At 35.0% G+C, this 72,089-nt stretch overlaps 6 protein-coding genes across 8 annotated transcripts in view; all 6 read right to left on the bottom strand.

Moving 5' to 3' along the window:
• The window catches only part of LOC104893990 (uncharacterized), a 3,595-nt gene extending 3,330 nt beyond the window's left edge, over positions 1 to 265 (bottom strand). The window contains exon 1 of the mRNA XM_010680137.4: positions 1 to 265. This exon is cut by the window's left edge and continues 78 nt beyond it. Within this exon, the coding sequence (XP_010678439.2) occupies positions 1 to 111 (111 nt within the window). The 5' untranslated portion in view covers positions 112 to 265.
• A 7,951-nt stretch (positions 266 to 8,216) lies between these two features.
• On the bottom strand, positions 8,217 to 13,673 carry LOC104893991 (zinc finger BED domain-containing protein RICESLEEPER 2). 2 transcript variants are annotated; one of them, XM_010680141.4, is made up of 4 exons: positions 12,922 to 13,673; positions 10,243 to 12,511; positions 10,073 to 10,170; positions 8,217 to 8,602 (listed from the first exon to the last, which is right to left on the bottom strand). In XM_010680141.4, the coding sequence occupies exons 1-3, from the start codon at positions 12,931 to 12,933 to the stop codon at positions 10,073 to 10,075; spliced, it is 2,379 nt and encodes a 792-aa protein (XP_010678443.2). In that variant the 5' UTR covers positions 12,934 to 13,673; the 3' UTR covers positions 8,217 to 8,602. The 2 variants fall into 2 exon arrangements, with proteins under 2 accessions (XP_010678443.2, XP_010678442.2); XM_010680140.4 differs by lacking the exon at positions 8,217 to 8,602 and adding an exon at positions 9,723 to 9,979 and having other exon boundaries at positions 12,922 to 13,672.
• Positions 13,674 to 14,232: 559 nt separating this feature from the next.
• Positions 14,233 to 14,997, bottom strand: LOC104894073 (B3 domain-containing protein At1g05920-like). Its single transcript, XM_010680240.2, has one exon. It carries the CDS (start codon positions 14,995 to 14,997, stop codon positions 14,233 to 14,235), a length of 765 nt encoding a protein of 254 aa, XP_010678542.2.
• An 896-nt stretch (positions 14,998 to 15,893) lies between these two features.
• Positions 15,894 to 17,100, bottom strand: LOC125497999 (uncharacterized). The gene is made up of 2 exons (XM_048645729.2): positions 16,873 to 17,100; positions 15,894 to 16,677 (listed from the first exon to the last, which is right to left on the bottom strand). Exons 1-2 carry the CDS (start codon positions 17,005 to 17,007, stop codon positions 16,006 to 16,008), a joined length of 807 nt encoding a protein of 268 aa, XP_048501686.2. The 5' UTR covers positions 17,008 to 17,100; the 3' UTR covers positions 15,894 to 16,005.
• Positions 17,101 to 28,894: 11,794 nt separating this feature from the next.
• LOC104893993 (uncharacterized) lies at positions 28,895 to 32,376 on the bottom strand. Of its 2 annotated transcripts, XM_010680143.4 has the most exons (3): positions 32,231 to 32,376; positions 31,791 to 31,935; positions 28,895 to 29,506 (listed from the first exon to the last, which is right to left on the bottom strand). In XM_010680143.4, exons 2-3 carry the CDS (start codon positions 31,899 to 31,901, stop codon positions 28,985 to 28,987), a joined length of 633 nt encoding a protein of 210 aa, XP_010678445.2. In that variant the 5' UTR covers positions 31,902 to 31,935; positions 32,231 to 32,376; the 3' UTR covers positions 28,895 to 28,984. The 2 variants fall into 2 exon arrangements, with proteins under 2 accessions (XP_010678445.2, XP_048500274.1); XM_048644317.2 differs by lacking the exons at positions 31,791 to 31,935; positions 32,231 to 32,376 and adding an exon at positions 29,816 to 29,836 and having other exon boundaries at positions 28,896 to 29,506.
• Positions 32,377 to 36,232: 3,856 nt separating this feature from the next.
• Positions 36,233 to 40,272, bottom strand: LOC104893992 (probable LRR receptor-like serine/threonine-protein kinase At1g74360). Its single transcript, XM_010680142.4, has 2 exons — positions 39,809 to 40,272; positions 36,233 to 39,678 (listed from the first exon to the last, which is right to left on the bottom strand). Exons 1-2 carry the CDS (start codon positions 39,888 to 39,890, stop codon positions 36,425 to 36,427), a joined length of 3,336 nt encoding a protein of 1,111 aa, XP_010678444.2. The 5' UTR covers positions 39,891 to 40,272; the 3' UTR covers positions 36,233 to 36,424.
• Positions 40,273 to 72,089: the final 31,817 nt, after the last annotated feature.

Genomic DNA, 72,089 nt, shown 5'->3' on the forward strand with positions numbered 1-72,089 from the left:
CAGCTCTTGGAGAGACACATCCTTACTAGTTAGTGAACACTCTTTGAAACTCTCCATCTCTATTATTATTCTTCCCCTCTTTAGTACACTCATGCATACTGCCTTATGCATTACCTCTGAATTTATAGACACTTCATAGTTAGGTTAATCTTCTACTATTTGATGTTTCCTTTGACAAAAGAAAAACTAAAATATAAAATTGTCTTTTTAATAGACAAGAAAAAAAATGAACTTGCAAGATCCAATATGTTTTTAAGTGGTCGGGCACTTTGAAGTGTTTATCCCCATAATAGTATTCATAGTAGGCATGTGAAAGTATGGCAAAGATGTCTGATTGTCCAATCGAATGCATGACTAGATACCACCATCTATCATCACCTGAAAAATATTTCATTCTCATCTTGCACCTCATAACTCAGTTAGTTGTAAAAATTGTGTAAAGTTAATATTTTCAGAATAAATATAAAAAGTAGAAAGTAATCAAATAATATTTTATATAATTATATTGATTTTATACTTTCATTGTTTTTTTAAGTGCAACACTTTGACTTTTGCAGTACTATTCACACACTTTTCTTTTACTAATATATAAAAACAAAAATGATCATATATTAAACGTTGTTTGATTTCTTTCAATGAAAATTATAATATATATATATATATATATATATATAATTAGATATATTGATGGTCAAAATTGTGTGTTAACAAATATGAAAGTCAAACTGTTGCACTTATATAGAGATAGAAAAAGTATATATCAAGACCAAATGTAAATGTTGATTTATACATGAAATTGAAGTATTCCTAATATTACAACTTCATATATAGCGAAAGTATCAAATAAAAAGTTTTTAAAAACGAGAAGGATGTGAGAAGGACTAATGTACAATTTTTTTTGTACTAAATGCGTGTACAATTTTTGAACTGAATATGCAAATTTCAATTTTTAGAAGATCGTCTAGTTGAAAAAATGCACATGATGTTAAAATGAAAAAACCTATATGCAGCCCTAAGGAAAAGGGATGCATTTAAAAACCTAAAAATGAAAAATATATGCATTAATTGATCATTTTGCATCGATTGATGCATAATTTTGTCATAAATTCACAACTTATTTTCATTTTAGGTAGTGTATTCATGTCTTATATGCAACCCTAAGGGCTGCATATAGCATATTTACAGCATATTTAGTTGAACAAATTTGCACAATTAGTTAGAAAAAAGCCATTATCAAATTTTAGCTTCTTTTAGGATAAGGAGATGGATCGTTATCATAGCTTATTCTAGGGTTGTGCAGCGGTCCAAAACCGGACCATATCGGAACCGGAATCACAAATTTTTTCGGACTGGGGATCGGAGCGAAATTATCAGGTTCTATTTGGTTCCGATTTTGGACCAGATTTTGTAATTTTTTGCAAATTTTCGTTTTTTCCCTTTTTTTTTGTAAGATTTGTTTTTTCCTTCTCATATATGATCTTATTCTTCTTCCTAATAGTAATTGATGAATTATTTTAACCTCCTTTCATGATACTTTCATATCAATAGTAATTTTAATATAATATATAAGTTGGTTGAAAGTTTAATGAAACTTTTGTATAAAAATAATATAAAAAAACATTTTTTTAATGTAACCGTTTTTTTCGGTCTGGATCGGAAAATTATGATTTTAGACCAGGTCGGAAAACGAGATTTCAAAATTTTGAGAATTAAGGATCAGACCAGCAGCCACCGGTTCGTAACTGCACACCTCTAACTTATTTCTCATAATTTTTCGGTCCAATATTTGTGAGTGTGAGAAATATAAGAAATTTCCCACCCACCATAAGATTTGAAAACCAAAGATCTGGTAATAGAGGTAAGAATCTTACTAAGTGAGCCAAATCTTAATTGGTCAAAAATAAGTTATTGGGGGTGTTTGGGGGAGAGAGTTTTGGAGAGAGTTTAGAGGTTTGGAGAGAGTTTAGAGTTTTGACCAATAAAAACTCTAATTTGGGTGTTTGGTGAGAGAGAGGATTAAAGAGAGTTTGGTACCGAAAACTCTAATCAAAACTCTCTTTTGAAAAAGCTGGGTAGAGGAGCTTTTTCATGAGAGTTTTGGAGGAGAAAAAACAAATGACTATTTTGTCCATATAATTAATACTAAAATTTGTTTTAAAAAAAAACATATGTCCATAAATGTCATTTTACATGATCTAAAAAGTACAAAACTCTAATCAATCAGCTAAGTGTTACCAAACACCTTTACACAACAATTATTTAAATCAGCAGTCAAATCCTCTGAACAAAAAAGTAATCATCTAACCACAAACTCTAAATTCTAATCACCAAACAGGGCCATTATGTAAAAGTTCAGTATATTTTGGTGTGTAGCAGGTCCCTAGTCTACAATTTTCTGATACAAATTGTTTGGCTTTTTAAGTTTTGTTTGTGTGGCTGCTAAGATTTTAGCGCAAGATTCTTTTCAGCAAATGTATTGTTAAGGATGGGTGCTTTGTTCACCAAAAAAAAAAAAGTATTGTTACTTAGAATTGTTTGCTTGGCCATTAGGTATTTAGGTGTGAGAGCAACAGGGAGGGCCGAAGGGGGGAAGGAAACATGATTGCTTTTATTTGCAACTTAGCTTTTTCTTTCTTTCTTGTCACCAAAGTGTTGTTGCGCTCTTATCTGGCCAAAATATGTGGGGCCTCAATCTGTTCCAACATATTCACATGAAGGAGTCTAAACTCTAAACTACAATGTCTTCATGTCTTCTCTTTTTGGCTATTTTCTCTTGCCTTTTGTAAAGATCGATAAGGTGAATTACACGTTCTATTGGATGGAAACCTCGTAATAATTAATCGATTTGTTCCATTTATACAGGTGAGCTTGGGAGCATAATGGGAAGGAAAATGAATATCTCACCTATATTATGCCACTAATGACCAATAAAGTTTGATCACACAATTAGTGACGGAACCAAAGATACTCAGACCTTTTTTCTTTGATTTTGGATATCAATTTAAAATTGAAGATGCAATACTATTATATCATAGTTGAGTAGGCATTAGATGGTTGAATTCGTTTAGGACTCAAAGTTTTGTGCTTGGACTTCCCTATTTTCATTTTTTATTTCAATTTCACCAAATTTCTCTCATGGCTAGCTTGACCCATATTGAGCATTTTATCTCTTTTTTTTTTGAAAATCAAAGTACTATTTAGACTCACCCCCTAATAGATAAATCTACAGTTGACCCCTTTTATGATTTGAAGCAATTGTTGCCTTGTTGGGACGAGCTGTTTAATGATTAACAATAAGATCAAAGAAACTTTCACGGCTCGTTTGGTAGTCGTTAGTAAATTGCGGTAATGGGAATGGATTTTAAGTTAATTTTATTAGGGAAGCATCCTTAAAATCTCCATAGGGAGGCATTTTTTCTCTATGGGCAAGCAATCTCACCCCTAAACTTGTGTTTTTGTCTCCAAGGGGAAGTAATTTTCATTACCACTCATTACCACCTACAAGGTGGTATTGGATGGGAATGAAAATTCAAGAAGGAAAGTGGACTCTTTAGGATAAATTAGCATTACCTGAGAATAGACAATGATATTTTTCATAAATTTACACGCAAATTCATTCCCATTACCACCATTTATAACCAACTACCAAACGATCCGTCAGTTGTTCAATGTGAACGGACTTAGAGATCTTGCAAATCTAACCATGGGATTTTCGCTATGCTTTTAGTGGATCTAATCAAAATCAAAGGAAATAGCTTTTTCTGAATAGATAGTTATTTTTTGGTGCAAAGTGGGAGCTGACATGTCTAAGATATCTTGAAAAATTGTCCCAAGTTGTCAACCATATTCAATTGTAAGACACTCAACGTCATAAGACTCACAACTTCAAAAAAAAAAAAAGTTGGTAGGGATATCTCCCAAGCTGATATAATTATTTTCAGTGTTATCATTACCAACAAACTTATAAAAAGACAATACTAACAGCAATACTCACATATACTAACGATAATAATTAAAATCCTCATATGTAAGCTAACTGGGCTTCTTATGATCTTGACATTGTGTCACTACATGGACACAATAATTTAAATGAATGGTTGTACTTCTTGAACAATATATTGAGTACAAGCATAAATCCAAATCATATAAAAAAGAATACAAGTATAAAGCCATAAGCTCATATGAAAAATGTACTAATATTTCTAACACACACTATTGAAGGATCATTCCGTATCGGAATTGACTCAAATGTTTAGCTTTCTCGTCTTCCTTAGCAAATTCTAGTATTTAGTTCCTACTCCAAACATTTTGCTCGGGATTTAAGGGGCTATGGGAGAGTTGAGGGGTGTCTGGCTTATAATGGGCATTTGGGTGGAAATATATACGAGGACAATCCAGATGTTTCTTTTTACCTATTTAAAGAATTAAAGGATCATTAAATATAATTTTATCAAACTACGTATAGTTAAATTTGAAGAAAAGAAGAGAAATTAGTATTATGTGACACAATGCTTAGTCATGTAGATGACATTGAGGTCCTTATTAGTGACACTATGTGCACGTTTATCTTACTATCCGTTCATCCATTCGATGAAGCTCAACTTTATTAATTACCTGTGGAGATTGTTGCTTATTATAGCAATTCTAAATAAAAATCTACTGATTATTACTCGTTGTAGATCTCTTATAAACCGATATGTTTCATCTTTCAGTATTGTCAATCTTCACATATTCTTAGGGCCTGTTCTCTTCGGCATAAAACAGCTGAACTGAACTGAACTGAACTGAACTTATCAAAGCTGAACTGAACTGAACTGAACTTATCGGAGCTGAACTGAACTGAACTGAACTTATCAGAGCTGAACTGAACTGAACTGAACTGAACTGAACTGAACTGAACTGAACTGAACTGAACTAAACTAAACTGAATTGAATTGAATTAAATTGAATTGAATTATATTACATTGAAATAAATTGAATGTAATAAATATATAAATAATATTTTAAACAATAATAATATGAATATTAAATAATAATTATAATGATAAGTAATAATAATGAATAATAATAATAGTAGTATTTTGAATATCTTTAAATGATAGTTATAAATAAATAATATTAATAATCATAAATTAATAATAATGATAATTAATGATAGTAATGATAATTAATAATAATTATTTTATATTATTTGTATTAATATATTAATACTTGACGATGATATATAATAACAATAATATCTAAGAAGTAAATTAATATTACTATTTTAATAATTAGATTTAATAATTTAAAAATATTTAGTAATAAAAATAATGATTGGGTTGGACCGCGAAAATTACATCATAAACCGTCTTGACGCGATTTGATTGGTTTATGGGCTAAAAAAAGTGGGTTTATTTGTGCTTTGACCTAAACCATGTTCCTCCTAATAATAATTAGTAAAGCTATAATAAAAAAAATATATAGAAACAACAACAACAACAATAATAATAATAATAATAATAATACTTAATAGTAATGATATATATTTAAATAATAATAATGATAATAATAATAATAGTAATTAGTAAAATAAATTATACCAACATAATAATAATAATATTTAACAAAATGGTTATAAAAGAATAGAGCTGAACTGAACTGAACTGATCTGAACTGAACTGAACTGAACTGAACTTATTGGAGCTGAACTGAACTGAACTGAACTTATTGGAGCTGAACTGAACTGAACTGAACTTATTAGAGCTGAACTGAACTGAACTGAACTGAACTGAACTGAAAATAAGCTGGGGAGAACAGACCCTTATTCTCTTACACTTTTTATAACTTTTTGCATAATTTGTGTGGCTTAGCTCTAACTCAAAAATCCTCTTGATTGAAAAGGTTTTGCCAATACTTACACATATTCCAAGCTCTCATTTGAAACTTCGGAAGTTTCATCCCTCATACAATGCAATTACCTAGAAATCTATTAACTTATTCTAATTCTCTATTATAATAATTGAACTCACTATTCACTAATGCCTATCCACGATCAAGAATCGGAGACATGACATTATTAACTATGAAAAAACCTTCCAAAGTTTCAATTTGTTGCACGTTGCATCCATCTCTATTCCGTCATTCATATTGGGATTATTTGTCGTACTCTTATAGGCCATACCATTGCCACTAACAAGTCATACATGTGAACAATGAAATCAAATCAAGAATTTCCTTCAAAGAACCACTTCCTAAAAGACATAGTGAGGAGTTTAGCAATTGGCTATGAACCATACCCCATTTTAGACTTGTGGGTTATATGTATATTAGTGGTCCAATTGTTGATCATTTATAGATTATGGTATTTGGTAACCTCAGTTGTTGGATGCTGAATAATTTATGCAAAATGACATTTAAAGATATTAATTCTTTTATTAGATATTAAGAAAAAGCAATACAAGTGTAATTTTAGAAAGGAATAAATTAGTGACACTGGTTTTTTCTTACTTGGTTGAAAAGCTGAACATTTAGCTACCAAAGAAAACCACTTATTAAACTTTTTTTTTTTATTGTTTGACCACATGAAAAAATTAATAGCCACGAAAAATTCATTCAAAAGCCATTCATTAAACACTTTCTTTATAAGTAAGCTTACATGATTAGTTTGGTACATATAAACTTATCATTTAGTTTAGCTAACTTTGATAATTATACTTCTAAACTAAGCAATCCAACTCGAAATACATAACGATAGAAAAAATTATTTTAACAAGTTTAGAACAAATAGTTTGACCATACTATTTTGGATAGACCGTCAATTGATTACGTAAAAAGTAGTTTTTTGACCAAGAAGTTAAAAGTGGTAAAAATTACCAAAAATAGGAAATAGTTATATATATATTGCTATTTACTCCCTCTGTTTTTTCATCTTTCTCATTTTCCTATACACATCTCCCAATGCACATATCTGAACTTAAATATCTTTCATTATATATTAGTAAAAATTATAATGATTGAATATTAATAATGTATTAATTGAGACGAATCAAACAAGACCCCACAAGACTATATTTTTTCTTATAAATTGAAAAAAATTGAAAAAATTCTCTATAAGTATGAATAATGTCAAGATTCTAAGTGAGAACGAAAAAAAAAACAGAGGGAGTACTTAATTAATTGACATTCCAACCGTCTGACCCAATTTTTTGCGTAATTTATATATGAATGTAGAATAGATGGCAAATAGGTCATATTTGTTTGAGAGGTTGTGAAACACAAACCTTACTACTAGATCAAGTACTACGTGATAATACGTGTTTATAATGATAGTTTCATAGTTTGTACGCTTGTGGCAACTACATCTTCAGATGACCCCTCAAATGAAAACAATGGTATATTAGATGTGGTGGTTGGGATAGGAGACTTCTGGGACAGTGACATAAAAACATCCGCATACCTTGTTAGTTCATACTTCATGCCTGGGTGATTGTTCACAATAACCCTTCTTTCATAAATTAGAAATAACATCAAAGCTGTTTTAGTGGTCCCTCATATCCTGCCATGCATTCCACAGTGACACAACCAAACAGCAACAATATTGCATATTATGTCCCATTATTGGGGTGATCTAGGAAAATCAACACCATCTATAGTCTATACTCTATACTCTATAGTCTGTACCGTAAACAGTTGAGGATAGCAGACAAATTGTTATACTAGGAGGAAATACAACAAAATTAAGTGGCTATCAAGATCCCTAACACGGTAGAATCAAGTGAGAGCACAATGGTAGAGCTCCTAACTATTCGGTCGGACGTTTGATTTTCATCACCCCAAGTTGGGAGGGGGGGTGAGCATTGTGGTTAATTCCTTTTGGGTAAAACAACACCAAGGTTTCCTTGTGGGTAAAAATCCACTTGTCTCCCCCACCTTGCAAGGGTTGTGCCATCTATGGCCCGTTGATTTCCCAAAGAAAAAGAAACTAAAAAAGAAACAGAGAAGCAGACAAACATGCACACAAGCCACAAAGCCATCAAACTAGATTTGTAAATAAAAACTTACTGGAAGCAACCTCCATTTTATTGCTGCTCAGTGTGTCCATTTACTGCAGCAACATCAGGTCACTGGAGTCTGAAGTTGAAGCAGAGGCATTCGTATGTATAGCAACAGAGGGATACATAACGCAAAACATCATCATCAGTACAACAGACCAACAAAAAACACGAAGTAATAGGAACATGCATGATGCAACCTCCCTTTTATTTACTGCATGCTGGTTCACAAGGACTAAGACCAGAATCCAGTATGCGCAGAAATTAAGATATCAGGGTTGCATTTGCATATATATATTCATCCCTTTTTGGTCACTGTCCAGGATCATACACTGTACTGAGTAGTGAATAGGAACATAAGCAGGTATTTTGGCCTTGAGCAGGTTAAAGAGTGCTCCAAAGTTGGTATACGGTATCATAAGTGTAAGATCTGAATGAGTCGGGCTATTTGAAAAAATTCTCCACTGAACAAGCGAGGGGGCACATTTCAGTAATCCACTTGGTTTGGTCCCCACACAAATTTCTCCTCTCCACTGGGCGGAGAACAAGTTCTTCATTTAGCATTTTTTCTACACAATTTGCAAGAACCCACAAAAGTTGGAAGAAAACACGAGGATTAGTCAAGATGGACAAATTGTGAATGGTTCTACTCCAGCTACGAAAACTTGCCCTATGTCCTAAGACGTCACCACATCCAATTAAGAAAAAGGAACACTAGCAAGTAGATAGTTTTTTATTCTTCAGTTTTTGTCAAGAAGCTAGATTGATGCCTACTTGAAAATTTATTTCTCCATGTATGAAAAAACTGAATGCATTCAGAGTAACATATGAGCCCGGTTGAGAGAAGCTAGAATTACAACTACTCCCTCGGTCTTCTTGTAGTTACTACATTCACTTTTGCACAATTGCCAAAGAAACATGTGGGGACCATTGAAAAGTAGAGCAATTAAGCATAAAGTAATTGTCTTTTTGTGCAATGAAGACAAAAATAAGAATATAGAAGTAAATACTAAAAGTAGAAATGTTCAGAAAATGTAGCAAGTAAATTGACACACTCGAAAATGGCAAAATATAACTAAAAAAAGACAGAGAGAGTAATATGCAACGCTATGGCATAAAAGGAGTGTTAATATCTAGAGATAACGAGTGCAGAACCAGAGAATTAGATTATATTAAGGCCCTGTTGTCAGGAAATCTCAGTCTCCACTATTCTTCAAAACTTTACAATAATATTCTGTTGTTCATTGGGGGAAAGTTACAGCCAAAACTAGAACAGAACAGTATCCATTCAAGGCCGTATATACATCACACAGAGCAGACAAGCCTTCAGGTAGCAGGAATCCAGGGTAAGACAAATCTAAAATCTCAGCAGATATAAGAACTTAAAACTGCTGGAAGTTTCAAGTAAAAGGCAGTAGAATCATAGTAAAAGACATATAAGACGTTATGGACAATAATGATAGGTAACTGGTAATGTAAGTATGAAACTAGGGGAAGTCCATAAGCATCTTTTACTCATTGGCATAAAGCACTAAACAGAATTAACAGATGAGGCACAAATTACTAATATGTAGAACTCACAGAAATATAGTTGTATGAACCCAATAATATTACCTCAGTCAGATTATCACTGTAAAACAGTATCGAATCGTTTCATAAATAACTGATAAAAAGAATGCTGACTCCCAATTACAGAATAACAAACATGGCTTCATATAATTGATATTCTAGAACATCAGATCCCTTTATTGTAACCTTCATCATGTCTTAATAGCAGGAAGAGAATATACATCAGAAAATAAATGTTCCAGACTAACATCAGGCAGCTTGCACCTAACAAGTGTGACCACATACTGCACAAATTGGCTATTCAACTACAAGATAAAGAAAAAGACTAATGCTAGATAAGCAACAAAGATGTTGAATCGTCAAGGCTACTTCAGAACCTAAAGGGAACCAGAAAAGGAAAGATATGTAAGCATATGGAGGATAGGAGATTGGTATACATCGTAAACCAGAGGAAGGGATATAATAAACACCTAAAAAGAATCGGTAAGTACACTATCATCATCATCATTGTCGTATTCAGCATCTTCACTGGACCCACTGGGATCCTCAGCTGTAACAGTTTGGTCATCTGTAATAGATTCAGACGAGAGTCAAAATCACAGTTTGCGTTCATGAATTGAACAGAGCTTTAGATAATTACCTGAGTTATCTTCTGCACCTAACCAATCTTGAAGACACAATAAAGCTTGAAGTGTCTCGGGCATAATAGAGCTTTGAACAGAAGACAGAGTTTTGTTCCCAAAGCTAAATGCCTCTTTGGAATTAACTGTGAACACTGGTATAGATAGGATGTCACGTGCCATGAACGAGAGAGTAGGATACCTCATCGAACTTCTACTCCAGAACTCTAACACATCTAATTCAGAATTTAAATCATAACTCAGCTCTTCTAAGTAGAGATCCAATTCTGACTTGTTCCCTTGTGATCTTGATGTTGAGCTCAGAAATTGATCATAGTCTCCAAACATGTCACCCTCATCATCACCACCAACAAAGTTTGTATTAACACTAGAAGATCCCACGGCTGGAGAGGAAAAGTGTAGTGATTGTCGCTTATACTCAGCAAACAAACAATAAAGAGTATTTACAACTTTACTAACACGATCCTCAAAATTAGCCGGACCGAAGAGTTTCATATAGCAATATTCCACAAATTTTACCTTGTACCGTGGATCCAAGATTGCAGCACAAGATAATATCAAGTTATTCTCACACCAGAAATCATTGAATTTTACTTGCATGGCTTGAACAGCATGAGCCAAGAACAAGTTTGGACCTTTTGCTATTTCCATCATGCGGCAATGAACCATCAACATCCCCTTTAGAAATAAATTTGCTGTTGGGCCATTGGTGGCTGAAAGCAAGTGAGTTACATCATAAAGAACCCTTAGGAACTTGTGAATGATGCTCAACTTCTGCCACTCTTCTTTGGAAAGTGCCAAACTGCTTAGTTCTTGTTTTGACTCTAAAAGATGCTTGAACACACTCTTATAGTAAATAGTGCGATCAATTAGTTTATATGTGGAATTCCATCTAAGCATGACATCAAGGCTCAGCCTTTTCCTTGCTTGCAATTCAAACGTCCTCTCAGCAAGATCAAAGAACTTCTTTCTTTGAAGTGGCGACTTGTTGACATACTTCACCAACTCGCGGATTCTATCAACAATGTCATCAACCAACTTCAAGGAAGATTGTGCAAGAAAATTTAGTATATGAGCATAGCAATTCACTTGAAAAAAAGAACCACCACTAACCGAAGCCTTCTTTGTGAGAAGGCCTCTTTTAATAGAAGACACTGTTGACTTGTCGTAAGAAGCTTCATCCACTGTGATGGTGAAGGTTTTACATTCAATATTGTACTGCGATGATAAACATGCCAATTCATCTGCAATATAAGTTCCATCATATGGGGGTGCTAAGGATTTAAAACACAAAACCCTCCTCAGCAACCTCCAGTGCTCATCAATGAATTGTGTAGTGACACAAATATACTCATCTTTTGTGTCTCTTGCTCTCCAATTACCAACCGTCAAACATATGCGGCCCGGAGCCTTGGCTAAAATCTCTTTTATGTTGTCTCTCTCTTTCAAATACATAGAAAACAGTTCCTTTCTGACAATCGCTCGACTAAATGGTTTGAATTGTGGATATGCTTTGGACATCATAGACCTAAACCCTCTCTCTTCCACAAAGCTAAATGGATGAGCTCCTTTTATAATACAGATTGATATATATCTTTGAAGCTCATCCTGGTCAACCTGGCCATTTTCCATCAATTTGCTTCCTTCAGCCAAATTCCCACCAATTGTTGAAAGGGGCTTCAAACTACTAGTTGCAGAACCATCTTTTGGCAACTTATTAAAATCATTTCCTTCAACTAACTTCTCATTACAAAGAAAGTATTGGTCTATATTACCAGTCAGAGTCACACGCTTTGAACACTTGTCTAAATGACGCTTTAGATGAGACGTCCCATTTTTGGAAGCTGCAGAGAGAACCAGCTTACAATGCTTGCACTTGGCTTTAGCATCATTCATATTAGGAGCTGGAAACAACTCGTACTCATGCCAAACCTTCGAGACCCTCTTCCCAAGCTTAATACTCGGTCCACTGCCTTCAAAGTCATTGAACCCAAAATCCATCGAAATTGGTTGAATATCGAGTGCCGTACGCTTGACACACCTTTCCATATGACGCTTTAAATGAGACGTTCCACTCCTAGGGGTAGCACTGAAAACAGAATCACAGTGTATACATTTCGCTTTCCCTTCATTCTTGCTTAAAGTCGGTAACTTCTCGAAATGATCCCACGCCGGTGACCTCTTCTTGTTCCTATTAATATCACTTTCAACAAGTGCATTCTTTCCATCTATGACTGCAATCATATTTCCATCCATGGCTGATGGCACCTACACCATTATATTGAATTTTTTTTGCAGATATGCCAAAATTGAAGATATCAGATTCAGAAACAAAAACAAACATGCAAAAAATAGAACAGCAATTTTACGAAATTAGACAGCATTGATGAAAAAACCAATAAATCAGGGCAAATCCTGCAAAATCTAATTAATTTGCTCTACTTTAGATACAACTGATCTACAATGGTGAAAATTTCCACATTTACTCATAATCTCGCGAAATCGTAACAAATCAGTGATAATTACATAAACATAATCGCACATTCTACAAAACCACGAAGTTGAAGTCACTCAAATCTCACAAAGTCATACTCAAACAAATAAAAGGAGATCGAATCAAATGTCACGAATTGCAGAACATAAAAGAGAGCGAAATTAGGGTTTTAGTGAAACTTTACCTTCAGTTGCATATGAACGGAAACTTAGTTTCGCAAGAAATCAAAAATTATCGCCAAGAAATTGAAATTGATTTGGGAATTGAGGGTTCTTGGAAGTAAACGAAGCAAATTCGAAATTTTTGGTGGGAAGAAGTGAAAATTGATTTGGAGGGAAAGGCGATTTTGCAGTGGACATTTGGAGAACAAAAATTGGGGGTTTATTATATTTTCTGTATCATTCAAGTGTACTGTTAATATTAGTAGTATACTATATAGTCTTTTCTAGAAACAAGATGTCAAACTTTATGTGGAATTTTATATTGATAATTTTGAGATTAAGTTTTGCTTAGATTTGATTATTGTTATGGATGAATGATAAACAGTTTATATGTTTATGCAGAAAGTAGATATGAGATTCCTTCAAAAAAAAATACTACTATAAAAGAAACAAAAGGTGATTCTTAACTAGACTTTAAGATTTGAAAGTTTAATGATATATTACTATTGATGATGATGTGCTAAATTGGACTTAATATCATTTACATAATCTCTAATCTATCTAACTTGTTCTATTTGGAAATTAGAATTATTGAAACTCATTATATATATACATATATTGCAAAATCCTTTTATCAGGATGGGATTCGGGGTGGGTGGAGCATCACCCGCATCCATCCGCTCCACCCACATCCATCCATCCGTCACCCACCGGGTGAAACGGGTGGGTCGGGTGATAAACGGGTGAAACTATGTAGTATATTTTCTAATGAAATTTGTGATATGATATACATGATATAAAATATTTCTATCAAAAATATAAAAAGTAAGTAAGTTTACATGTAAAACATAATAAATGGGTGATGGGTTGGAGGTTAAACGGGTGATGGATCGGGTGACGGGTGAAAAAATTCTCACCCACCACCTGTTTTCCATCCATTTAAATCGAGTATTTCATCCATTTAAAAAAATCGGGTTAAACGGATGATGGATGATCCATCACCCATTTCCATCCTTAGATCCTTTGAACTAGCTATCTAATACTTTTTTTTTTAACGAAAGATTACTATCTAATAATTAAATAATTCAGATGGAGCATTAAATCACATATATAAGAACTTAAATGAAATAAACGCAAATAAAATATTTAAATATTAAACAAAGTGATATGTTGTACAAAAAAAACTTCAAAATAGAAATAATACTATACGTTTAAGAGACTTGATTATTAAAATCCTAATCTACGCTCTATACTAACTAAAAATAATATATTTTCAGAGTCGAGGAAATAAAATATAAAACATTAAATAATAACTAAATAAAAAAAAAAAATCACTAATGTGCTTGAGTGAGTTGCTCCTTGGTAAGTTTGACCAAAATAAAACCAAGCTTTCTCTGTTGACCATGTCTAAAAGCCCATACTTGAAGATAATTTCCTTCTTCGAGGCTAATTTTCTCGACCACCTCATTCCAACGGCTTTGCAGCACACAATTCCATTTATTCGTCGGATTCAGTTGCTGAGGAAGAGGCCACCTTCTCAAACTCAAACTCATGGTCTCGATATCTCTTGTTTGTAGTAAAACAGTCACGTCGTCCATTTTTCCACAGCCATTAAAAACTTGATTTTCTTCCTCCGCGGTGAGGATCCCTTTCCCCTGTATTTTTGTCCTAGGAATCTGAAATCGTGCTTGATTTGTAGCGACATCAGAGTAATAGACATATTTTTGGATGACTAGTTTTGGCGGATCATCACCTCCACCTAAACGATGTACTTCTTGAAGGAGCTCATTCGGAATATTTGGAGGTTCCGAATCCGCCAAAAGAAGATTTTCTGTACTAGGTCTTGGCCTTCTTTCTCTCCTTGCTGGTTGCCTTTCGACAACGGGCATATTATTATTACTATCACTTTCACTATCATCACTATCACTATTATCATGTGCTGCACTTAGTCTTAGAGTTGCTGAAGTATGTGTAATAGTACTAGCTCTATCAGGTGCTGCCGAATATGCGGGAGTGGTACAGATTTCGGCTGAGCTTAATGGGACAATATTGATATTGACCCCAAATAATCTTAAAACTTGTGATTGTTTTCTTTCCATTGTAAATTCTAATACTATATATGTTGCTCGATCAAATCGCTCTTTAGAGTTTGAGTTTGGATCATACAAATTATGTGAGGAGAGTTTAGGAGAGTAATGGCCTATTTATAAGAATTCAACAAATCTAAACCGAGTTGAAGTACGTAGCAAATATAATCCGAGTTCTCTAAGGACAACAATACTAATGGCAATGTACTTCAAACAGGATCGGAGTTTGTAATGTTTGAAAATTAGTTTCTAGTAGTTGAAGTAGAGTCTAGAGAGGGAGTTTATTATGCACCAAAAGATATTAAAAAGAAAAAATATATATATGAAAATTGGAAATAAAATCCGATTTCTGTAGGAACAATAATAATCCGATTTCTGTAGGAACAATAATAATCCGAAGCGTAAATGTAGTTGAAGTTGGATTGGAGTTTGTATTGTTTGAAAATCAGTTTCTAGTTTCTGGTCTGTTTATTTTGGCAATCATCTGGTAGCAATATAATCTAAGATCAAGTGACCAAAATGCGTAATTGATGTTCCTATTTCAAGCCATATAAATGATGCTTCTGAAAGTTCTTCATTATGGACAATAATTTACATATCTTCTAATTATATTTTAGTGATTTTTTGATCATCTTACACTGTCAAGTGTCATCAGCAGAATCCATATTGTGGGTTAAAATCTATCTTAACTTGTTGTATTTGGGAATTGGAATTATTGGAACTTATTACTATTCTAATTTATCATTATAGAATTAAGCATCTACTCTGGTAACTCATAAACTAATTAAATTACTCAACATCACATGAAAACCAGTGTTCACTAACAAGTAAGAACAAACGAGGTTCCAAACATAAACATGCCTAACTTTCACTAACAAGTAGAATAATTAAGCATCTATATACTCTAATAACTCATAAACTAATTAACCAAATTAGTCAACATCACATATAAACTAGTGCTCACTAACGAGTAAGAAGAAGCGGTAATCCAAGCATAAACATGTGATGCTTCAACTTTCACTACTCAGCAACGTGAACTTTGAGGGTGTGATTCTTGCCACTAAGATGCTGCTTCAAAGAAAACTCATTCATGCACCAAATGTCACACAAATTACAGTACAGTCTACTATTATCATTCGTACATCCGATTTCCTTGCCTTTTTTCACCTGAGCTTTGTGCTTTTGACCCATAATATGCATCTGATAATTAGCATAAGAAGTGCTATGAACTTCACACACCTCACAAAATAGCTTCTGCACCTTACTAGTATGATTATTAGCCTGAAACTGATGAGTAGGTGCCTCTTTCCTTTTGTGGCTAGAGTTGTCTATAGTAGGCTTTAACATCCTGCGTGGCGAAGGGGTGGGTAATAAACCAGGCCTTGCACCAGTAGTCGAGCCAACATGTGATGACTTCGGCCATGGAAGGGAACCTGAGCTTTGAGGCCTCATGTATGGACGTGGACCTACTATCATTGATTGTGGCCGCGGGTCTGCCTGTGACGGGAAAAAGGGTTTTGGAAGTAAACTTGGGCCTCGAGCTGAGAGTGGAGTTCGGCTCAGCATTGTTCTAGGCCTTGGACCAGGTTGCAGGATTGGTGATGGATGCTTGCTTAGCATGGGAGGCCTTGAGTTCGGAATTTGGCCCTGTCCTGTCCCTGAAGTTGGCCACGGAACTGGCATTGATGTTTGCTGCAAGGCTTACATAATTAGTTGATCAAACTATATACTAAAGTGGTTATACTTAATCAATTATGTTACAGGTATAATCATTCAAAAACATACATCATATTTGGCAGATTATTATGTTATGAAACATAAAATTTAGTTTACAATAAATATTAGCAAGGTTACTAACAAGAACTTTATGAAACATAGATTTCTTACAGTTGGAGGTGGAGGTAGTTTTTTAGATTCACTCTTTTGAATCAGCTGCATCAATTCCAACTGTTTTAGATACGCCATCTCCCTTTTGATCGCGAGCTCAGGTGACATTACATACTTACCCCTTTCGCTATGCATTTTACTGTTCTTCCCTTCCCTGATCTCCAACTATTTAAGTGATATCTCAGAAACAGAAAACATAAAATGGAAGGAGAGATTGAGAAGAGTAAAATTGAAGTCTCTGTGTAACTTGTAAAGAGCTATTTTTGAACTTGTAGGATCAGTAAGATGGCACATATTATTCTTATAAAGAACATGGAGGTTATTCTTGTCAATGTCTCTGTACTTTATTCCCTCCTGCAAAGTCATGACCTTATATCCATGTTAATTGTGTGAGTTCAAAGTGGTCTTAGGAAAATAAAAGTAGCCTGTATCCTCATTATACTAGAATTGAATCAGATGTACTCCTCTGCCTTTAACTTACATACATATGGTTCTATCTTAGAATATACTCCAGTTAGATATTTAGAATATAGTACAAATGCTAGTTTTTCTAGTGCCAGGGAAGGCAGGAACTTGATCATTAACTGTGCAAAGAAATTTGTTTCAATGATTTGGCCAGTTACTTACTTACTTGTTGGTAATGAAGCCTGAAAGGTTCAAAAGATGATGGTGTTGGCTTATTACTCCCCCAATCTGATTTTAATAGTAACGTGTAATGGGTAATTGGATATAGTTCTATTCTAGGACGTTGGGAAAAATTTGTCACCTTTTAAAGATAAACTAGTGTTTAGGCCCGGGCGATGCCTTGGAGTTTTTCTGTGCTACAATTTAGTAGTAGTTAAATAAGTCATCTCATACTCATTTAAAAAGTTATGTCATTCATTATATGAATTTCGAAAGTTCTCTTTTCATACATCATCATTAATTTTGATTAGATTAACAATAATAGTATATCTCTTTCTTTCACACTTAAGGTTGTGGGTTCGAATGTTCACGAATGCTTTTTTTTTTTTACTATATGAGAAAGACGTGGATAGAATGTTATTCAATAAGGGATGGTGACACATGACACATATACGTTCTAAGGAATGCGACCTAGGCCCATATTTAATACAAACTTATGATCAAATTTTGTTTATAGTATTACTGTAAATATAAGGATAGTACTGTAATGGTCAACACTGCTCTTCAAATGGTATCATGCATACATAATTAATTTTAATGAACATGCAAATTTATTTATTTTTAAGGATGTAAGGGATATGTTTAATATTATTAACTAATCACAACACATTTGTAATTTTGTGAAAACATGAATCACTAAGAGATGTTAGATGAGATGGTGATTCTTTGAAAATCCTTACATAAGGTTAGGGGTTCGAGCTCAAGCTTTAGCATATTTATTTTTTAAATAATGACCACTTGACTTTGTTGGTTAACAGACACGTGGCAAAATTCTAGTGGCAAGAGGAGGGTGCCACATGGCGCATCGACGTTGTTGCGCATCGACGTTGTTACGCACGCCTTTTATAATATTTGTATAGATAAATAGGTCCTTACTAATAATAGAAAGTGATGAGAAGATGATACAAATAATGCAAATATATTTAAAGGTCAATTTATAAAATCATGTCATATCCTTAATTATGAGAGGTTGGGACAATGTGACAACTCATTGCGAACAAAAGGAATATTAGTAACTTTTTGAGAGAGAGTCTAAAGAAGATTTTTCATTGGAGCAAATATCCATCTATAGGATACTTGATTCCACATTCTAAAAAGCAACAAAAATATAGATAAGAATTTTTAAGATAGAACTAACCATTAACATATTTTGTTGATTAACAAACAATGAGAAAGCTCCTATATGCACGAATAAGTTAGCACTTCTTAAGTTTTAACATCTGAAGATTCTCGTATGCAGAAAACAGGACTCCCATAAAGTGTCAATGTGTTCACACTTATTCATGAAACCATATTGCCATGGCCTATGTACTATATTGTTCCTAATTAACAAGCATCACTGGTAGTACCCAAACAACCCCAGGACACGAGGTTTCTCCATTTCCGAAACCAAACACGAGTTTTCCACGTTCTGAAAACGGCCTAGATGACAGCTTGAGCTCTTTTCTAGGCAGCATGTAGTTTCAGAATGTGGTTCTTGCCATCAAGATGCAGCCTGAAAGAACTCCCATTAGTGCACCAAATCCTGCACAACTCACAGTATTTCTGCTGTTTTGGAGCTTGTTGCTGAGATATTCCACCTGAAACTATGTTATTTTTAACAACTTTTAACTTTGCCTTGTGCTTGTGACCCATGAAGTGCATCCTCAGATTCAACTCACTACTGCAGCCAACTTGACAAAGACTGCACCTGTAATGTACCACTTCAACTTCTTGTGCCTTTTTCCTCTTTTGATTATGATGATGAGTTGGGCCTCGTCTTGAACGTGGGCCTTGAGGCACTGGAGGCCTCATAAAAGGAGTTGAGCCAGTAGTTGTTGGGCCTTGATGTTGTGAGATGGATATTTTTGTAGCAGAGGTGGAACTGGGCTAGGCCCAAAATATAGCCATGGAGTTGGATTGGAAGTTGGCCTAATGGTTAGATGTGGGCTTGGAGTTGGAGTATGCAATGCTGCACTTGGACGAGTTTGTACTCGAACTGGAAATGGAGTTGGCACTAGTGTTTCCCTTAGAGCTCGTCCTGAAGTTGGTGTTAGTACCTGTTGAATCAAACCAGAATCCGAATTAGCTAACAAATTTAATCTAAAAAACATGTTAAGCAACCATTAAAGAAAAGAAAAGATTCATTAGATTATAGAGATGACCTGTAGGGTCTATCTGGGCCAATGGAATACATTTTCAATTGGAAAATGATTTTTCAAAAGAATACACAGTTATAAAATAGTTTGCCTATGTTTAGTTGGTTCTTGAAAATAAAACTTAGATGGTAAGAGAAAATTTATAAGTGAAAAGTGAATCCATGGAAGGATATATATAGAAAGAGCAAGGTTAAACTTTAAAGGATTAGAAAGTAACAGTATTTGACATTCTTTGCTTGACAAAAGGAATCAGCTCTCGATCTTTGGGAAAACTATTTTATACCTTGAACATACTATTTTCTATCATTAACATATCATACAAAATAAAGTAGAAAATCATATATATATGGCGTGTTCGGCACAACTTTTTGAAGTAGATTTTAGAGTCTTGACTCTGTCAAAACACTAACTACAGAAAATACTACTGTTTGGTAAGGTAGTGAATTAGTGATGTAAGTAACTTTTAGTAGTATAAGTAGTGTTTTAGCATTGTTTGTTTGTAGCTTTTGAATTAGCGTTTAGTGGTGTATAAATTATATATTAAAGTTTTGTTTGAGTTTTTAACTAGTTATTTATAAACATCTACTTTGACAGCTTTTTTTTTACCGAACATTAATATCTTAGACGCTTAAACAGCTACACACCAACCACTAACAACCATATACCAAAATAGCTAACAACTACTCTCACATCTAAAAGCTACCACCACAACTACTGTTGCCGAACACGCCAATAGGAAATTTTTTTCACTCAACCAAACACAATTTTAGAAATATAACTAGTATTATGACCCGTGCATAACGCACAGGAGTATTTATTGTTTTATTACATATTTAAAGGAAGTCACATAATAACATTGACTTAACTTCCCATATTACACAAAATCATAAAATATAAAACCCCAAACCCCAATTCTTTCTCTCTTACACTTGGCGTCCTTTTCTCTCACGCCATTCCGATCACTGCTCCCCTTCTGCCGGCATTTCGTTTTTTTTCCGGTGCCGGCGCTGCTGCAGCCGTTTGTGGTTGCTAATATTTCGATCTATTGATGTTGCGACGTGTTGCTGCTTGTCGTTCTGTTCTTTTCCGTCTTCTCTGCTTCAGCGTTGCTGTTGTTGGTGTTCGATTGGTGGTCCGCCGCCGCTGCCGCTAAATGGTGGTCGATTGTGTCGTTGTTACCCTCGTTTTCTCTCTCCTCTATTCTGTTGCTACAATATGTTGTTGTTGTTCCTATTTCGCAGCTATTGTAAGTTGTTGTGGAGCTTCAGTTCTGAATTATGTTGGGAAGGTATAATTTTGAGTGTTTTGACTCTTATTTCATCAATAGCAATCTGATTTATATATTCATAATAGTTTTGATTTTCATAAGTATAACTGAAATTGTTATTGAGTTGGAAAATCAGATTATGAGATTTAAATTGGTATTATTTGGGTTGTTGATATTAAAGATTGAAATTTTTGCTCAATTATTAGATTGAAACTTATTTCTCTTTTTGAATTCTATAATCTGAATTCCATTTCTATTTCGAGTTAAAGTATGAAATTAGTTGTTGATTTTTGTTTTAGGTAACTAAGTAAATTCAGAAATTGGTATTGTTTTGTAAACCCTCATGTTAAACTAGAATGTGGGATGGAGAATTGAACTTGCAAATTATATTAGTTGTTAAGAGGAATAAGCTGTTTATTATAGTTAGCAAGTGAGGACAATGATGTGAGTTAGATTAGAATAAGGGTTTGTATATGAATGTCAAAATTAGTTTGCATATAAGATGTTGTGTTTAGTTCATGGAAAAGTTAATGAATATAGGAAAGTCAATTTATTTTTCTAAATTGTAGTAAGATTGGTGATTAATTGTCGGTATTACTTTTGAGGCATCTTATGTATATTAATTTGTGGAGCTTGGAGAATTAAAGGAGCTTGAAGGGGCTGAGTTATTGGATTGCATTTTAAGAAATTGGTTTGCAATTGAGGTAACCTTTATGTTCAGCAAAACATATTTACATGCCCGTGTGTGTTTGTTATATTTTTGATATTGTATTATCGTTCATAGTCATGGCCATGGTTATAGATGCATCTTCCTGTATGGATTTGTGAACTATATATGACTTTGTTATGCTATTGGAATTGTTCGGATATGATTATATTTAAGAAATATGATTTGAGTATGATAATGTAAAAAGGATTTCGAAATTGTTTTAGCTGGCTTAGTTTATGAACTGAGATGAATAGTAGGCAAGGTACAGGTGGAGTAAAATGATTCGTATATGAATTAAGACCAGATAAGGTCGAATATCACGTTAAGTTATGTTATAAGGTTGTACTTGCCAGCGATTTATGTAATGTGATTAAGCTATGCCAGCGATATATTTAAAAGATGAATTATTTCCAAATAATTACCAAGTTGTTTCCGATCTGAAAAATGTTTACGAACCAAAACCATTTTGACAGGCTGAAGTAAAGTTACTGAGTTTTTCACTCATTTTAGTTTTGTTTTTGTTTTGTATTTTCGTCTGTAATTTGCAGGTGTATGTTCGGATTTCTGGATGAATCAAGAGAAAGTGTTTTCAGTTAATAGATGGAAATTAAATTAGTGATTCGAACTTATATTTAGAATATAAGTTGTTGAATATTAAGTTCTTATATGATGTTTAAGTATTATATTGTCTTGGGAATCGAGTAGGGTATTATGTAATCTATTAATTGGTATTGAAGGTGATTTGTTGTTGTGGGCCCTGACCCACAGGTCCAGGATCGCTTTAAGGTTTATGTTTCCGCTGCGAGTAAATATTAATTCGAGTTTACTAAGTGTTAATTGAGTTCTATGAATGTTAAGTATGTTTAGCTAGCAGCTCGGAAGTGCGGGCTGTTAGACTTATGCTCTTAAATACTGAAATTAAATAGTTTTAATAATTCAAATTGTTTAAAACTATTTAATTAAATATCTTAAAAATGTGGGAGATTACAAATTCATTTATAGTGAAAATCAAATGATTTAAAATGCTTACAAAAAAAAAAATAAACCGGCTACCAAAGAACTTAAATTGGTCACATAAGGAAGTAAACTAGTTACTTGATGAAATAAACTGCCAGAAAATTAAGTAATCTTTCAAATAATAACAAGAACCCAAATGACAATTCATTAGGAGAGCAATATGTTGCAATGAGAACTTGTTTAGCCTTATAAAAGAATTAAGAAAGCAATATATAAGTAATTGAATTTGAAACTTCTCACTAAACGAATGGAGAATTGAGTTAAAGTGGTCGCAAATAAACCTAAACTGGTTACTAAATGAGTTAAAGTGGATACTTAATGTCTGTAACAGTTTCATTTTGATTTGTAGTCCTGTTAGTGTCCATATATCATAAAGGAGTCTCAGAATTGATAATAAGAAACTAATCAACAATCAAGTTATAGTGGATACTAAATTAATTAAAGTGATCACAAATAGCCAAAAAAAACACAATGAGAGACTTTTGTTACAAGATAATTTTACTAAAAGCCAATCCTTCTATTTTTTTTTATATCTCCGTAAAACATTATTGGCCTGCCAACTGTTATATCTGAAGAATTAGTCCGCAATGGTTGAGCAAACACCAACCTATCTCATCATGCATTTATCTCCCACATTCATAATTTGAGAGAAATGACGACGTTCTCAATTACCACAAATCCACAATCTTGTATAAGATGATCTCACAGTTATAGAGTAGCTTTTTTTTTCACATAGGTGACTTATTACTTTCCTCTTTTTAGTTTTTGGAGGGGGGTTGACGCTAACAATATTTCACAATAGGTTCGTGTGAGATGGTCTAATATAAAAACTGCTCTCTCCACTTGTCAAAGATCACTTCTTGAGTTCCTGGCTTTTATTTTGTTAGGGTTGCTAACTTGCTACTGGATGTTGCCCTTAATTTCGAATCCTCTAGACATCCTTATTTTCTAAATCAAATGATGCAGCAAAAGGAACTATATATTTACAAACAAGATTCCAGAATGCAAAGCAGAACAAATTCTAAACAACAGACCAAGAATCATGTCAAGGGGCAGTCTTCATTTTCAGAGGAACATGAAAGTGCATACCTAGCTAGTTGCTGCAGCCCTCTGCCGGAGCATTGGCATCACCCACATACTTGAAATCCAGCACTTCCTTGAAGTTCATCCATGGCTTAACCTGCACTTTTGCTTCGTAAACCTTCTTCTTTTCACCATCAGTTGTCTCAAGAGTAATATAGTACATGGTATCAGAAACTACATGTTCTTTTGTATTTACAACCTTATGGAATTCGAGCAAAGCATTCTGCAAAAGAAATACACACATCACTTCTATTTTTATAATAGGTTAGCAAAATGCAGGTTTCATTTTATAATAGGTTCATTCTAGATTTCCTATAAAAAATGACGATAAATCATGAAGAGATTATCTCACACCCCCAGAAATCAATATTTCATAAGATACATTGAAATACACATTCAATCAAAGTATACCTCATGAACAATTACACCGATCAAATCATTAATAATTTTGGCCAGTTTTATACACAATTGTTGGCTCAAAAATAAGGTGATATCACAATCATAAGTTCAGAAACATGGTCAAAATTACATTAAGCATTAGCAGCATGAATTGGCTGAAAAAATTAAGCATCTTTCAAATAGGAGAGCAGTTATTACAATGAGAACTTGTTTAGCCTTATAGAAGAATCTAGAAAGCAGTTTGTAATTGAATTTGAAACTTCGCACTGAACGGATAGATAATTGAGTTAAAGTGGTCACAAATAAACCTAAACTGGCTACTAAATGAGTTAAAGTGGATACTAAATGCCTGTAACAGTTTCAGTTTCATTTGTAGTCTTGTTAATGTCCATATATTATAAAGGAGTCTCAGAAATGATAATAAGAAACTAATCAACAATCAAGTTATAATGGATACTAAATTATTTAAAGTGGCTACCAGAGAAATTAAACTGGTCACATAAGAAAGTAAATTCCAATGTACCCTTTTCCCTCTCCATCTTCTCCGGAAATTCTTTATCCAACAACTCAACAGCCTCATCATCACTCCTCATATACGACAAGTAACTATCTACAACATAAACCATAAGAGCATCCCTCATAAATGAGAACCTGTTGCAAACGCATTGTAACTGTAAGTGACAATTTCATCATCTCAAAGGTTATCAAATAGAGCTTAGAACTTCAAGAATATCAATATAGCCTCCAAAATCAAAGCATACATACAACTCTTGTCTGTTCCCGTTCTCAACTCCAGAAACAATTAGAGATCATTCAAACACTAAATTAACACCGAAAACCTAAAATTCAACGATAGTATCAAAGACGTAAACACACAAAAATTCACGAGAAAAAGTCAAAATTCAAAATTAACCTCCGAAATTTGAAATTCGCCATGGCTAGGGCGGGAAGTGATCGGAAAATCGCCATGACAAGCGTCAATTGTGTGAGGTAGAACATCGGAGTAGAACTTGGAGAGAGCATCTTCTAATGGAAGATTTTGAAGTTGTAGAGAAACGACAATGGCGGACGATTCGGAGCATCAGCGAAGAAGTTTTTTTAGAGGAAAACGAGCAAGCAACGAAGAAGTTCTAATTAGCGGCCATACTATGCTACATATACACCCTTTTTTTTCATCAGACAGTCATACTGTTTGAGAATATGGTTAGTACAATTGAAGTGCATCCTGTAAGTATACTCATCAGTACACCAGATCCCACACAAGTCACAGTATGGCCGCTTCTCATTTTCTTGCGGCTGTTTTCCACTAGCTACTTCCTTCTGAAGGGTTTTGATAAAAACATATAGTTTGCGGAAACATATCAAAATCGGAACTACACACATATTAATTCATGAACCTATTATACACATTAATATACCTTTGTAGCGCGTCTCCAATTAATTAGCAGATTCGATCAGGTTACTTTCTTGAGAACCTCACTTGAAGTCCCTCTAATGGCTAGCACACCACACGATCGAACCGCGACACAAAGACAACTTAGATCTTGGAGTAGGAAGAGCAAAGTATATTTCTTAGACTCTTACTCTCACGTATTTTGTGTCTCACTTTTGTAGAATATATTTTTGGAGTCAAAAACAATATCACGTAACTTCTACCCACGTTATATGATTGCCTATCATATATATAATGCAAATCCCCTTAATTAGAGTAGCTTATTGTTAGGGAAATCCTAACAAGAAACTAACTCCACAAAGTGGGGATATGCACGTTGTGCATAGTAGAAATATCAAAGATTTCTTTGATATTTATTCAACCTTATTCAAAATATATTCATGGTTCGACCCATGTGAATAAGTGCGACCCTATAGGATTAATACTAATTAAGTTGCAAATATATTTACTAATAATATTGCCAATCGATAGCGGTTTCCAGCTAAACATATCGATTACTTAATTATACTAATTTTATCGTAACTCGTAACCGATCCTATAAACTATCTTTTAGAGATACCCACATTGTTTGAAGGACATACCTCCAACAATCTCCCACTTGTCCTTTAGAACAAGTGTGCCATATATTCCTTTGTCTCTTTTACGTCTTTATTCGAACATAAGGTAAGAATCTCGATCATCCTTATTAAGTTCAAATAGTTTCTCGAACTCATGAGTTAACCTGTTAAGACAGATGATTACTTCCTAATCTATCTGAGCACGGCCATGCATTTTCACAGTTATAACTCTCGAGAGGCCCATAAGACAATGATCCTAATAGGAGGACAATCCCAATCTTGTACATTCACTTCTATAATACTAGATTCATAGCAACCTGAAAACTGCCTTTATTGTCTCCTTTTACGGTGCGACGTTTGACAGAGTCAAAGCATACTAATCCAATAGTGAACAGACAATGAACTACTCAGGTAATGAGGAATAGTCTCTAATAGTTTAATGAGATATGCTTATGATAATTTAAATTCTTAAAACATATTCATAGGTGGGTCTATCCAATATAAGTTCTTAGCTTATACTCATGCAAATGATTTATGACATCCCCGTCAACTAGCCCATGAAACAGCACTATAAATCAACTTGCAAACTAGTCTTTTATGAAACATTAGTGTCCATTCTTAATGATTCAGACTAGGGACAATTTTAATCTTAAGCTTTCAGTCCACTTAATAGGGTCTCATTATCCAAGACTTCGTCTCGATAACCTATTTGAAACTTAACGATTATATCTTGGACATTCATTTAATGCTAAACCAAAATTAAATGAAGATAAAATTATTCCATTAATGATAAAACGAGATAAAACACCAATGTTTTATGATTACGAAAAATAAAACATAATCTAAAACATCCATAGAAATCAAAGCCAATCACCAATGTGCTTTATTCCTATTGCAGACGTATGAGCATCATGTTTGGTCTGCGGAAGTGGTTTAGTTAATGGATCAACAACATTATCATCTGTTGCTACTTTGCATATCTTAACTTCACCCTTCTCAACAAAATCTCGTAGAATGTGAAACTTTCTCAGAATGTGTTTAGATTTGTGATGTTCCCTTGGCTCCTTGGCTTGGGCGATGGCTCCACTATTATCACAATAGAGAGACATCGAGTCAGCACTGCTAGGGACAACACCGAGTTCAGTGATGAACTTTCTAATCCAAATCGCCTCCTTTGCCGCTTCTCCAGCAGCAAGGAACTCTGCTTCAGTTGTAGAATCAGCAATTGTACTCTGCTTAGCAATCTTCCAGCACACTGCCCCTCCGTTTAGACAGAAGATGTATCCAGATTGAGATTTGGAATCATCTTTGTCCGTTTGGAAGCTCGCATCAGTGTAGCCTGTAACAACCAATTCATCTGCACCACCATACACCAGGAATTTATCCTTAGTCCTATTAAGGTACTTCAGAATATTTTTGGCTGCACACCAGTGCGCCTCACCTGGATTTCCTTGGTATCTACTTGTAGCACTCAAAGCATACGAGATGTCAGGGCGAGTACATATCATTGCATACATGATAGATCCTATTGCGGATGCATAAGGAATAACACTCATTCGCTTTTGCTCATCAGGTGTTTTAGGACCCTGAGTCTTGCTAAGCTTCATGCCATGAATCATGGGAAGAAAGCCTTTCTTACAACCTTTCATATTGAACCTATCAAGCACCTTATCAATATAAGTACTCTGACTTAGTCCAATCATCCTTTTAGATCTATCTCTATAGATCTTGATGCCCAAAATGTATTATGCATATCCTAGATCCTTCATTGAGAAACATTTTCCAAGCCAATCCTTTACGAACTTTAGCATTGGAACATCATTTCCAATAAGGAGAATGTCATCGACATATAATACTAGGAATGCGATTTTGCTCCCACTGACCTTTTTGTAAACACAAGATTCCTCAACATTTTTCTCGAAACCAAATTCCCTTATGGCTTCGTCGAAACGTATATTCCAACTCCTGGATGCTTGCTTTAATCCATAAATGGATCTTTTAAGCTTGCATACCTTCCTAGCATTTTTCGGATCAACAAAACCTTCTGGTTGAGCCATGTAAACATCCTCCTCCAGAATTCCGTTAAGGAAAGCGGTTTTAACATCCATTTGCCAAATTTCATAGTCATAAAATGCGGCGATTGCTAGGAGTATCCGAACTGACTTAAGCATAGCGACTGGAGAAAAAGTTTCATCATAATCCACACCGTGAATTTGTCTGTAACCTTTTGCAACCAACCTAGCTTTGAAAACGTAAACGTTTCCATCCATGTCGGTCTTTTTCTTGAAGACCCATTTGCATCCTATGGGAGTTATCCCTTTGGGCAAATCAATCAAGTTCCATACTTGATTTTCAGACATGGAGTCAATTTCAGATTTCATGGCTTCAAGCCATTTGTCAGAATCTTCGCCCGTCATAGCTTCTTTGTAGGTAGTAGGCTCATTGCTTTCAAGAAGCAATATTTCATAGCTCTTAGTCATTAAGACACCCATGTATCTTTCTGGCCGAACTCTATACCTCTCCGACCTACGTGGGGCTTGTACAACTGTAGAATTCTCCTCAAGTACATCAGTCGAAACAAGTGTTTCACTATGATTAGGAGTCTCATTTTCCATTTTTGGTTGTTGTTGCTCACCTCGAACTTCGTCGAGATATATTTTTCTCCCACTTGTCATTTTGGAAAGAAATTCCTTCTCCAAAAAGACACCATCAAAAGTTTTGCTCTCCATCACATAGTTTGATTTGCCTAAAAGATAAAAATGGGATTATTACTTATTAGTGCATCAACTTCTTGATAGAACCATACTATGCTACATATACACCCTTTTTTTTCATCAGACAGTCATACTGCTTGAGAATATGGTTAGTACAATTGAAGTGCATCCTGTAAGTATACTCATCAGTACACCAGATCCCACACAAGTCACAGTATGGCCGCTTCTCATTTTCTCGCGGCTGTTTTCCACTAGCTACTTCCTTCCCCTTCCCGCCTTGTAATCTGGCCTTGTGCTTTTGACCTTGGTAGTGTCCCAACAGATTAAAGCCAGTTTTGCAGTCAATCTGACAAACTTTGCATGTAAAAATTCCATCTGGAAGAGGAGCTCTGCCATTCCGCCGTTGATCAGCTGAACGAGATGGACCTGCATTTGGGCTTGGTCTTGAATATGGCGATGGATATGGATACGGAGGAAGGCCAGGTGGCCTAGCAATTGGTACTGAAACAGTATTCGTAGGCCCACGAATAGGTCCATGAGATGGACGGAGATACACATTTGAAGCAGGCTGAATTATTGTCCCTGGAACTTGACTTGAAGTTGGTCTTTCCACCTGCACAAAAGAACAGGCAAATTGAAAAGCTACCTAATCTGATAGCTAGCTGAAGTTCAAGCAACAAGAAATATATATGGGTTAAAGAGCAAGAATTCGTAACCTCTTACTCACATTAAGTAAATTCACATGATCATTTGTCAGATCATTAATCCACTAATGTTTTATGTGTTCTGCAAATCTTTTAAGTATTATTCCTGTATCTTTTTTATTTTTCAGGTTTTCTTTATGTCACTATTGTACAGTTTCTGTTTTTTGTAACTTTTAGTGTTTTTTGCATAGTTAATACTAGTGATTAGGCTGTCATACCGTCATTTCCTTCCTATGAGTGTGTGTGTGTTGGTTCTTTACTGTCTTCCTTTGTCAAGGGTCAGGCACTCAGGCTGTGCAGCTGTGCACATATAGTTCTCCACAGAATATCCCACGGCATGATGGCAAGATATAAACTGGCATATATATAATAGTGGGCTGGAGCCACAAACACCCAACTCTTGCCAAAAAAATTCTTAAATTTTAGCAGCAAGGTGACATCAACTTTTTAAGCCCAATAGATGACTTCCCTTTCCTCGCCCTTCACCGGAATTCAATCAGTACGCTGATATACTTATCAGTATCTCGTCAATTGCGTAGGTCATTTAACTGGAGCTGACTAGGAGATGCTGAGAGACAATTACTGTTGTAATTGTAACAGTCTTCTCACAATAGTAGATCAGCTCACTAGCTACATCAAAATCACAAGGCTGGTCAAAATTGAACTATACCTAATTAGCATTAAATGGTGGAAGAAAAAAGTTCATTATCAACTTTTTCCATTTACCTCATCTTTATAGACCAAGAACTGTACAAAGTCAGCAATGCTTGTGACAATTCTTGATAGTTATCACAAGTCTAAGGCCTTGTCATTTTCACCTTAACAAAGGATAACTTCCAGGAAAAATAACATCTAATCAACCAAATTTTGTTCACAATAAGAGATAAAATCATGCATGTTCAGAGAAAGGCTGATAAGTGAAGGTCATATACTCATATAAGGGGTTCTAAGGAGATAAAAGAATAACATAGCCTTGATAGTTTAAATCATACAGCATAAATGCACATATTTCATAATTAAATCAACCCCATACAAGTTCCAAATTTAAGGAATGTTACGGTATGTTATCCTTAGGCTACTACCACAAAACATATACTCCCTCCTTACCAAGATCTTTGCTCCATTTGCTTTTTCGAGGTAAAAGCACATCAACTTTGAACATAAGTTCACACTAATATATAAGAACAAGAGACTTAAATTTGTTCCAATGAGTATTTTCAATTTATTAACTTTTTATAATATTTTTAATTGTGTAATTAGAGATGTTAAAGATCAAAGATGTGCCTTGGAGTCTGGGGACGGTGAAAATCAATGGGACAAAAATTAGATAAACTACAAATTTTGAATCAGATATATATAGTGACATTCTTGGTGTACAGTTTCTCCTAAATTACTCACAAAATCCCAGCAATATATCCCCCTCCACCAAAACACCCACTGTTTTTTTTGGGAAAAAGATCAATACTTGATGCCTGTTTCAAGGATGGTTATAGTGTGACAGGCTAGCTGCAGTTTCTAGAGATCACAATGGTGACTGGATTCAATGAATTGCAGAATAAACATCATTGATTGGTATATGTTACTTGGACTCGTATACCCATGTCTGGCATGGGTACGTGTCCAAGTGTCTAATTTGGGTATTCTATGAAAAATTTCTATGATTTTGGCCCAAAATGAAGTGTCCAAGTGTCCGTGTCCACGTCCGAGTGTCAAGGATCTGACACGAATAATTAATTGAGGTAAATTGAAGAATCCATGTAACTAAGTTGGTATATCAATACCGGGCACTCCTAGACCAGTTATCTGGAGCCAAATTGGAGCATGAAGGAAGAGAAGGCAACAAAGCAGCGGATGCAATGGCTACATGGGCACAAAAGAAAGGGGAATACCTCATGGAAATGTGCAGTTGAAGTTAGATAGATAAACTATTTCATCTAGCAAGTGTGAGATCTGCAACAACTAACTCTAGTGCTTAAACAATGTCTTTAGATGTAAACCTGAACTTTAACCATTAATGAATGAAGATCACACCCTTAGCTCTAAAAAGAAAATGTCCACCTCGAAAAAAAATGTGAGCAATATATGCACTAGTTGCATATATCCGATATAAACTAGGTAAAGCTCGATTATTTTATGGGACAGAGGGAGTAATAAAACATTTAAAATCAGAATCGGAATCAAAATCTGTGCTACCTGAGGTTGCAGAGGACTCTGATTTATCAGCTTTTGCCTGAATTCCATCTCTCTTTGCATAGCAAGCTCTACTGACATCACATAATTTCTCCTGTCAGCTCGGATTGCCATTCTTATTTTTCCTGCTCTGATCTACCAACTACCCCTGTAAATTTAATATTACATTCTGAAGATATCAAAACATTATTAATAAACATTTCCATTCATGTATTTCTGTAATTTTAGTACTGATTTTTGAGAGATCTCTTCAAAAAGAATCCATTACATGCTGGCTGCTGCAACAATTTATCTGGAAAATTCACCTAATCTTCAAAGTTTTACTCTATATTTTTACAACTGAATTGCATAGTAATTTATAAATTCAACAAAACCCATTTTAAACTATCATTTTCTCAGGAAATTTACAAAACTTTAATACAAAATGTAGCTCAAAAACTTACCTCCTCAGACCTGAGTTCTGTTCATTGACTCAGCTCAAAACTTTTGTGAAATCACAAAAGTTTTTGCTGTAAATCCAATCCAATAGCTACAACTTCAAGTGGGATCAGTTGATGTTTTGACTCTTTGACATAACTACATAAGTGAAGTTTTTTTTTTTTTGAATAGTAAAATTAATTCATTAATAAAAAAGTCATACGACATCTAGATAAGCAATCGAATCAAACAAATACATAAGTTGAATCAAACAAAAATTTCCTTCATAAAAACTACATAAGTGAAGTTAGGAGTGTGAGAAGCACTGTCTGTATTTGGCTATTTGCCTTGTTAATCCCACTCTCTCAATTAGGTAAAAACAGATGGCCTTTCTTCATTTCCTAATTTTCATCGTTTAGGATCACCATGCTCTTGTTGGGTATATGGTATGATATGAAGCTCATGGAGGTGTATGGGTGTGGAGATGAGGTTGCGTAGAAGAAAAACGTCATTTGGGACATAAGGCCAACTTTGAATGGACATATCTTTCAATCTATAAATGATTTTGAGGTGATTCAAAGTGGAGGTGATAGCTTGTTCCGAGAGCTTTCCAATGATAGGTCATACGTCCAATTCCGGTGAGAAACGAGAAAGTTATGACGGTTTTACGAAGAACTGAAAAACTGACGGGTTCTGTCCGCCCGCGGTTGTCGAGCGCGGCCGCGGGGTGTCGAACCGCAAAGCCTAATTTTTTCCGGTTTTTGGTATTAATGAGGGTATAAATATAAACCCTAATTAGGTTTATCATTATTCTTCATCTTTAACACATAGTTTGAGAGAGAGAAAGCTTTAGAGAGAGCTCTTGAGTGCTTTTGTAATTCTATCAAACATTCATCGATTCCTAGTGCAGATTCGTGGTTTTTCTCCCAGTTCTTGGGTTTCCACGTAAAATTTCTGGTGTGTTCTTTCCTGCTTTATTATTTGATATTCTATTATTGTTTGCTATTATTTCTAGATTGATAGTCAATAGAACTTACAAGTGGTATCAAGAGCTAGGTTTGATTATTGTCTAGATCTAGAATAATTAACAATGGAGGATTCAAAGATTAGAATTGAGAAGTTTGATGGGACAGATTTTGGATATTGGAAGATGCAAATAGAAGACATCTTATATCAGAAAAATCTGTATCAACCTTTGTCTGAAAAGCCTGCTGAGATGGAGGAGGCTAAGTGGAAAGTACTGGACAGACAGGCACTAGCGGTGGTGCGTTTGACATTGGCTCGGACTGTGGCGTTCAATGTCAAGGATATCAAAACAACGGCTGGATTGATCAAAGCACTGTCAGATATGTATGAAAAGCCCTCTGCAATGAATAAGGTATATCTGATGCGCCGTTTGTTTGGTTTAGAGATGAATAATGGTAGTTCTGCTGCTGAACATATTAATGAATTTAATTCATTAATAAGTCAGTTATCTTCGGTTAATATTGCCTTTGAGGATGAAGTGAAAGCCCTAATTTTGTTGTCCTCTTTACCTACTGCTTGGGAAACTGTTGTAACTGCTGTTAGTAATTCCTCTGGTAAAGAGAAATTGGTTTATGATGTTGTCCGTGATCTGATTTTGAGTGAGAGCATTCGAAGGAAGGAGAGTGGAGAATCATCTGGAGCATACAGTGCAGAAGGTAGAGGGAGGGGAAAAGGGAGGAACTTTCAGGGAAAATTGGAGTCAAAGGGGGACCGGAGTAAGTCAAAAGGCAGAGCTAGTGTTACTTGCTGGGGGTGTGGTAATGAAGGACATTTAAAGAGAGATTGTCCTAAGAAAGTGAATGGGAAAGGGAAGAAAAGGTTCAAGAAAGTGATGATGAAGAAGATGCATCAACTAACTTGATTTCTGAGTACGATTCCGATGCTTTGATGGTAAGCATGGATGATCAGGAAGAGTTGGTTGGGTGCTCGGGATCATGGGTCTTGGATTCGGGTTCTTCTCATCATTCCTCACCATGCAAGGAGTTGTTTCGGAATTTCAAATCCGGAAAACTTGAAAAGGTCTACCTTGCGGATGGCAAGGCAGTGGAAGTCATGGGGAAAGGTGATGTGAGTGTGAAACTCACTCATGGTGGCTCGTTGGAGTTGAAGAATGTCAAGTTTATCCCAAGGTTGAAGAAAAACTTGATATCAGTAGCCCAACTTGCTACATCGGGTTATAAGGTTGTGTTTGATGGTGGTTCTTGGAAAATTGTCAAGGGAGCAATGATCATAGCTCGTGGGACAAGGACTGGAACACTTTACACCATGGGGAGCACAGTGAAGGGGACGGGATTGGGATGAGAACTTCATGTAAGGTGTCGTTTGATCGGAAAACTATCGATAGTGGGCCAAGGGATGAGAACCGTGGTGAAGCGGTATCCCGGTGGCAAATTGACCGTAAGCGACAAGGTGAAGGACGGCACACAAGCATGATGTGCCGGAAATCCTAAGTGGAACAAAGGGTGTATTGTTCGAGTGGGAGCAATGTGAGTTTGCTTTTAGAACAATGAGAAGCTTCTTTGGCTTAGGTGGTAATTGGTTTTATTGAAGTTTGATGAGACTTCAATGTGCTTCTTTGGTTGGAGAGGAAGTGGTTATTTTTCCTTAGTTGTAGAGGAAGGGATCTTCATTTGGTTGTGCTTGTCTCTAAGGTGATCCGACCTCCGGGGTAGGAGGGTGTGTAGGTTCATGGAGTGATGGTGCAATGATTTGGAGTTTAGTGATTAAGAATCAAAGTCGGTGTAGACTTTGATATCTTTTGTATTGGAGTTGGTGCAAACTTCAATATTATTTTCCTTGGTGTAGAGGAGATGTGTTGTCATGGGATGCTTGATGTATGTCATGGTTTGGGCACAACTAGAGATTGCTTTTGCAGTGGGAGTTGTGTGTAGGATTGAGATGAATGAGAGGATGATGAAGGTATGAAGTTTTCTTCACTTACACCTATCTCCAAGTGGGAGATTGTTGGGTATATGGTATGATATGAAGCTCATGGAGGTGTATGGGTGTGGAGATGAGGTTGCGTAGAAGAAAAACGTCATTTGGGACATAAGGCCAACTTTGAATGGACATATCTTTCAATCTATAAATGATTTTGAGGTGATTCAAAGTGGAGGTGATAGCTTGTTCCGAGAGCTTTCCAATGATAGGTCATACGTCCAATTCCGGTGAGAAACGAGAAAGTTATGACGGTTTTACGAAGAACTGACAAAACTGACGGGTTCTGTCCGCCCGCGGGTTGTCGAGCGCGGCCGCGGGGTGTCGAACCGCAAAGCCTAATTTTTTCCGGTTTTTGGTATTAATGAGGGTATAAATATAAACCCTAATTAGGTTTATCATTATTCTTCATCTTTAACACATAGTTTGAGAGAGAGAAAGCTTTAGAGAGAGCTCTTGAGTGCTTTTGTAATTTCTATCAAACATTCATCAATTCCTAGTGCAGATTCGTGGTTTTTCTCCCAGTTCTTGGGTTTCCACGTAAAATTTCTGGTGTGTTCTTTCCTGCTTTATTATTTGATATTCTATTATTGTTTGCTATTATTTCTAGATTGATAGTCAATAGAACTTACAGCTCTACATGGACTTGGGACTGTTACCAAAAAAATGATTTGGGTTCATCATCTACAGTTCACTATAAAAATTTATATAGTACTCCATACCTCTGTGATACATGATGTAGAGTTTGTTGAAAAATTTAATATGAGTATCATTAATTGGCCGTTAATATAAGTTTAGTACTCTACAATCTACATTGAATATTTAAGTAGCAATGACTAATGAAGTCAAAGCTTAACCACCTCTGCATGAGTATGACTGCACACCAACTGATTAAGAAAACAATGTTTTGATTCTCAAATGTTAATATATATATCAGCTGAAGACAAACAAAATCTATACTAGAATTTCCAGACATGAAAAGTATATATTTCACCAACTTCTGGTAACAAAATTCTCAACATCATAAATTTATAATACTACCAATTATTATGAAACCTAGAAGATAAATGTAATCCTCCCAGTTTTAGTATTATTATTACTGGAAACAATGAATGAGGTGTGTACAAGAAGAATGATTACAAGTCATTCTATGTATAACCTATTGTATGTGTTTCTGATGCTAAAAATGAAACAAAAACCTCAAAATTATGGACACTTCTCTAAACTAAAAACTAAAAACTAAAAAACTGAATATTCTATACATTACAAACTACAGAAACATGGTCTAGATCCTTACAGATATCTCCTTGATAACCTAGAATTTTAAGCAACATTGACAAAACTTCCTTCATATTAGGCCGCGCTTGAGGTACTTCTGCAGTGCATTTGGATCCTATGCCTAGCAGTTCACCCATTTCTGATGCTCCTTCATTTTTCCCTGGTCCTACTACGATCCCTGGAATCGCGGAATTTCCGAGTCCTAGCTCTTTATTTTTCTCCATAACCCTTCTGGCCCACTCTAACAAACACTCCTCCCCATCATCGACTGCCCTCCTACCTGTTGCAAGCTCCATGGCTAATATCCCGAAGCTATAAACATCACCTTTGGTTGTAGCTTGCCATGTTTGGCTATATTCAGGTGCAACATATCCTATTGTACCAGCTACCGTGGTTGTGACATGTGTCTCCCCTGCATCAACCACCCTTGCTAGCCCGAAATCTGTGACTCGAGCTTTTCCATCTCTGTCTAGTAATACATTGCTTGCTTTCACATCCCTATGCACTATTGAAGGGTAGCATTCATGGTGTAGGAAGACTAACGCACGAGCTACATTGATTGCAATCTCAACCCGGTTTTTCCATGTTAGCCTTGTTCTGTCTGAGATGAAATCCTCTAAGGTCCCACCTTCCATGAACTCATACACCAGCAGTTTATCAGCCCCATCAAGGCACCACCCATAAAGATTGACAAGGTTTGGGTGAGGCCAGTTGACTCCATGCTGAGTTAAGACTTCCATTTCTGCTCGGAATTCTCGTTCTCCTTCCATTCCTCCTCTCTGTAGCTTCTTCACTGCTACCACTCTTCCATCAGGGAGAACTCCTTTATAAACCGTTGCATATCCTCCTCTACCAATCACTCTATCTTCCGAGAAATTTCCTGTTGCTTTCAGGATATCAGAGTGTGTAAATGCTGTTTTATCCAGCCTAATCACTTTGATGGCATCTGAAATCCATGGTGATGAAGAGCTGCTCGAGCAAGAAGAACAGTCATGTCGCCATTTGATCTCTTTTAACAGATACCCTGATGTGTTCTCTGATGGGTTTTTAGTTGAGTTGAAGAGTAGGAATGAAAATACACCACAAATTAACGCGACAAGCACCAATATCGTGATCACTAAAGAGGTAGCCACTTTTGCAACTCCAACTCTCCTGTGGGATGCTTCAGCTTTAGGGGATGACCTTGTGGAGCTTTTGATAAAAGATGGAAGGACTAAAAGAGGGTTGCCGAGGTAACAATCTTTCTCAAATGTTGATAGTTGCCCGGTAGATGGAATAACACCAGAGATCAGTGGATTGAAAGAAACATTGAACTTGTTTAACTCACCCAATTCATTCAGGCTCGTTGGGAAGATCCCTGAAAAATTGTTCAAGGATAGATCAAGATCCTGCAAACACTTGAGGTTTCCTATTTGCATGGGAATTGTACCAGAGAAATTGTTCCTCGATACATTTAGGAAAACAAGGGATAGTTTTTCAATTTCCGCGGGCAAAGCACCATAGAAGTTATTATCAGCAAAATGCAGCATGCTAAAATTCTTCATCATTCCAATTTCAGGAGGTATTTCACCAGATAGTTGATTCCCGGTTAGCTGAAGATAACCAGAAATCTGAAGTGTTTGAACTTTCGAACCAGGGTTGCAAATTGGGAATAGACCATACCCTTTGAGTATCCTATCCCATATACTTCTGCAACTCTTTCTGGTAAGCAAACTATACACAAAGCTAAAAGGAGGGTAATTTTCAGGTATCCATCTCCTCATTGCCAAACATTCTCCTGACCCAGGAACAAGTTTTCCTCTTCTGTTGGCCAAAAACGTAGGCATAGGATTGCTCCCCATATTTGTCACTTCAGCCGGCAGTCTCCCGCGCAGATTGTTATTAGCTAAATTCAACCACAACAAGCTGCTGCAGTTTCCCAACTCAGGTGGGATTTCACCCGTTAATGAATTATTCGCGAGCATTAGCCAAAGGAGGGAAGTTAACTTCCCCAAACTTGGTGGAATTGAACCGGTCAACCTGTTAAAGGAAATATCAAGGGCTAGAAGCTGATTAAGACTTCCATATTCAGCAGGAATTTTACCAGAAAATTGGTTATAAGCAAAGTCTAGAAATTGCAAATTAACCAAACTGGAAATCTTAACTGGAAGAGGACCAGAAAAGTTATTGTAGCTGAGGTCTAGTCTTTGAAGATTAGGCAATCTTAGAATCCCAGAGGAATTCAACCCTGCATTAAAAGAATTCCTATGCAAAACCAGAACTTGCAGCTGAGTAAATCTCCCAAGAATCGGCGGTATCTCACTCCCAAGATTGTTCTTGCTAAGATCCAGAAACACCAGATTTCTGCACTCCAGTAGTGATTCTGGTATCTGTTTTGAGAAGTTATTCCCTCCAAGAATCAACACACTAAGGTTCGATATCGATCCAAGAGTATCAGGAACACTCCCAGTGAAATTATTTCCACCTAAAATCAAAACTGACAAATTTTTACAGTTGGAAATTTCACCAGGAAAATCCCCAGTAAAATTATTTTCTGACAAATCAAGTGACTCCAAGCTGCAATTTCCCTCAAAAAACCAGGGAAAAATTGACCCAGAAAAAAGATTTTCCCCAACATCAAACATCTTCAATCTTGAGAAACCAGGCCACACCTGCCCAGTAAAGTTATTTGCACTAATGTCAACAGACTCCAACTTTAGACAACCATCAAAGCACCCATCGATAGACCCTGTAAAATTATTGGTTGAGATTTTCAACACCCTCAAATTGCTGCAGATTGCAGGGAAACTAGCCCGAATATCGCCCTCGAATTTGTTCAATGATAAATCCAATACCTCCAAACTGCTCAACCCAGATAAGTTCAGCTGCCCACCTATTGTATTATGTGACAAGTTGAGGTATTTAAGGTTTTTACACCCACTCAAATCACTAGGAATAAAACTTAAGGTATTCCCAGATAAATTAAGTGACCTGAGTTCTGACAATACTGAGAAGTTCCCTGCTACCTCACCATTGAGGCTGCTCTTGGAGAGATCAATTCCGGTGACTCTGCCCGTGTCAAGATCACATGAAACACCAGGCCAGTTGCAATGGTTTGAGCTTTGATCATTCCATTGTGTGTATCTTCCTCTGTGCATCTTATTTTTTTCTTCCAAAAATGACTTCAAATTTAGTAACACATCTTTGTCCCTTTCCTCTTCTTGTGTCAGAGCATCTGCCTTGGAGATTGTGCCTAATCATTGCCATTGACCCACAAGGCCACAATCAATCATTTCATTATTAATGTTCTTAAGACATAAGTATATAACTATATAATAGTACATAAAAAAAATGAAAATTTGAGTAACAAGTTAAGTGGGTACCTGAAAATATAAGCAAAATGATGAATGAAAGCTGAATTATGCAACTATGATGAACCAATTTAACAAAATCTTCTTCTACCATGATCAATCAAATATAGCACTATTTCCTTCTTCTTCTTCTTGTTCCTGTTAGTTGTTACTCGTCCTCTCTTCTTCTCACTAATTAAGTTACCCTTGTTGTTTGGTTATTATTGAAGATTATGAACATTTTTTTGCACAAAGATTTCAGGGAAGAAAAGATGAGAAATTTCTCTTCTTCTTTTTTCTATAACAAGAAAAACAAATTTGTTGGGTAATAATTCAATGCCATACCAAACATGGAACTAAATTCTGGGGTGGTCAACAAAATAGAAAAGAAAGTGTTGGAAAGTTGGCTTCGTATTGTAGTTTCCTAAAGTGAATGGAATAAAGTTTTGTTTATTGTTTCTTATTTTTTCAACTTTTATTTTCCTAAAATAGTTTAATGATGATGGAGTTAATAACAATGTTTTTAATGTCGCATATTTTGTCTAACTTATGTACTCCCTCTGTTTCATTTTAATCTACACACTTACACTTCACACGCATGCCAATGCAAAACTTTGAGGACATATATCTTTAGTTTTGTATTTGTAAAAATTATAAAAAGTACATATTAATAAAATATCTAACAAGATCCCACATGACTATGTTTTTATTCACGTATAAATCACAAACGAAGGTCAAAGTACAATTTGTGAATAGTGCAAAATGTCAAAGTGTGTAGATTAAAATGAAACGGAGGGAGTAGTTATGTTAGGAAGATGAGAAGGTTAAAGGCTAAAATGAGCCGCCTATGTTGACTAGACTGGTTTTAAAATGAGCCGGTTTTATTGAGTTGAAATTTATGACTGGAAAAAAAAACCTTAAAGTCTAGAACATGGTTTTTGTGGAGTAATTTGTTTTGCTTCTTCTTCTTGAATTTATTTTTAGTTTGAAAAAATGGGTGGAGCTTGGAAGTTTCTTCGTCAATGGTAGACAAGTTTGATTTTCTTTTCTTCACAAGAAGCCTTATCGCCCTTTTCTAAATGTGCACTCACAAAAATTATTATCTAAAACAATTCCTCCAAAGATGATTTATTGGATAAAATTACTCGTCTTTTTGTTTAAAATATAAAAGGATATGAATTAGTTATTCAAAATATCTTGGGTGGATTGAGTTGACAATAATTTATTGTGCATCCAAACTGACTTTGTCACATAAAAACTGACTGTAATAAAAGGAAAAAGCCGACTTTTTTTTGAAGAGAAATTTCATTGATTGAAGGTCAAACGACATCTACAATAGATATTAAAAAAAATAGATACAATCAAACAAGGCTACATAAAATACGTTTTCGAAGAAACTACAATGAACTAGATCGAGCAATCGAACGCAACCCTCTTGTATGTGCTTAATCAAGCAGCTATTGATGAATAAGTCTATCATTCTGACATCGTTTGGGAAAAGCATTCTTGACCGAGCCATGTTTACCGCATCCGAGATTACAATACCTTCATGTTAAGTCTCGAACTTCAAGTAATGAAAACGATTTTACACACACACAAGAAAATTGACTACATATATTATATATAAACTGATTATATAACAGGTAATTATACCATATAAATACTGATTGTATCAAATGAAAACTGACTATATCAGAAAATTGACTATAATAATATATAAAAACGAACTATATAAAAGGTGATTATATCATATAAAACTGATTATATCAAACGAAAACTTACTATATCAAATAAAAACTGACTATATCATATGATTTTTGGTGCACAATAAATTATTGTGAACCCGATCCTTTCAAGTTTTGTCAGATGATAATTATTATTGTAGATGACATGTGACGGTTTTATATTAGATAACTTTTTCTAAGTTAGCAAGTTTCTACATTCTTTCTCCTTCCCCATTTCACCTTTTTCCTTACCTTTTTGTCTACCAAACAATTCACCTATTTTACATTATCTAGGAAGCTTCATTTTCTATATTTTATTTTTGACAACCAAACAACTACTCCCTCCGTTCTTCTAAGTTCTTATTCCCATTTATCATAGCTATACCAAGGTAATGAAGATAGAATGTGTGTGCAAGTGATTCCTTTTTGTATACTTAAATAGACGAGAGAATATGATTGTGAGAAAGTATAAAATTATGTGGATCCAACAAGTGAATAAAATAGTATGAACAGGGAACAAGCTCTACCAAATATGGAATAAAATAATATAGGGAAGAACTTAAAAGAACGAATGTAAACGGAAAGAGGGAATAACTTAGAAGAACGGGGGAATAATTCTTCTGAAAAATTCAATAGTAAATAGAATTATTGACATGTGGAACATTTCATTTTAAAAAAACTGACATCTTTATTATTGATAGTTGATCTTGTTTAGTAAGTCTTACGGTGTAATGTGAAGTAGAAATGATCAGCATGGGCCTACGGGCCACCGTAGGCCCGACTTAGCGCGTTTTGTCGCGAAAATTTCAACCCGAGGCTTTGGCTCGAATTAGCCACTTTTTTTGGCCAAAGCTCGGCTCGAGTCATTATTACCTAGAAATTTGAAAATATCAATAATTTTTACTCATGTGTGATTAAATATATTAATGATCAATAATATACATCTACAAACGACCAAGTTAAAAGGTCAATTATTCAAGAGAAAGAAACGAAGGGAGCTACTATTTATGCTACTGTTATGTCCCATATTAATAGCAATAGATTTGACTTATAAACTTGCCAATGCACAACTTATGTTCATTAACTAGTTATTAGGCCCAGGCAATGCCTCGGGTAAGAAAAAATTTCATTTATTAATATAATACTTTAAGATAATAACATTAAATACAACTTAGCCAAGTGGTTAAGACTTTAGTATATGTACTTGAGGTATCGGGATAATCAAACCCTATACTACGCAATTTCTAAATTTTTTTTATTGTACATAAATTACATGAACTAAAACTCCCTAGGGGTAGTACTGTATGTAGTGGTCAACACTGCTCTTAAAATGGTATCATGCATACATAATTAATTTTAATGAACATGCAAATTTATTATTTTTAAGGATGCAAGGGATATGTTTAATAACATTAACTAATTACAACACATATTTGTAACTTTGTGGAAACATGGATCACTAAGAGATGTTAGATGAGATGGTGGTTCTTTGAAAATCTTTATATAAGGTTAGTGGTTTGAGCCTAGGCTTCAGCATATTTATTTTCAAAATAATGACCGCTTGACTTTGTTGGTTAACAGACACCTGGCAAAATTCTTGTGGCCAAAGGAGGGTGCCACGTGGCGCATCGACGTTGCTACGCATGCCTTTTAATTTATTTATATAGATATCTTTAACAAGTTCAATTAATATTGAATTTTATATCAACTTTTAACTTTTCATCATTCATCATTCTTCCTCCGTCCGTTTCTTAATAAGTGCAACAAAAGATAAGAATTTTTATATTCTTAATAACTTCCGCTCAAGGAGGTCCTAAAAAATCCTGTCATATACCTGATGAGCCAATTACAAGAACCAGTGATCACTCTATCTTCATCATACTAAAGCGAAAAGGACATGAGGTTAGCATAACGACAGCTAAATTAGAAGAAAAGTAATAAAAGGGTAGCTTGCATTGTAAAGGACTCACCTTCAAGAGAGCATCAACAATGTTAGAGTTCTATATGAATTAGATTATTGTCAATTATTATTTTATTGAAAAGTAGATGTGATAAATTTTAGTAGTAAGTAAAATTAGTATTATTTTATTTTAAAGAGAGAATGTGGGCCATAGTTAGAGTTATAGGTAATAAGTGGTATTATTTTATTTAGAGGAGAGTATGGGGCAATAAAAAGTAAATGATTAAAATAATAGTAAGCCATATCCCAAAATAGAAGTGTAAAGAGTATTATGGAACATATAGAAAAAGAAAGTTTAAAGAGTATTCTGGGATGGAGGGAATATATATTCCTGTCTTCGGTTGTTGATCTCGAATTTACCCCCAGCTTATCCATGAGAGTTTTATCATTAGGTCGTTATGTTCCCTAATCCCTGCTTTTGCTTAGCCAGAGAAAGATGGTATCACCTGATCAATTCAAATTAATAAAAAACTGAAGAAAGCACATTATCTCATGTTTTTATTTCATTCCATTTATGTTTTACATTTTCTTAAAGCTTATGGTAAATCAAGTTGGCCGTTATGGGGTCCCATAAAAGAAGCCTCTAGCTGAAGCTTTCATAGTTCAGGTTGATGAGAATGGTATTGTATTCTGCTTTCATGGTCTCTAGGAGATTGATCCTAAAGTAGTATCTAGTAGTTTCCCTTATTTATTTGACTTGCAAACCTAGCTGGTTATACTTGTGCAAAGTGTTAGTTCAGTTGGGTTTATTTTACCAACTATAAAAAATGAAGCCTTTAAAAGTGAAGAAAATCTAAGAGAAATAAAGAAAGCTAAAAGTATAATCCATTAGGAGCGATTCCACTAACACTGGATCTATTGATATTGGTACTCAAAAACTCTTTCAAGTAGTATTGGAAACCTCCAAGAGGATCGGAATTCTCAAGGGTACAATGGTATGTGCAAGAACCCAAGTTGAAATCGTCTTGTTAAAGGTAGCACTTCCGTAATTCATAACATGGGTTTCATCCAAGCTCTAACCAATAATTGCCTCCCTAGTTCCTCCATTTCAAATTAAAAGTTAATTTGGTTAAGTCTTAAAAGAGCGTGTTCGATAGTCGGACATTCAATTTAGTTAAGTACGTAAGTGTAGGGATTTAGAAACAAGTGTTAACTAGTTTGTGCAATAATCAACAATAATCAAGAACAAACATGAAATTGAAACAACAACCAAGTAATGCAAAGAGGAAAGAAAACAAGAAAGAACACACCAAGATTAACGTGGGAAACCCGAGCTCCGGGAGAAAAACTCACAAACTTGTATTATGGAATCAATGGAGAATCAATGGTGAACATACAATCTCTCCCAAACTCACACTCTCTCATAAAATCCTGGAAAAGATTAAGTTTCAAGTTTGAACTTTGAGATATGTGTGTTACTCTCTCCTAAAACCAGAAAATGGGTATTTATACAACAAGGAATAAAAGCAATCCAAGGGCCACGATTAAACCAGGGAATCGTAAAAAATCCCGTCAGATCTGGGTTTCCCGGGCGGGTCCGAAGAATCGCCCGCTCGGGCCAAGGATCCCCCCCGGGCTCACCCTTATCCCGCCCGGTGTAGGGTATGAGAACCCATTCTGCCTTCGAGGCAGAACCTTCCACATAGCAACAGCCCGCCCGGGCAGCTAGACTTTTGGGCTCCCTGCTTCGTGGGCTTGCTTCACTGCTTGGGCTCCCTCCTTGCTTGCTTCACCATCTCCAACTACCCAACAATCTCCCACCTGGAGATTGCGTTAAGCAAGAGAACATCCTCCCATAAATACGCACGACCATCACAATGATCTCCATACATTGGCCATAGCCAATCCCACTTCATTTTCACCAAAGGAAAACAACATCGAGGTTTCAACCAACCCCGATCCAACATCTCTAAAAAACTCATCATGGTCATGCTCCCACCTAGATGAAACCCGAGCATTATCACCATGCTCCCACCTAGACTAAGTGTCAGCATGATAAAACTCATCTCCTCCACACTAAGGAAATTACATTGAAGTTTGCACCAACTCCAATACAAAGACATCAAGATCTACACCGACTTTAATTCTCAACAACACCTCCAAATCATTGCACCAGCACTCCATGAACCTACACGCCCTCTTACCCCGGATGTCGGATCACTAAGAGACAAGCACAACCAACTGAAGATCCTTTCCTATACAACTAAGGAAGATAACCACTTCCTCTACAACCAAGGAAGTGCATTGAAGTCTCGCCCAACTTCAATAAAGCAAATTACCACCTAAGCCAAAGAAGTTTCTCATTGTTCTAAAAGCAAACTCACCTTGCTCCCATCCGAACAAAACACCCTTTGCTCCACTTAGGTTTTCCGGCACAACATGTTTGTGTGCCGCCCTTCACTTTGTGCGTTTACCAGTAAATTTGCCAACGAGATACCACTTCACCACGGTTTTTATCCCTTGGCCCACTATCGGTAGGTTTCCGACTGAACGACACCTTACATGAAGTTCCCGCCTCAATTCCGAGCCCCTTTCTTGTGCTCCCAATGGTGTAAAGTGTTCCACTTCTTGTTCCCCGAGCTATGACCATAGCTCCCTTGACAAGCTTCCAAGAACCACCATCAAACACAACCTTGTGACCTGATGTAGCAAGTTGGGTCACCGATATCAAGCTTTTCTTCAACCTTAGGATGTACTTGACATCCTTCAACTCCAACGAGCCACCATGAGTGAGTTTCAAACTCACATCACCTTGCCCCATGACTTGCACTACCTTGCCATCCGCAAGATAGACTTCTCCAAGCTTTTCGGATTTGAAGTTCCGAAAAAACTTCTTGCATGGTGAGGAATGATGAGAAAAACCCGAATATAAGACTCATGATCCCGAACACCCAAACAACTCTTTTGGATCATCCATGCTTACCATCAAGACATCGGAATCGTACTCCGAAATAAAGTTGTTTGATGCATTTTCTTCATCATTACTTTCTTGAACCTTCTTCTTCCCTTTCCATTCACTCTCTTTGGGCAATCTCTCTACAAATGCCCTTCATCACCACAACCCCAACACACCACATGAGCTCCCCCATTCGATTTACCATGTCCCCTTGACTTCGATCTTCCATGACTTGCATTTCCCCTTTGTTGATTCCTTCTCCCCCTACTTTCACTATTATAAGCACCACCCAATGATTCACCGGACTCTCTCCTTCAAATGCTCTCACTCAAAATCAAGTCCCTCACATCATCATACTTCAACTTCTCTTTGCCGGAGGAGTTGCTAATGGCGGTCACCATAGTTTTCCATGATAAGGGCAAAGAAGACAACAAAATCAATGCCTTCACTTCATCCTCAAATTTGATATCCATCGAAGACAATTGACCCAAAACTGAATTGATCTCATTGATGTGTTCGGCTGCCGAACTACCATCAACCATTTCCATATCAAACAAACGACGCATCAAATATACTTTATTGATAGCCGATGGTTTCTCATACATACTTGACAAAGTTTCCATCAAACCTGCCATTGTTTTGACATCCTTGACATTGAAAGCCACACTCCGGCCTAGTGTCAATCTCACAACTCCAAGTGCTTTCCTATCAAGAACTTTCCATTTATCCTCAAGCATACCACTTGGTCTTTTTCCCTCAAGAGGCAAGTAAAGATTCTTTTGATACAAAAGATCCTCCATTTGCATTTTTCAAAAGCCGAAATCTTTACCATCAAACCTCTCAATCCTCAATTTCCCTTCTTCCATTGTTAAGTTTACCCAAAAATTCAAAATTTGATTTTTCTACACCAAAAATCCAAACTTTGATTTTTTAACCACAAATCCTAGTTTATCAACACAACACTAAATCACTTTCTCAAGTTAAAACCTTACTCTGATACCAATTTCTGGGATTTAGAAACAAGTGTTAATTAGTTTGTGCAATAATCAACAATAACCAAGAAGAAACATGAAATTGAAACAACAACCAAGTAATGCAAAGAGGAAAGAAAACAAGAAAGAACACACCAAGATTAACGTGGGAAACCCGAGTTTCGGGAGAAAAACCCACAAACTTGCACTATGGAATCAATGGTGAACATACAATCTCTCCCAAACTCACTCTCTCTCATAAAATCCTAGAAAAGATTATGTTTCAAGTTTGAACTTTGAGATATGTGTGTTACTCTCTCCTAAAGCCAGAAAATGGGTATTTATACAACAAGGAATAAAAGCAATCCAAGGGCCACGATTAAACCAGAGAATCGTGAAAAATTCCGTCACATCTGGGTTGTCCGAGCGGGCCCGAAGAATCGCTCGCTCGGGCCGAAGAGCTGCCCGCCCGGGCTCACCCCTCTCCGACCCGGTGCAGGGTATGAGAACCCATTATACCTTCGAGGCAGAACCTTCCACCTAGCAACAACCCGCCCGGACAGTTGGGCTTTTGGGCTCCCTGCTTAGTGGGCTTGCTTCACTGCCTGGGCTCCTTCCTTGCTTGCTTCACCATCTCCAACTAACCAACAGTAAGTAGATAGTACAAAAAGTAGAAAAACAAATGAAAAAAGTTGTAAAATTTTGTCAAAACATTACCTTTTTTATAAAAATTAGGTATGCAACTACCTATCTTTATTATGGTTTTTATTTTGTTAGAAGCCACCACTTGCCAGAATTCGATAGTTGACTTCAATTATCCAGAGTTGACCATCACTTGCACCATATTTTCCCAGATTTCGCCCCATTTCTTCTTCCATCTTTCTGTAAAAATCACCATTGAAAAATGCACGTTTTTTTCAAAAAATTCCAACGCAGACAAGTAAAGGAGACAGAAGGGACGAGCAAAAGAGTAGTTGTGAGCTAAGCTTTGTTGATATTGTTTGATAAATAAATTTAAGTATAAAATTATGATTGTGAATTGAGGATTAAGAAACTTCATATGTTAAGTGGAAAATTTCTAAATTGGAAATCGATTATGATTATGTTTTCTAGTTTAGATTAGTTTTTGATTGGTTATTGATTATCGTTATTGTCGGTGGATGATTATGTAGTGGATTATCATTTGGAGATCAAGAATGATGAAAGCAGAAGAAGACCACATCAGTGGCGGTGGTAACCACACCACCATCCAATAGTAGAACCGACAACGGCACAACAACACTGCAGAAACAGGACGAGGCTGATTTGCCCCTCATAACAGCACAACACGAACAACGAATCGCAGAAACAAGACCAACAACACCGCTAGCAAGCGGTGACAAGGACGAGGCTCCGACTCTAATTTAGGGACAAATTTACAAATCCGTCTCTAATTTAGGGACAGATTTTATAATCCGTCTCTAATTTAGGGACAGATTTTAAAATCCTTCTCTAATTTAGGGACGGATTTAAAAGTCCGTCTCTAAATAAATTTAGAGACGAATTATCAATATTCCGTCTCTAAATTAGAAACGGATATATATCCGTCGATAAAAATCCGTCGCTATATGAGCTTTTTTTTATAGTGTGAGATTCATTCTCATTTCTCATATAAGGAGCATTCTCATGTGATCTTGCTCCAAAAAAGTTATATCATAATATGTCTGTGGATTGTGGAGTAATTGCATGCGGTCAAAGAAATGAGTATGTTTTGCCTTCATTTATTCAAGTAAACAAAAATAGTTGTTGGCCTGTTAACTGCTTCTTCCCTCTATCTGTTTAATTTTCATAGGTAGCTTATCTAGCTGAATTAACAAATTCTGTGAGCAAGGGACGGTTCAATAATCAATATTTAATCGTCTCTAGCTGTTCTTTGAAGACCTTAAGCTTAAACATAATAGACAAACATGTCAATTGGTCAATTTTTACAACTTCTTAGGTGTAACTGAGTACTTGGTGGCACTTTAGTAATATTTGTGAACTTTAATAAGCTTCATCTAGTTAGTCTAGCCCATGCAATAAACTTTACCTCTTTCCTCTTGCAAATTAAAAATTCATCTTTCTCCACTAACACGTGAGTAGTTGAGTTCTCTGGAGTAAAGCCTCTAGTTCTTATAATCTAACACTATTTTAACATTAACGTTCGTTAAATATAGAACTTTGGCTATTTATAAGTAAATAAAATATATAAAGTTTATGTATATTGTGAAAATCACAACTATTGCCAAAGAGAAGTTTATAAATGAGATTAATGAGTAAAAAAAAAAAGCATTAGATGTACCATGTTTATGTTATATCCGGATATAAGATGAAAGTTATATTTATAATTAGGGGTATCAAAGTCCAAAATTCATCGATAAAAGAAAACAAATGGAATATAACTTTTTCTTGTACTTCAAAAGTTTATCATTGTCATACGATTGAAAATAGTTCAAAATTAAATTAAAAATAAGATCAATATAACATATATACTTAATTATAGTGAGAAAATTCTTTTATTTTTTTTAGAGGAAAGCGAGAATAGATTTATTTGGATAAATCAAGGTATGCCAAAGTTACAACACTATGGGGTGGGGGGGGGGGTCGGGAATCATAATTAATGTCCCATCGTATCACAATTCACAAGATGGTGACAATATTTGAAATAACTATAAAGAATTGGATTAGGAAAATATGAATTACAATATTACATTGGGAATGAGCCTATATAATACTCCCTTCGTTTCCTAAAGATCTTCCCTCTTTCCGTTTAAGTGTGTTTCTAAAAGACCTTCCCTCTTTTACTTTATTCCTTATTTGGAATTTTTTTTCCCTTTTTACCCTCTAATGTCCCTATCAGATGGTCCACCATTAGATTATTAATTCAATTTTACTCCTTTTCTCTCTCCTACTTTAACCCCTTTTTATTTGTTTATTTATCTTAACCCCTTTCTCTCTCCTACTTTAACCATCCCACACCCCACATAAATTGATTCTCATCGGTATTTATAGTAACAGTAACAAGGAAGATCTTTAGGAAACGGAGGAAGTACAATCTTGATAATTTTAAATTTTCTCTACAAAATATAAATACATGTGATACAAAATCATATACATGTACTTCCTCCGTCTCCATTTAATTGCAACACTTTCAGTTTTGACACTATTCACAACCACTAGAGATGTAAATGGATCGGGTTCGGGGCGGGTGGAGCGTCACCCGCATCCATCACTCGCATCCACCCACTCCACCCGATCCATCCATCACCCGCATCCATCTCCACTCGAATCCATCCATCCATTTGTAACCGGGTTAAAAGGATGTATCGGGTGATTAACGGGTGAAATCAAATAGTATTAGGAGAAGAAAGAAAAATTACTAACAAGAACCACTAATCCATTTATATAATTCTACTTACTATGTAAAATCGTCTCCAAACTAACCCTAATCCACATTATTAACATAAAAATATTTAAAAAAAACCTAAACCTAAAAAGCCAAAAATTAAAAAATTTATACTTCCTCCGTTTCAAAATAGATGCTACATTGTTGACTTTTCCACTATTCATGAATGAGGTTTGACCATGCATTATTTACTATTAGGTAAAATCAAATGTTTATAATGTAATATGTTGTTGGATTTGTCTTAATGTATATTTTCAGAAAATCAAAATTTTATACTTTACTCTAATACATAATTAATGATATTAGTAGTCAAAGTAGTGCCTCGACAAGCGTTTTAGTCAACAATGTACCATCTATTTTGAAACGGAGGAAGTATATTTTTTACTTTAAACGGGTGACGGGTCGGGTGGTAAACGGATGATGGGTCGGGTGATGGATGAAAAAATATCACCCAAAACCGACCCGCATCCATCACCCGATTATCCGTCACCCAGCTATCATCCGTTTAAACCGGGTTTTTCACCCACTTAATAAACCGGGTGGAGCGGATGATCGGGTGATCCACTGGATATTGCCATCTCTAACAACCACTCATATAATTAGTTTTTGTTTTCCATCGTGTAATGTCACAACTCACAAGATTGGGACAATATTTGAAATAACTATAAAAAAATTGTAGAAAGATAATGTGAATTACAACATTGGGAATGAGCCTATATAATACAATTAAGATAATTTTAAATTTTCTCTACATAATATGAATACATGTGATACAAAAATATATATAATTCCTTTGTCTTTATAATATACATATACTTCCTGTATCTTAATATAATTGCAACACTTTCAATTTTGACACTATTCACTAGAGCTGTCAAAAAATGACACGATACGATAATCCGACCTGAACCTGTAGTGACCTGTAACTGACTTGCACTTGAAATTCTGGCAGTTAATGTCACCTGTAACCTGACATGTATCCGATTTGATAATAATTGATACATGCTCTTGACCCGATACTTTATGACATGAATCTGAATCCAAAAAAAGATCGATAAATGAAATGATCCGACCTGACAACGATTTGAACCCGATTCGACATCTGACATGATTAGGACATGAAACTGATTTATAACTCGACGTAACTTGTCATTAACCCGACATGTTGCGCCCAGTTACCCGGTTTTACTAGACCTGTTGTGACCCGGTATATCATTTTACCTGACATGTTGCTACATGTTACCCGATTTTACCTGACTAGTTGATTGTTGATAACTCAACTTGTAATTGATTTCATCACATAGTAACATAAATCATAAACTAACACTACTATAAAAAGGCATATAAGTAGATGAACTATTCAAGCATTGATTTTCAATGAAATCTTAAATAATGATACAAATTTGAAGCAACGCCACACAAACTGTTCCGTGCTCGAAGCGACCCGAAACCAAGTATGGTTCAACTCTATAACTATCAACCTAAATCCGACTCGAACATGACCCAAACTGTTATTGTCCTGACCTGGTAAGTATCCGACCCACGCATGACCTGAACCTGAAAGCACACGCTACAAACATGCAATAAACTCGACCCGACACCACATGATATGTCCCGAAATCGACATGTGCCGAACTCGAAAGAAGAAGAGACAGACCCGACTGAATTATGATTGTTCCCGACCTGCACCTGACATGTTTGATTTAATAACCTGACAAGACCTGACCGAACATGACCTGAATCCTGAGATGACCCGACCTGAACCCGACTTGAGTAACTGAATCGACAGCTCTAAATTGTTCATAATCACTCATATAATTAGATTTTGTCTTTCACTGAAAAATATAACCATGTGGGATCTTGTTGAATTCATCTCAATATGTACTTATAAATATCTCATTTTTGTAATTTTTACTAAAATATAATTAAAGATATTAATAGTATAAATTGTGGATTAGTAATCGTGAAATTGAAAGTGTTGCAATTAAATTGGAGTGGAGGAAATGTATAATAGGAATTAGGTGGGGGTTTGATGACATCACATATATATATACACCATATTTTTTCATTTAGCTCATGCATTATAGTACGATTTTGAAAACTAGTAATTTCTTAATAATTTGATCATACTTCAAAACGCATATCTTAAAAGATTGATATTTATGAAAGTAAAATAATAGATCAATATTGAAGTTGGGAAAACGAAATCCAAAAGAAATAAAGAGCATGATGCGCTCCAAACAACAAACATCTCCCATATAATCAATGTTGATTTGCTTGAGGGACAGGTAACCTAAAAGTTAAAAAGTAGTCAATGAAATAAAGATAATAAAGTCAAAGGTTGAATCATAGTTTTGGGCCAATGGGAGGTCACTCCGAGGTGACAGGGGACACCAAGTCCGCTAAAAATCATAACCACGTGAGAAGAATTTCTGGCTCCAATATTCGTACTTTAATATTGAATTTGGGGATCGTTTGCATCAATCTATTGATATAACTATTTTGGTATTTTCCTGCTATCGATCTATTGAAAATCTACCTAATATTAAAAATAAGTATTATGAAGATAAAAGTTTTTTGCAATAATTGTTTTATTCATATTGTTGTTTAGTAGAATACATGTTGATTCATAAAGCTTTTCCCTATATTCACATTCAGGGGCGAATCTAGAATTTTGAATTTTGGGGGTCCTAACTAAACCAAGAAAATAGACAAATGATCACAATACATAAATGAGATTTTCAATTTTAACGAAAGAAAACTAATAATCTTTATAATATTTGAGTTAATTTATTAGATATACTTATATCGATATTTCAAGGCTATCTCATCCATTTTTAGTAAAATTCAACCAAATGACTTTTTCAATCATCAATAGACATGATTCTTACCTAATATCTTCAATTATTTGTTCTTAAAGTTTTTAAGAAGATAAAGATTTAGTAAACATAAATAGAGACAAATCACAAAACTTACATTGTAAAATTATTTTTAAGTTTTTGCAAAAATAATCTTGGTCATACTTAATATGACAATAGTTAGAGCTAAAAAGATGCAAAATAGAAAAGAAAAAATTGTAAAACAGAAAAGAAAAAAAAAGTTGAAATTGGTATCCAAGCAGGGATCGAACCCATCACCTCATGCAATAAGTTGTTAAAGATTCTACCACAGGAGCAAAGCTGTATTTTGTGAACTGATGGCGGCGCGGATATTGTATTTATTTAATTCTTAAATTTGCCTGACTTAAAAAAAAGGGAAAATTGTTTTTTTTTTGTGGGATCTGGGCCATCCAGGACTCTTAATAGATCCGTCCATGTTCACGTCACAATTTACCAGAATAATTTAAATATTACTATCTATGTCATTATCTCATGCAAACTTTTTTTTGACTTCTCTTAGAAAGTAAGCATAGACCGTATTTTCTTGAACTAAATAGTGATAAATATATAGGAGCTAATGGGTATGTTTGGCAATTAGGTATATCTTAATCGACTAATTTGACAACCATTTATATTGGTTGTTTATGTTGGCAGTTTATTTATTAATTATATATAGATATGTTAGGTAAAATTAACTTTAAAGTTGGTTGTGTGAATCAAATTAAAATAAAAGAAAAGGCCAAAAGTCAATATCAAAAGCTAGCGATGAAATTAGATTTGTCCAAAAAGTTGGCTATATAGCAATACAAGCAAAAGTCTTACATGGATCTAGTCCACACTAAATTTATTATGGACCAAAAGGTCACATCTGCAAGAAAATTGGACATGCAATATATAGTGATCTCTATATATGTATATATAATTATCTTTTTTAACATATATTCTAGTGGTTATTCACATATGTGTCTGGTTCACTGCCTCTAAAAAAGGGTCACTATGTTTAAACAAGGGTCGATATGATAATAAAAGTAAATATTACTTAAGGATTAATGTATGAAGATGACCACATAATATGATACATATTTATAAGAAGGAATAACTATATGATAACAAAGTGAAAAATGTGACTATGTCTACGTAGACACTTTAATTGTGAGTCTAATTATATGTTATAAAAAATTATTATGTCAAAAAAAGGATGACTATATTTAAATAGGGGTCACTATGTATTGCGCATGCAATTTTCGCACGCGTGACCTTTTGGTCTACAACAATATTATTGTGGACCAAGTCAACACAAGTCTTAAGTCATTTATCGAACTCTGTTTGGGTTGTACGTGCTAACCATATGTAAAAAACCAAAAGGTCATCCAAAATCTATTCGGCAAACACCCCATAAGAATGACCACAAAAGTGGTAGATGAATTAAGGAATCATTGCTTTGGTTGAATGAAGGAAGTGCAACTTTGCAAGATTAGGAACTTGCACTAGTAGTTGGAGCTTAGTTAAAAAACAATCGACTATTTTTGCGGAATTTAAGCTACAAAAATTATGAACTTGCACTAGTAGAAAAATGCAAATATGCATCTATTCATTTGTGTCGCCCCTAGATACAACCAATATAGATGCATAAATGTATATATCAGGAAAACCATTTGCATCGGTTGGAGGTTAGCAGTCGATGTAAAAGATAAGTAATGTGAATATTTGCGCCGATCTTTAGGCTGAAACCAAATGATACATTAAATTAAAGAACGGTAAATCAATGTGTCACATGATTTGCGTCGGGCATTTTTCTCTAACTGACTTAAATCATTATAATATTATATTAAACTTATTAGGGTTGATAAAGATGAAGGAAAGATATTAAACGCTATTAGGGTTGATAAATGCAAGATAAAAATTTTACGTAAATACTTCTTATCTCAACAATTGACTCAATATAAGAAGAAAAGCACGACCACCTTAGGATTTAAAATTTTGACTATAATAGAGGAACACTTTAGCTACAACCTATTACAAGCACACTCTTGCAAGTTCCACTAGCTATCCCCACTATGATTCCCACAACCACTATAATAATATTAACGGTTTTTTCACCAAATACTCCCGACAAATCGCGAAATTCATCATATACCCTCAATGTTTCAAATATTCAGCATATACCCCTAAGTTTTCAAAAATGTTCACCAAACATTCTTTTTATAATGGACGTTAGGTTGCCGTTAACGTTTTTTTATAATATTGCCATCATTAATCCCTAACCCCTAATTCTAACCCTAATCATAACTCCAATTCTAACCCTACCCCAAACCCTAACCTACCCTCCCCTCCCCCAAACCCTAACCCACCCAGCTCACCACTCCTCCCCATCCCCTCCACCCTCAAGCCCCACCCCCCTCCACTCCACTACCACATCCCCCTCCCATTCCCCTCCATCGCCGTAGCCCCCTCCCCTCCCTATCATCTCCGCCACAGCCCATACCCCTCCCCCTGACAACCCCTATCCCCTTGTAGCCCAAAAATTCGAAAACTCTCCTTTTTTGAACTTCGAAAACTTACCCCCTTGAATTTTTGTAGCTCAGATCTTAGGGAGTGTGTATGAGAGGAGAGAGAAGGTACGAGAGGAAGGGAGCGCGTTTGGGGAGTGCACAAGGTGGTTGGAGGTTGGGTGGCAGCACGGTGGTTCAATTTTGGGCAGACGAAAATAGAGAAAGAAAGGGGGTGGGGACTGGGGAATTCGAAGGAGAGGGGTGGGGGCTGGGGAAAACGACAATGGAGGGGGAGGGCGAAATCTACAGTAGAGGAAGAGGGGGTGGGGGAAATCGACGGTGGAGGAAGAGGGGGTAAGGGTGGGGGTGGTAGGGGGTTAGTGTTAGGGGTGGGTTAGGGTTAGGGTTAGGGTTTAGGGTATTAAGATTTTAGGATTGAAGGTTAATAGTGGCAATATCGTAAATAAAGTTAACGACGACTTAGGCTATGTCAATTCACCTTATTTTTGCTTATTTTATATCAGATCAGATCAGAAAAAATAAGTTCAGATCAGATCATGCTTATATTTAAAAACTCATTATTATTATTATTAAATATCTTTCATTACATATTAGTAAAAATTATAATAATTGAATATTAATAAAGTACTCATTGAGACGAATCAATCAAGGCCCTACATGACTATATTTTTTCTTATATATTGAGAAAAATCTAAAAGATAAGATCTTGTAATCAGATCAGATCAGTTCAGATCATATCAGATCAGATCAGAAAAAATGAGTTCAGATCAGATCAAATAAGTTCAGATCAGAAAATTTCAGGTTAACTAAACATAGCCTTGATGTCCGTTAGAAAAAGGGTATATGGTGCACAATTTTGAAAAGTCAGGGGTATATGGTGAATATCTGAAACATTGAGGTAAATGGTGAATTTCCCGATTTGTTAAGGCCTCAAGGGTATTTGGTGAAATAATCATAATATTAATAATAATATTAATAAATAATAATAATAGTTAATTATATGGATATTAATAATAATTAATTAATAATAATAATAAAATATAATGAAAATCAACCAAAAAGATACAAATGCATCGTTATTATAATCATAATATTAATAGTAATATTGAAAACAATAATAATAATTACAATAATAGACAAAACTGAACTGAACTGAACTTATTTTGGCTGAATTGAACTGAACTTATTTTGGCTGAATTAAACTAAAGTGAACTTATTTTGACTGAACTGAATTAAACTGAAAATAAGTCCAAAAGAACAGGGTCTTAGGGTATGTTCTCTTCGGCATAAAACAACTGAACTGAACCGAACTGAACTTATTGGAGCTGAACTGAACTGATTAGAGCTGATCTGAACTGAACTGAATTGAATTAAATTGAATGTAATGAATATATAAATAATATTTAAACAATAGTAATATGAATATTAAATAATAATTATAATGATAAGTAATAATAATGAATAATAATAATAGTATTTTGGATATTTTTAAATCATAGTTATAAATAAATAATATTAATAATCATAAATAAATAATAATAATAATAATAATTAATGATAATAATAATAATTAATAATTAATAATTATTACTACCTCCGTTTCCTAAAGATCTTTCTTGTTATCGTTACTACAGATACCAATGAGAATCAAGTTGTATGGGGTGTGGGGTGGGTAAAGTAGGAGAGAAAAAGTGGTTAAGATAAATAAACAAATAAAAATGGGCTAAACTAGGAGAGAGAAAGGGAGTAAAATTGAATTAATAATGTAATTGTGGATCATATGATTGGGACATGAGAGGGTAAAAAGGGGGAAAAAATTCCAAATAAGGAATAAAGTAAAAGAGGAAAGATCTTTTGGAAACACACTTAAATGGAAAGAGGAAAAATCTTTAAAAACGGATGGAGTATATTATACTATTTGTATTAATATATTAATACTTGATGATGATTATATAATAACAATAATATCTAAGAAGTAAATTAATATTACTATTTTAATAATTAAATTTAATAATATAATAATATTTAGTAATTAAAAATAATGATTGAATTGGATAGCGAAAATTGCATCATAAACCGTTTTAACGCGATTTAATTGGTTTATGGGCTAAAAAACGTGGGTATTTGCGCTTTGACCTAAACCATGTTCCTCCTATTAATAATACTAATAATAATGAGTAAAGCTATAATAAACAAAATAATATATATATAGAAACAATAATAATAATAATTATAATAATAATAATACTTAATAGTAATGATATAAAAATAAATAATAATAATAATAATAAAAATAATTAGTAAAATAAATTATACCAACATAATAATAATATTTAACAAAATGATTATAAAAGAATGAAGTTGAACTGAACCGAACTGAAGTGATTGGAGCTGAACTGAATTGAACTGATTGGAGCCGAACTGAACTGAAAATAAGTTGGAGAGAACAGATCCTTAATAACTACTCCCTCCGTCCCATAATATAGTGCTCACTTCTCATTTTTCACAAGAATTAAGGAAAATGGAAAGAGTTTTAGGATTTCACAAAAATATATATTTAAGTAAATGTTTATTGGGTATTTTTGTCTTGGAACTAGTTTTTTCTTCTTTTTCCTTTAAAATAAAATGAAAGATCAATAAATATACCTTGGAATGATGTAAAACAATAAATAGGGGCACATATTTTAAAAGAAAGTAGGGGTATTTTGGAAAGTTTTATGTAGAAATGAAGGATAATTTAGTCCAAACAAATTGATAAGAAAGAAATAGACACAACATTTTGAGACACCCAAAAAGAAATACAAGCACTATATTATGAGACGGAGGGAGTAATATAATTAAATCGTCTATTTCAATAATTTGTGAGACCAAATATCTTTCATAAGTTGAATTTTCAAAAGGCAAATAAAACAAACATTGAGATTGAATGCCGCACGTTCAAAATGGTCAAATATAGAAACAATTTCCTTGGAAAGGACGTTTTTCACTTTTTCTTATGTTGATGGAGTACTTGATTAGTCTTTGGTCATCATACACGTTTCCGTAGTCTAAACTCTAAAGTTCGAGAAATGGTCGACTAGCTAACACTCCACTGTCTGTTGTCGCAATCTTTACTTTGGCATAAAATGTTAAGAATTTGTCCTCTTTGCTTTCTTGCCCATGAGGTACCATAATGTTGTCCTTCTTATGCATATCATATATCTGATCCCGTGGGTAATTACGTTCTCTAGATGCTCTTTAGTTACTCATGTTGAATTAGGTGGCTTATTATGTCATTTGTAAATTATTTGGCACTTAGTCCTGTCTGTCATTTTGAGGTTTTTTTTTCTCTGTTCAATTCAGTTGAGATAATTTTTATAATAGTGATTTTCAATTTCATATATTAACTAATATATCAACTTTTTTTAGAAACTAATATATCGACTTGTTGCAACTTTAATGGGTTTTAATGCAAAAAATTTTGGAGATTAAAAAATTACTCACACAAGAAATTAGATAAGGAACTTCTTGTTTATAAACCTCTTATTTAACATCAATTAGGAGCACCACTCTACCACACAAGCATACACTCACATGCACACACACTTCGAATACCCCCTGCCGTCTTGAACATTTTGGAGGCCCTGTACTGATGATGTAAATTGGGACCTTAAAATAAAATTAAGAATAAAAATTTGATACAACAAGTTAATACATTTTGGTTTTACAATAATTGTTAAATATTTTATTATTGTAATTAGTAAATATTGTAAATAAACAATACAAGTGAAGGATTGATTAATTTTTTTAAAAGGCTATATATGAAATAAACTTGATTTTTTTTCTTTGTGGCAATTAAAAGACAATAGAAGATTACACAACAAGCAAGGGAGATTTAAACATGTAACCATCATACAGATGCCCTCGATTTTAATTACTAGAGCATAGTGGTTGAAATAAAATGAGAAACTAATATGTATACAAATATATTAAAAGGCGTAAGAAAACAAGAAAATGTGCCACGTGCCCACGTGGTGCTCTCCCTAGGGAGTTTTAGTTCATGTAATCCATGTACAATAAAAAATTAAGAAATTGCATAGTATAGAGTTTGATCTCAAGACCTCAAGTACATATACTAAGGTTCTAACCACTATGCTAAGTTGTATTTGGTGTCATTATTATAAGGTACTCCCTCTGTCCCAAAATATAGTTCTCATTTCCCTTTTTTCACAGCAATTTATGCAAGTAGAATATAAGAGGGATAATAAAGTTTTTTTGTTTATTTAAATAAATGATGTATGGGAAAAGATGATTTTAGGAGAGAGAGTGGAGAATAATTGGTGAAAGAGCATTAATTGTAACATTTTGGTTGAATAAATAAAGGAAAAAACAAAATTCAAGAAGCAAATAAATGATGGGACACGGTTTTTCTAGACAAATTGTGGAACTAAATATGAAAATGTGAACTATATTTTGGGACACCCAAAATGGAATTGGGAACTATATTTTGGGGGGGGAGGGAGTATTATATAAATAAATGATTTTTTTTCTTACCCGGGGCATAGCTCGGGCTAATAACTACTCCCTCCGTCCCAAAATATAGTTCCCATTTCCATTTTGGGTGTCCCAAAATATAATTCCCATTTTCATATTTAGTTCCACATTTTTCCGTAATTTTCCTAGAAAAATTGTGTTCCATCATTTGTTTGCTTCTTGAATTTTGTTTTTTCCTTTGTTTATTCAACCAAAATGTTACAATTAATGCTCTTTCACCAATTATCTTCATTCTCTCTCCTAAAATCATTTTTTCCCATACAACATTTATTTAAATAAACAAAAAATCTTTACTATCCCAACTTGCATAAATTACCGTGAAAAAAGGAAAATGGGAACTATATTTTGAGATGGAGGGAGTAGTTGGATTATAAAAGAGGGTAGTTTTTATCTGAAAAGAAAAATTAATGCCTCATTAAAGAATGGATATTTCTTAAATCTTGCAAAAATTGATGAACAATTCCATTAACTCATTAAGTATAGGAGGGGTGGGAATACGTATTGAAACAAGAGAGAATTAATGGATGTTCTGCTTTCTAACTGCTGCAAAGAACTAACGTGAAAACCAAAGTATTTATTCAAGGAGTGGAGATTATAATGGGCTTTGGAAATGAATTAAAAAAAGCAAATAAGTAAAAGACTAGTGATCTTTGGGGGCCTAGAATAAACATCTAGGTGTGTGAGGCCCTGTGCAGAGGAATATCCTGCACACCCTCATCATCGGGTCTAAGGACCAATATTTATAAGCCCTAACTGCAAGAATTGTGTAGATCTTCTACTACTCCCGTAATAAGAAAACATACTCTTTTTAGGAAATTAGAATAAGATAGAAAATATACAACTTACAATATTATCTTCCAAAAATATTTTATATAACTTAAACTGCCAAAAATCTATGTTGCCAAAAACGATAAAGATTCCCTAAGTATAATGACGGACAAATCTCTTCAACTACGTGGGAAACTAACATTATGCCTACATGGACTAGGTCCTCGATCTCCTAGTTTATGCCCTGGTCCATCGATTCGGCTTTTTTTTTTTTGCAGAAACTTAATTCTAGTTGGGCTATTTTACTCCAACACATTGATTTGGGCTTATTCTGAACACAACTTTTTAGTGATTATTCTTTGATTGAATCAAGTCGAGTCGAGTCATGAGCTAAGGTGCAATACTATGTTGTTTTTTAGCTAACTTTTTAGTAGTTATTTGCTAATCAAAGTCAATCTTGACCGATTTTTCTTGAAAAAACTCAAATGGGAGCCAATTTTGTGGCTCATGGCATTGCCACCAATATTTTATGATGTATGTTGTTCATTTTATATAATAATTAGTTTTTGGTTTTCTCTGTGTCGCAAACTCAAAGTTCATTTTCCTATCTATTGTAATGATCGGTTAGTTGTATTGGTGATTAAAAGACGTGTTGTAACAATTCTATTTGTATACTTCATTTTTCTGAATCCGGACATTTCTAATGTCAAAATTAAACAGTTTTGACCTTAAATTTTCATCTATTCAACAATAAAAATATTATTGCGTAAGATATTGTTTAATTTATTATAATGTATATGTTCAATGTATCAACTTTTTATATTTTTATTTATATGAAATTAAACATATTAATACACAAATATGTGTACTTGAAATTATGAAGGCCAAAATAATGAGAATGCAAAGAGAGACTAGAACAAATTCCAAGTCTTTAGGCATAATGCTTAAACACGTTTTATAGAGAGGGTGATTTTGTCATCTAGCGGATAAAAAATGCTTACAAAAAGAAAACGATAAGTTAGGGTACGTTTATGGATGAATTAACAATATCCCTATGCAACTTGGAATTGATTCTCCCGGAGGATTTAGAGAGTGGTTATATAATACAATCTTCCTTTCTTAAAAAGAAAACATTCTTCACTTGGAATCTGGCATCATTGCTCAAAAGTAGTGGTATGCAATTAGCCAATTACCAACAAATTAGTTGGTAAATTTTAAGAGTTTTTCTTTGATGTCTTCCATTTTTAGGAGAGCATTCTATTATTACATCTTCCAATCCTCATGTGGATCTTGTTATAAATTCAATCTGTCAGAAGTAATTTTGATTAATTAATGACTCCGGCAAACCCATTTCATTTTAATTTATTTTTCTTGTACAAGAGCGACAATTGATAAGGATGGCAGTGGGATGGGTCAAGTAGAAGACTCGTACCATCTCCGCTCAAATAGGGCGGGGATGGATCTAGGTTTGGCGGGGATGGGAATCAAAATCGTACCCGCAATAGGAGACCCGTACCATCTCCGCTCAAATAGGGCGGGGATAGATGGATCTAAGGTTTGGCGGGGATGGGGATCAAAATCGTACCCGCAATAGGTGGGGGAGCGGATGTGGATTTTATGTTATACCCGTCCCACGCTCGCCCGCCTGCATATATATTATGAAGCGGGTACCCATGACCATGCGAGTGGTGTGATGGAGATGAAGTGGGTGCAATGTGGGTGCGAGTAAGATCCGACCTTTTGTCTTTCTCTTGATTGTTGCTATAGGCCTCTTGAATATTCTCTTTTCTTTTTTTTTCTTTGATTTGTTATTTTTTGTATTTGTGTATAATTCAGCTATATGGTTTTTTTTTATCATTAATAGGAATTTATCTTGTTAAGACCCTATGAATTGCTTGAACCCCAAATTCATACTAGAAGTCTAGAACCACAATGATTAACGAGTTGTGAAAAGAATCAGAGACTCAAAAATCTTTTCAATCTGGAAATCAATCTCCAGTTTTCTTTTGATTGAAGAACTTAAGGAAAGGAGGTTTTCTCCTATTACAAAAAGCTGCCCTATGAAGAGAGCCTAGTGCCTCTTTTATATGAAAACATCAGCTAACCTAGAAGGACAAGATGAGCTGTAGAAAAAGACAAGAAACAGAAAAAGACAATAAAAAACGGCTAGAATCCACCTAGGGATCAGCACGCATACTAGGAACAAAATACTAGAAAGGAAGATATTTTTTGGGAAAATATTTCCTTGTTTCCTATATGTACATATCTTCAATATTCCCCCCTCAAGTTGGACTGGTGGTAATCAGGCCTAACTTGAAACTGAGATGCTTGTGTTGCTGTTCACTGAGACATTTAGTCATAATATCTGCTAGTTGAAGAAAGGATTTCACATGAAGCACATTTAGAAACCCAGTAGTGAGATGCTCGCGTACATAGTGGCAATCCACTTTGAGATGCTTGGTTCTTTCATGAAAAATAGGGTTGTGAGCAAGATAGATAGCTGACTTATTATCACAGAAAAGATCAATGGGAGTAGGTATGTTAATACCTAGATCACTAAGAACACCTTCTAACCAAACCAATTCACTTGTAGTCTGGGACATGCATCTGTACTCAGCTTCTGTAGATGACTTGGAAACAGTTTTTTGCTTCTTGGTTTTCCAGGATATGAGAGAATTGCCAAGAAAAACACAATATCCTGTCAATGATCTAGCACTGAAAGCACAATTACCCCAATCTGAGTCACAGAAACCTGTGAGAGTAAGTTGAGAATCAGCTGAATAAAAAAGGCCTTGATTAATTGTGCCTGATAAGTATTTGATAACATGAATGGCAGCCTGAAGATGAGGTTTCCTAGGAAGTGTCATGAATTGACTGAGCTGCTGAACTGAATAAGAAATATCAGGCCTTGTAAGATTCAAGTAGAGTAGTTTGCCTATAATACTTCTATAGAGCTCAGGGTTTCAAGGAGCTCTCCTTCATCAGTTGAGAGTTTGATACCCTTAGGAAAAGGACACTTGACAGGCTTACAAGTTTGAGTTCCTGTGCTTTTGAGAATATCCAAGATGAATTTTCTTTGATGTAACATGAGACCCTTCTCATTTCTTGCCACTTCTATGCCCAAAAAATACTTCATTGTTCCCAAATCTTTGATAGTGAAAGCAGTATCTAGAGCCTCTTTGATGGCTTGAATTTCATGAAAAGCATTTCCAGTGAGCAAGAGATCATCAACATATACAAGTATAATGCTCTAGTGCCTTGAACATCTTTAGAGAACAAAGAATAATCTCTCTTGGATTGAGTATATCCATGTTCCAGTAGGAATTTTGTGAGCTCAAAGTTCCATTGTCTGGAAGCTTGCTTTAAACCATACAAGCTCTTCTTAAGTCTGCATACTTGCCCTTCTTTAGCCTGATCATAACCTTTAGGAGGCTTCATATAAACTTCCTCATCTAGATATCCATGCAGAAATGCATTATTGATATCTAGATGATGCAAATTCCAGCCTTGAATGGTAGCTAGAGCAATCAAGGTCCTAACTGAGGTGAATTTAGCAACAGGAGAGAAGGTGTGCTTATAATCCTTCCCTTCAATTTGTTTATCACCTCTAGCCACAAGTCTGGCCTTGAGTCTATCAATTTCACCATTTGGAGTAAATTTGATCTTGTATACCCACTTGCTATCAATAGCATTCTTTCCTGCAGGAAGTTGAGTGAGTTCCCAAGTATCATTAGCATCAAGGGCTTGAAGTTCCTCCTGCATAGCTGTAGTCCACCCTTCATCTTTTGCTGCTTCTGTGTAATGTAATGGTTCTCTGATTCTGAGAACATTGTTCATGTAGCTCAAATAATCTTCAGAAAATTCTTTTGTTTGTCTCATCTGCTCCACTACAGCACAACAAGAAGCTTCATTAGGAGATGTATGATGTTTTCCTGGAATATCATAAACATAGTCCTTGTATCTGTTGGGAACTTCAGCTTGTCTGGAAGACTTCCTTGTTACAGTAGCTGGAAGAGAGTCCTCTGAGGGAATTGGTTGATTTTCATTAACCATCTCCTGCTCCTGCTGTTCCAGTTCTGCAAAATCATCATCATTGGTTCCTTCATCATCAACTGGATGAAGGATGTTAGTGAAATCATCATAGTCAAAGATATCCTGGTCAGAAATTGATCTGTATTGCCAGTGAGACTAGGATTAAGAGTTTTTGTTGTGAAGAAAAGGAAAAGATTTTCTTTAAACACAACATCTCTACTTACAAAAATTTGTTTTGTAGCTAAATTCATTACCTTATAACCCTTTTGCAGTAAGGATATCCCAACATAACACACCTGATTCCTCTTGGAGCAAATTTTCACTAGGTTTTTGTGTGGGCTTGCATAGCAAAGACATCCAATTATCTTCAGATGATCATAATTGGGTTCCTGCTTTGTTAGTCTCTTGTAAGGTGTATCCCAGTTGATAACAGCACTAGGTAACAAATTAATTAGGTGTGTTGCTGCAAGTATACATTCTCCCCATAAATAATTTGGCATACCTGCATGCAATTTCAAAGCTCTTGCTGTTTCAAGCAAGAACCTATGCTTCCTCTCTACCCTGGCATTTTGTTGAGGAACCCCTGCAACACTCCTTTGATGAGTGATTCCTCTCTCACAAAACATTTGTCTGCACTCAGTTTGGAAGATTTCTGTTCCATTATCACTTCTAAGAGTCTTGACTCTAGTTTCAAAATGATTCTCAACATGTATAAGAAAATTCAGCAAAGTGCTTTTAACCTGTTCTTTGTTAGATAACAGTTGAGTCCAAGTGACTCTACTGTAATCATCTACAATGGTAAGGAAATAGCTAGCCCCTGTCAAAGCCTTTGTCCTATAAGGACCCCATAAATCCACATGTATAAGATCAAAAATATGAGAAGCAATAGATTTACTAGGAGAAAAAGGCAACTTGTGATGTTTAGCAATGGAACAAGTATCACAGAAATAGTCTTTAAGACCCTTACATTTGCAAATGTCTAAGTGTTGCATCTTTGACAAAGAAACATGCCCTAGCCTAGCATGTATAAGATCTAGATTAGCTACATTATTACAGTGCATCACTGTATCATCAACAGCAGTTTTCAAACATATTCCATCATGCGTTCTCTTCATCATCTCTCTGAAGCTTATAGAGGTCACTTTCCTTCTTTCCAAGAAAAATATTTCTTCTAATGGAAAGGTCCTGTAATATGCATCCATAATTATTAAAGATTATCTGAAAATTTTTGTCCTTCAACAATTTAGCAACAGAAAGTAAGTTATGATTAAAATCATGGATATACAGAACATTTTTAAGTGTAATATTGTCACCTAAAACAACATCTCCCATTTCAGTCACAATTTTCATACTTCCATCTGGAAGTCCCACCTTTATCTTACCTTTTATGATTTTTTTATTCAGAAGAAGCTCTCTGTTACCTGTCATATGGTCACTGGCTCCAGAATCTATGAGCCATGTTCCACATTTTGCATTAATCTTATTGACAACTGCATTAGAATTACTAAGTTTACCTGCAAAGTTTGCTTGGCTGCTGCTTGCTTCTCCTTGCTTTTCTGTCATAACTTTGATAACTTCTTGCACCAGGTTGTTGATGAACTTGTTGTCCTGTTTCATTCCACTTCCTTCTGCATTCTGAGCTGAGAAGTCCAGAGGGTTGTCTTGAGTTGCTATGTCAGTATCTTTCATCACATTTGCAGCACTTCTGAATTGTTCATTCCCTTTTTTATACCATTCTGGATATCCTACAATCTTGAAACATTCTTCCTTGCTGTGACCTTTTTTTCCACAGTAATCACAAAATCTCCCCATCTTTTCTATCTTGAATTGCTTAAAATAATCCTTCTTCTGAAAATTCTTCAAAGGCCCCAAACTCCTGCTTTGAACTTGTCTGTTCACAGCCAAAGCACTAGCTTCCAAGGCTGCTGTCATCTCTCCTGTAATCTGTTTTTGCCTTTCAATTTGCAGAACCAAATTATAGGCTTTGTTAACAGTTACTAATGGATCAGTGCTTAAAAGGTTCGACTTCATCTGGTCATACCCAGTGTTAAGACCCATCACAAATTTTATCAGCTTTTCAGTGGCTTGTAATTCCATCAGTTTTTTTGTGAGTTCACATGAACATTTAGATATTGCTCCACATGTACACTCTGGGATTCCTTCCAAGTCTGCAATCTGATCCCAAACATTTTTCAGTTTGCAGTAGTACTCACTAACACTCAGGTTGTTTTGTTGAAGTTCCCAAAGATCCTTTTTTAGAGAAAACAGTTGTGGAGCATTTGTCTGAGCATACCTCTCAACTATCTCTTCCCAAAGCTGCTTGGTTGATTGCATATTCACCAAGCTAGCTGCCACATCTGACTTCATGGTAGCCAGCATCCATGACCTAACCATGTAGTCACATCTCTCCCACTTCTGCATTTCTTCTTCACCAGAAATAGGCTTAGGGTGTTTGCCTCCAAGAAAACCTAGTTTATTCTTGGCTCCCAAAGCTATTCTGATGCTTTTGCTCCAGTTCATAAAGTTTGATCCATCAAAAATTATGCTTCCTAATGGTGTAGAACCATTATCATTCACAGCTATAAACAAAGGATCCTTATAAGGGTTTACACTGGAATTTTCATTTCCAGTTTGCTCTCCTTTATCTTTTCCCATATTTCAGAAAACAAAAAACTTTGAGCCTCTGAGACTTTTAGAGTAATGATCTTAATAGCCTAGGCTCTGATACCATGAAAAGAATCAGAGACTCAAAAATCTTTTCAATCTGGAAATCAATCTCCAGTTTTCTTTTGATTGAAGAACTTAAGGAAAGGAGGTTTTCTCCTATTACAAAAAGCTGCCCTATGAAGAGAGCCTAGTGCCTCTTTTATATGAAAACATCAGCTAACCTAGAAGGACAAAATGAGCTGTAGAAAAAGACAAGAAACAGAAAAAGACAATAAAAAACGGCTAGAATCCACCTAGGGATCAGCACGCATACTAGGAACAAAATACTAGAAAGGAAGATATTTTTTGGGAAAATATTTCCTTGTTTCCTATATGTACATATCTTCAATAATATTTCCTTGTTTCCTATATGTACATATCTTCAATAAGTTGGCAATATATCATATATGGTCTTGTCTGTTGTAAGTGCATGAGCAGAATGTAGCAAAATTAATCACTATTACCGCGAATGAACAACTTTCCCTAGAGGGAGCAGTATTTTGTTAATGAGAATGTATTGTGTCGGACTCGTCCGACCATAATCTTTGGTCGGACGACTTTCAGGTGGTTCCATTTTTTTTTCAGTTAGTCTTAATTTTTTTTCAGGTAGTCTTAATTTTTTTTCAGGTAGTCTCCATTTTTTTTTCAGGTAATCTTCATTTTGTTTTCAGTTAGTCTTCTTTTTTTTCAGTTGGTTTTTGTACTTCAGTTAGACTTACTTTGGGTTTCAGTTGGTCTTTATTCTTTTTCAGGTAGTCTTCATTTATTTTCAGGCAGTCTTCATTCTTTTTCAGGTAGTCTTCATTTTTTTTCAGGTAGTCCAACTGAAAAAAAACAAAGTCCAACTGAAACAAAACAAAGTCCAACTGAAAGAAACACAAAGTCCAACTGAAAGAAACACAAAGTCCAACTGAAAGAAAATAAAGTCCAACTGAAAGAAAACAAAGTCCAACTGAAACAAAACAAAGTCCAACTGAAAAACAAAAACTAACCTCTGCTTTCTCTCACTTTCTCCTTCTTCTTCATTCCTTTTAGCTAGTTTTTGATTATGGTTGTAGTGAGGATTGCAAAACAGATGTTGAATATTCTTCTAGTGAGGATTGCAAAACAGATGTTGAATACGAATATCGAAACCTCCATGGCTTCCCTGTCCGATCTTCAAAATTAAGAAGCAAACCTTTCTCATTATTACTCGAATCCAAAGGAAAATACTTCTCCGCATGCTGCTTTGGTATTACCAATCGATTCAACTTCCCTACGTCACTTGGTGTCACCACTTTATCAAACATATGCTCTCTTTCTATTACAATTTTATCGTCCTCTTCATCATCCACATGAACTTCCATTTTTGTCGCCGTCGTCGTTGTCGCCGATGAATGATTGAACAAATCCTTGAAGATTGATTATGGCAGATTTGAAGGATTATATGAAAATTCACAGAAGAAGAAGAAGAAAGAGGAGAGAGAATGTGACCTAAAAAGTGAAGCAGAGAGAAGATGTATTGGGCCCTTCTGACAGTAAACAATACGTCAGACGGTCTGACCCAATACTTTCACTTTGTTAATTTGGCAACTCGAAGAGTTGGCGATGATGACAAGAAGAGATTGTAAATGAACCTAGGTGTTTTCTAGGATGATTATTCAATGTGCAATTTTGTTCATGCAACTTACAGTTATCCAAAATTATCCGAGCCCAAACCGAAACAAGTCGGATCAAATAAAAAACTGAATCGACCCAATTAAAGAAAGACTGACACAAAGTCTTGGTAGCCCAAGGAAGTTACTTCAAATTTGAATATTGGGAAATTCCACCTGGTACCACGTACTTTTGACTTTTTTGGTACATAATTTTTTTTGAATTCTATATGATCACACTGTAGTCTAGACTAATTCTCTACCATAATACTCCCTCCGTTTCCTAAAGATCTTCCCACTTTCCGTTTAAGGGTGTTTCCAAAAGATCTTCCCACTTTTGCTTTATTCCTTATTTGGCAAAACAAATTTCTCTATTTACTCTCCCATGTCACTATCATATGGTCCACCATTACATTATTAATTCAATTTTACTCCCTTTCTCTCTCCTATTTTAACCCCTTTTTATTTGTTTATTTATCTTAACCCCTTTCTCTCTCCTACTTTACTCACACCATGCCCCACACAACTTGATTTTCCTTGGTATCTGTAGGAACAGTAAGTGGGAAGATCTTTAGGAAACGGAGGGAGTATTATGTCAAACAAAACATTAGTTCGGGGGTTAAATATAGTTAGGAATTTGTCTAATTTTGCGTAATTAAGATTTTGGGAGTCATTTTGTCCTTACAACCAAATTTAAGGTCCAATTTGGTAAAAAAAAAACAATTAGGTATTTTTTTGACACTTAAAACGAGATTCTAGTTATTTTTCTCCAATTTCAACTTCAATATTGACCCATAAGAACCAAAATGACTCCCAAACCTTAACTGAATTATCCTCGATGCACAAGGCACAAAAACTAGGCAAATTACTAACCTATTTAACCAAAAACTAATGTTTTAATTAACAAAATATTACGGTAGAGAATAAGTTCAAACTATAGTGGTACCATGTAGAACTAAAAAATAATTTTGTTACGAAATGAAAAAGTCCAAAGTACGATGGTACCAAATGGAATTTCCCTTGAATATATAAAATCAACTGAACAATTATATCTTTGAAGGAGCACTATTCTCTTCTATTGGCAATTGTGCATTTTTTTAGGGCAATGAACCATTGGTTTACATGTAATGCATTCTTAAATTTGGAAATAAATAATGAAAGATATACTTTATGTATTTGAGTTGGATTTTACTAAATATTTATGTTTATCTCTCTAGTAGAGTAGCAGTGGGGTATTTACGTTTATCTCTCTAGTAGAGTAGCAGTAGGCAAACAATTAATGACATAGGTAGCCGTATATGCAGCATCGACCCAGAACTGACCAGGAAGTAAAGACTCAATGAGCATTTTACGAGCAAGTTCAACACCATTTTGTTGTTGAGTTTCGGGGCAAGATTTCGGAAAATAAATACCACATTTTATAAAATGATCAAGAAGAGGTTGATTATCGAATTCCGGACCCCATCACTTTGGTAATATTTGATTTTGCGGTCAAATAAATTCTCAACCAAAGCCTGAAAATCCAGAAAACGATCATGCACCTCCGATTTACGTTTCAAGAGATAAATCCAAGTATAACGAGAAAAATCATCAACAAAACACACATAGTATTTAAATCCAAGATTTGATAATATGTTCGATTTCCATAAATCAGAATGAGAGTTGTAAGGGTTTATCAAAAGAATGTATTACATCTTATAAGGGAAGAGAATGAAACTTTCCTAAGCAACAAGAACCACAATAAAAAAAAGATGACTAGTGGCACAAACAATGACCTTATTTTTCTTTAGAGCACCTAACACTTGATCACCAAAATGACGATGCCACGTAGGACCGGACGCACAGATAGAGAATAAAGCAACTGTTCTCCTAGGATGGGTGGTGAGGGTGATGGGATAGACATTACCTTGACTACAAGCTTTGAGAAGCACCTCCCCTGACCGATTGTCCTTAACAAAAACATGAGAACCATTAAAACTCATAGTGCAATTGTTATCTTTAGCCAACTTTTGAACTGACATTGTATTAAACTTAATATTAGGACGATGATAACTAGAGTTTAGAACTAAAGGACGACTGTTGGAGTTTAATGTGACTGTACCAACATGTTTCACTGGGATTTATTTGTTACTTCAACAGAAATTAGACCAGTATAAATATACTTAATTGATAAGATACCTGGATCATTAGTCATGTGAGAAGATGCTCCGGAATCAAGAAACCAAGTGGTTTCATTATGCTCACCAATGGGAAGGCCAATAAGGGCATCATTAG

Source organism: Beta vulgaris, chromosome 5 (assembly GCF_026745355.1).
Source record: "Beta vulgaris subsp. vulgaris cultivar EL10 chromosome 5, EL10.2, whole genome shotgun sequence".
NCBI classification, from domain to species: Eukaryota; Viridiplantae; Streptophyta; class Magnoliopsida; order Caryophyllales; family Amaranthaceae; genus Beta; species Beta vulgaris.

Excerpts from the sequence above, each read along its gene's own strand:
- LOC104893991 (XM_010680141.4), bottom strand. Across the intron at positions 10,171-10,242 it reads AGGTGCAGAAGATAACTCAG|ATGACCAAACTGTTACAGCT; the intron begins GTAATTATCTAA and ends AATCTATTACAG.
- LOC104894073 (XM_010680240.2), bottom strand. The coding sequence starts at position 14,997 with ATGGAAAGAAAACAATCACAAGTTTTAAGATTATTTGGGGTCAATATC.
- LOC125497999 (XM_048645729.2), bottom strand. The coding sequence starts at position 17,007 with ATGCATAGCGAAAGGGGTAAGTATGTAATGTCACCTGAGCTCGCGATC. Across the intron at positions 16,678-16,872 it reads AACTACCTCCACCTCCAACT|CAAACATCAATGCCAGTTCC; the intron begins GTAAGAAATCTA and ends TAAGCCTTGCAG.
- LOC104893993 (XM_010680143.4), bottom strand. The coding sequence starts at position 31,901 with ATGGCAATCCGAGCTGACAGGAGAAATTATGTGATGTCAGTAGAGCTT. Across the intron at positions 29,507-31,790 it reads AGAGTCCTCTGCAACCTCAG|GTGGAAAGACCAACTTCAAG; the intron begins GTAGCACAGATT and ends TCTTTTGTGCAG.
- LOC104893992 (XM_010680142.4), bottom strand. The coding sequence starts at position 39,890 with ATGGTAGAAGAAGATTTTGTTAAATTGGTTCATCATAGTTGCATAATT. Across the intron at positions 39,679-39,808 it reads CATTTTGCTTATATTTTCAG|GCACAATCTCCAAGGCAGAT; the intron begins GTACCCACTTAA and ends GGCAATGATTAG.